Consider the following 72,089-nt stretch of genomic DNA (forward strand, 5'->3'; position numbering starts at 1 on the left):
AAGGGTCCAGAGATTCAGGTGGCCACATTCCTTCTAGTGTCGGCGGCTGCAAACCTGGTACTGAAGAAAGGCAAGCTCAAGGTCGGCTGGTCAGTATGCCCCCTGGGTATACTCCAGCAACTAGACATTTGCTTCAGGTGCTTTGGAGGAGGCCCGATAGGAGCCAAGTTTGCAGATGTTGCCGTGGGGCAGGCCATAGAGTGAAGGATTGCGGGGAGTCTTCTAAGTGCATGGTATGTTCCGGAAAAAGGAAGCGCTTGGGATTTTGAGTCGCTCTACAAATCAGAGGGATCAGTTCCTGTTGAAGGCTTCGGCAAAGCTCAACTTATGTCTGGCCAACGTTGGGATCAAATGTTCATACACGGTGTTCCAAATACCGTAATTATAAAATAAAATACGCCATCAAAACTGTTAATGCCAGTTGGTTTGTGTTACTGTCCTGCACTTCTGGGTCAAATTTAAAAATCATCGTTGGAGTTATAAGTTGGTTGACTCAATCCTCGAATATCATAGAAAAGATGAAAAAAATGAGGTTTCAACTGGTACAAATTTCTCATATTATGTACATAATAGACCTAAAAAGGTTCAATTGAGTTCTAGTTATTACATATACATTTCAATGTTGAAAGGATTTGTGTGTTACTTTATTGTAAGTGCTTCATTCATCTTGTCTAATAACTAAACATAAATAAAAAAGTGTTTACACAACATGTTTTTCATTCGATTCTGCTCCTGTTTTTAAAACGAAGTTCGTGCATTGTTCAAATAAACATTGATTTTGCCCAAATATATCCACGAATATACAAAACAAATAATATTGATAGATTTACCACAGATGAACAGATGTACCTCTTTGAAAAAAAAAACCTTTAAAATCCTCGTCCTGGAATGGAATGGATTGGATATTTTGAAACTTCGTTCGGGAAATTCGTTCAATTGGTAGGTTAATACTAATGCTCACCTATTTTTTATTCTATTCTTGTATCTTATAGCATTTTTTTTCAGCTTTCCAATGCTGGTCTCAGATCGAAAATCGGTAGTTGCGAACATGGTCAAAATTGCATTTTTCTGATATAATCCAAGATGGCGGCCAAAATTCTGATTGCTACAAATGAAAGCCCTATCATTCCTCTTTACAGAAAAGTGCTACTTGTGGTAGGTTCCATAACGAATTTCAGAGATATCGCTCAAATAAAACATCAAGAATTGTTAAATTTTCCACTTCTCTAGAAACTATTTCACCCCTTGGTAACCGAGGGGTCAACAAATTCAATCAAACAAAAATGGCATAAACATTTTTTTCTCTATTCCTAACTAATATGTGCATTTATATCAAAATCGAAAGACCTTGTGCACCTAGCGGCCTGATTTCAGCGAGAATTGCTCAGGTGTCAAATAATGTTTTTCGGTAAGGCCCCGGGTAAAATGGCAATTTTTGCATTTTACCCGGAGTTATTTAATCCGAACAATTTTCTGATGGTCCTAATACTGCTCAAATCTTCCAGAAAGGCCGTCAATGGGCATATGTTGCCTGCGAAACAATACCTACTATGATTTATGTTCGTTTTGGAAGGGTTGTTTGAGTATTTTGTATGAGAAATCCTCCCTAAAACTTTAAAAGGGCGTAACTCAAAAATTAGTCCAACGATGATTATCAAATTTGGTTCAGAAGTGCAGGGCAGTAATATAAACCAACTGACATTAACAGTTTTGATGGCGTATTTTATTTTATAATAACGGTATTTGGAACACCGTGACATACAATAGAAATGATGCGGAGTCGGTCAACGACGTGACGTTATTCAGCCCAGGACTGATTACCTGATCAACTAGAGGGTAGATGATGGTTATACCAATAGCGACCATTATTCAGTTTGCGTGTAGACAACAACGCGAGGCGGCAGGTGACGGGTAGAGCCAAATGGCTAGGATCAAAGGCGGCTGCAGAGCGACCACCAGCGATGCTGGAGCGTATCACGTCCAGTCCAGTCCTCGGCCTCTGGTAGACGAGTCTTACGTCCGACGTTCCAGTATCTCAGAGATAGACCAGAGATGGACGGTTTGTTGAAACTCAAGTTTCCTGTGGAAGTTGGTGATCGTCGGCTTTGCAGAAGACACAACGGAAATTTAATTTAATTTAATTTTAATTTAATTTATTCTCTTCGTCAATCAGAAGTAGACAATATACAATGTTCTAATATTCTAATACAATGTTTACTTACAAACTATTTTTTTCAATAAGCGTTGCGATTGCGTATTGAGCTAAAAAAGTGTTTAAGTTCATGCCGAGACATTGTAAAGTCAATGGTTTCGCTGTATTGATTGTAAGTGGCCATCATACGATTCAAGGGTCCGAATTTTGCATAATTTGTGCGGTAATGATTGGTGGCAAACGTGTTTCGATTTCGAAGTTGTCTAAGAGGTGCGTAGAAATTTAGCTTAGATAAAAGTGTAGCTGAATCAATGCGCTGCGAAACGATGTCGTTTACAAATGACACTATTGCGAATTCACGACGCTCTTTCAATGATTGTATGTTTATGAGCATGCAACGAGCTTCATATGATGGAAGAGGAAATGATGTCCAACCTAATTTACGAAGAGCATACAATAGAAATTGCTTTTGTACCGATTCTATTCTTTCTTCGTGTGTGATTGTATCTGGTGACCATACAATGCTGCAGTATTCCAGTATCGATCTTACATAGGCTATATATAATGTTTTGATGGTATACGGATCCTGAAAGTTGTAACAAAAGCGCTTTATAAATCCTAGCATGTTATTAGCTTTGTGGATTATTGTGTTTTAGTGGTCAATGAAGGTTAGTTTAGAGTCTAAGACAACTCCTAAGTCCCTAACTCTTTCACAATTTGCTACAGTTTGGTTTCCTCATGATATTGTAATGTTTGGTGTTGTTCTTTTTCGACAGAATGATATGTGGTTGCATTTTTTTACATTTAACTCTAGTAAGCTTTTTTTACACCATGTGTAGAATATGTATATTTCATTCTGGAATGCATTGATGTCTTCTTCATTTCTTATTTCCAAAAAGAGCTTCATATCGTCGGCATAAATTAACACTTTTAGTTTTTTGAGAATAAAGGAAATGTCGTTAACGTACAAGATGCAAAGAAGAGGTCCTAAATGACAGCCTTGGGGGACACCAGAAGTGACTAGAATCGGATTTGAGTTTTGTCCGTTAAATTTAACTATTTGTTGGCGATTGGTTAAATATGATTCGAGCCACTTCAGGAGTTCTGGCTCAAGTCCCATTTTTTGCAATTTGAAAAGTAGCATTGGTATGTCTATGCGATCAAATGCCTTACTGAAATCTGTGTAAAGAGCTTCTACATGGTTTCCATTGCCCATTGCATTCAATGAATAATTTATAAATTCAAGTAAATTGGTCGATGTGAACGGCCTTTGAAGAAGCCATGTTGCTTCTCAGTTATTCGGTTTTTAATTTGAAAAAATAGTTTTTCATTTACAATTGCTTCGAATAGTTTAGGAATGCAAGAAATTAGGGCTATCCACGATAATTACGTATGTCGGATTTCCGGCCTGATTTGAAAATAGGCACTAGAAACGAGCTTTTCCATTTTGATGGGAAGCATCCATATTCCAATGACATGTTGAAGAGCCAGAACAATGGAGCTGTAAGTTTCGTTGCAAGATTTTTCATAAATACTGGCGGAATTCCGTCAGGTCCAGGAGCTTCAGAGGCATCTAAGCTATTCAACGCCTGAAAAATATCCTGCACATGAATTTGGTTTACACCAATATCCCTCGAGAAGTTTGGATAAAATGCAAAATAATTGTTGTCGCGATCCTCTTCAGAAAATTGTGTATAGATTTCTTGGAAAAATTTCGCAAAAAGATTGCAAATCCTTTCCCAGTTATCCCCGACATTTTCGTCAAGATGCATTATAGCTGGAAAATTGTCAGATTTTAGTTTAGTTTTCACGTAACTATAGAAGTTCTTCGGACAGGATTTTATTTCAAGTTCAGTTTTTGCATTATATTCATCAAACGCATTACTGATGGCAAGATTCAGTTGATCACATATATCCAAATAGATTGCTAAATTTTCACTACTGTTGTGTCTTTTATAGATTTTATGTGCTTTTTGTTTACGGTTTTTCAAATTTTTGATATGACTATTATACCAGACAGGATTTTTTGTATTTCCAGTACGTCTCCTTTACTTCAGAGGTATTTCCTGTTTAATTATAACAAATAAAATTTCATAAAAAGTATCCACCGCCACATCAACATTTCCTCTATTCTTAAGAATAAATTGCCAGTTAACATTGTTTAATCTATTGCGAATATTTTCATAATTTGCCTTTCCATATTCAAAGACATATCATATCGTATTCATAGTCGTTTGGTTTTTGGTGCGCATGTATAAATAAAGAATATTCGATTGCCGTGTGATACGCCTCATTTTTCAATAGAGGATTCAATGATTCAGTCACACAGAAATCATCATAAATGTTTGTAAATAAAAAGTCTAAGTAACAGTTCTGTTGATTTTTGATGTGGTTGATTTGGTTCAGTCCGAAATTTGCGGTTTTGTCAAAAATAAGTTGCAGTGTTTCATTGTCCCCAACGACTGGAAGAAGAATACATTCATTTTCTGAGTCCTTCATGAAATCTGCATGGCGTTGATTAAAGTCTCCATAAATATGGATTTTAGCTTCGGGAGGAAGTTGTGACAAAATTTGTTCAGTAATTTGGAAGAAGGTTTCATAAGTGGTTTTGTGAGCCAGGTCAGGAGGAAAATACACTGAGGCAAACACGTGTATTTCACCTGCTATGTGGGATTTAACCCACACATGCTCAAATTCCTTAACTTTTGTTGTTTTGATAGTTTCGGAACTATAGTTAGACGAAACAGCTATCAATACTCCGCCGCCTGACTTCTTTTGGGACTCAACAAAATTCCTATCTTCTCTGAATACATTATAGGCGCTACCAAAAATTTCTTCACTTTTTATACTTTCATCCCAGCTGGTTTTAGTAGCCAGAATAATAGAAAAGGATGCGCTAAGTAAATTTTTATAAATTTCCTTCATTTTTGCAGGGCTTCTCATGCGATTGAAATTTTGACAATAAATCTGCGGAACTGCGAGGCCTGCTATAGGGTGGTCAATAGTTGATGGTGGTCCGGCAAATTTAACTTTGGCGCTTGCCAGTAATTGTTTGTCCGATCCATTGACACGGATCTGGTCGTTTTGGTAAGTGTGTGTGAACTTGTGGTTGTTGTTGATATAGTTACTATTCGTAGTCTTGTTACTGTTGCTGTTGGTGGTATGGTTTCGATTGCTGTTGAAGTTTTTCGATTCAATATATTGTCGTCTCCTGCGTTTCCTGTTTCGTCTAGATTTTTCGGCAGCCTTTTCTCGGAGCCTACGAGTCCGTTGTCTAGCATCATATTCCGACCAGTCTGGCATTCAGCGCCATTTATTGCCCAAAAATCGCCATCCTGGCGAAGAATGGTCCATTATGGGCTTCGTAGCTTTATTGTTAGCTCCAGAGACAAATTTTACCTCGTCGAGAATTTCACGAAGAGCAGAATCAGCATTAGACTGCGCTGTACCGGTTTCAATTGTAGCGAGTAGTTTGTTTATTGACCCTGTCGTTGAGTTTGTAGCTGCTGCTGCTGCTGCTGTCGCTGCTGACTTAGCCATCGCTTCAACAACTGCTGAGGTGTCCGAATGTGTATCAAGAAGTGTTGACATTTTGTTTTTTATTTCTGCGGCACTGGCTTTGTTGCTGCTCGCGGCGTTGGTGATGGTAAGTTTAATTTCATTCAGGCTTTTTTCAATATGCTCCAGCAAGTTATCATGAGTCGCGCTGAGATTTTTATAATTTGAAAGCAGCTTATGGTTTACTTCCAGCGTCTTTCCAATATTTTCTGAGATGTTTCTGAGATGAGATGTCAGAGCCTTAAGATTTAGGTCGGTCACGAACTTTTCCTGGCAGTCCTGACATAGCGGCAGCATAAAGTCCGCAGGATTTCCTCGTGATTTCTTTGTGCACCTATGCATGCAGCATGAAATGTTCGGTTACAGATTCCGTGACAACGCCAGAGGTAGCGATTGTCACCTTGCGCACAGTTTACGATACCGCATTTCATTGCACTCGCGACGTTAACAAATGACCGTATCAAGTAAAAACAAATAAACTACTTTTGAATGCTTGCGCGCATTCCACACGTCGTCGGTTGGATGAAAAAAAAAGTTGAGGTACAAAAAAGAAGTTAAGTAGTAAAAAAAATGTATATATATACTATAGTGCAGCACGCGCGTCCGAACTCGACGACGGTCGGTAAGAGAATCAACGCTAGAGGTCTACGGCAAGTCGTTCGGGAAGATCGAGTTGATGGCCACGTACTGTATAGGCAAGGTCGAAGACTGGATGCGATCCAGGAAACTGGTGTTGGCGCATAATAAGACGGAGGTCGCGTGTTGAACCGTTAATAGGAGCAACAGGCGATGGTCAGAGTTGGAGACTGCACCATCACCTCGAAGCAGGCTGTCGAAAATTTAGAAAATCGGGGAATGTCAGGGAATTCATTTTTTTGATCAGAAAAAGCAGGGAATATCAGGGAAAACTGAAAAACATTTAGGGAAAAAAAATTAACCGAGAGGCGATTCTTTTTTAAACGACTCTAGCGAAAAAACTGATTTTTCTAGCATAAAAAGCTAATTCGGGTCCATATCCAATTGAATACTTTTTTCACTGGGATTTCAGAGTTGCGTTAATCTACGTTGCCGTTTTTGTGCCGAATGCTGAAAAATATCAGGAAAATTAATGTTCTATTTCAGGGAAATCGGGGAGTTTGATTCTGAAACTTGTTCGCCACCCTGTCAAAGCGATCTCCGAAGCTCTTAGGGGTTATGGGCGACGACAACTTCTCGTTTGAGAGCTGTGTTGACTATGCCTGTAGAAGGGCCTCATCGGCCATTGCAGCACTATCTCGTATGATGTCCGAAAGGTCAGCGGTGTATGGCAGTAAGCGTAAACTTTTGCTAGAGTGGTTTCGTCCATGCTTAGGTACCGACTTAGGGCCTAAGCACAATGGATACGTTTGCGTTGCGTTGACGTTATTTTGACAGAATGCTAACTGTCAAATTGCCGCAAACGCAGCGTGACCGCATGCAGGGATACTACAAACTGTATTTCAAATGATGGAAGATCAACGTTTTCCCTGACCGGCCTTATCAATTTTATGGTATATTATTAATTGTAAGGGGATCACAGCTGAGCTGTCCTGTGATGCAGGAACTGGATTGAAACAGTCTATCAAACTACTATATTTTGTTTGAGAGCTTATGAAAACGAAACACAGGAAGGTTGTATGCAATGCCACGACCGCAAGGTTGAAGTAGAATACTTTTACAAGACAGATAACTCGGCTGTTTGCGTGTCAGTCATTTTTTCTAGTAAATAAACGTTGACCGTTCATTGGCAGTATTGTAATTTCTTTTTGTTTGGTATTTTGAATGAAGTTCGTTGAATATTTTTAAATTTTGTGCAAATGAGAAGCTGAAGAGCTGCCAAATTGTAATATGCACATTTAATACGACATCATTAAACGGGAACGGAACAAAGGCTACGGTTATGCAGAACGCGAATGACGGCGCGATGCGATTCGCCTTACCGTGGTGAAATGTATAGCTCTTTTTAAGGCGAAGTAGAGCTATACATTTCAACACATTTCGTCTTGCCGAATCGCATCGCGCCGTTATTTGCGTTCTGCATAACCGTAGTCAAACACTAAGCGACGCAAACACGTAATAATAGTCAGAGTATGCATGTAGATGAAGATAATTAACTTTGGATTAGAGCGCAAAACGAGAAAATATTAACTCTTCAAATATTCATTTGTGTTCTTCAAATTCAGTTGTTCAATTTAATATCCGATGAAATGTCTGTTTATTATCTGATAAAGCTCTTATATAGGCCAAATGATACATTTCCAATTTACTAGGTCCATAACTCTGCCGACCGTGCTTGGGAAAGCAATCGTATAACGACCAATCAGTGGTCGAATTTTGTGTTTTGACAAGAATTTTCAATAGTACAATAGTTCGAATAATAAAATTGCAATTTCATGCATTTGGTAAGAATCTTAAATTTCCTAATCGATTGCTGCAAAAACGAAGGAAATCATCGAAAACTAACCGGTTAGCTCACTTTTGTCAGTTTTAGATTTTTATTCACATCCCTATGTAGCCGAACTTCCTGAGAGAAGTATTCTACTTCAAAAGGATACGGTGTCCACTGCTAGAAAATCCCTTTTAATTTACTAGAATAAAAGCAGATGTTGACATAAAAAAGGATGATTTTTTTTGAGATTTTCAATAAATCCAGTTTAAATGGCGAACACACTTATTTGCACTCGGACTTCGGTATAAAATATTACCGAGCTATTACTACTGAGATTTCGGATACACTGTTCGTTCGCTAACTGGGCTGAGGGCCTAGCCCAGTTAACGATGCCGCTCACTAACTGGGCTGACATTTCAAATGTCGTCAAATATCGAGGGGGATTCGGATGTAATCGCGCTAGGCAAAACTCAGCGAAAATTGGAAAATGTTTTAAACAAATACACTAAAAATCCTGATTGATGAACAGAAAATGAGAAAAAATAAATTGTTGGCCTTGCGTGTGTTTTATTCGCACTAACCGTTGCCTGGAAACATGTTCTTTTCATAAAATATTTATTCGACCTGGAAACCAATAGATGGATAACTAGTGGATCGCATATGTGATGACAACCAAAATCCATTGAACTGAAAAAATCATTCTCAATTTACTATTCATGTGCCCCTATCTCGTTTTGACAGCAATATGACAAACGATGATTTTTGACGTTCATCTGCTTTTTAACTGGGCTATACTGCCGCGCATAGCAAGTCAGTCCCATTTGCATTTTCAGTAAAATTGAGTTGTTACGCGTAAATGGTAGCTAACAATGCATAGTTTCGTAACAATGGATGAGCTCAACAACTTTGTTCTGGAAAACTGCTGGAAAACATCCAAACATATTGTCCCATCTCGTAAGAAGCAATGTTATAAAATCATATAAAAACGCGTTTTTCTCGGCTTGCTGAAAATGCAGGTGGGACTGACATGCTATGCGCGGCAGTATAGCCCAGTTAGTGAACGCCCAGTGAAAAAGCAGCCCAGTTAAACAGCACCCAGTTAGCGAACAGTTACTGTATTTCAGCGGAATTTCAGTTAGGTGAACCGAGATTGACGAAAAAATGTCATTATTTTAACCGAGCATTATGTGGAGCCGTTCTCGGCAATAAACTATCGAGACTCGGCAGTTAATTTTAAGTGTGCAGAATGAAGAAAGTAAGTACGATGAACCGCGGTGACTTTTACTTTAAGAATATGCTAAATGAAAAAAATATTGATATATTTTTAAATTGCGTACTCGATCTATTCACTAGCTCAAAAGTTTAATAACAAATCTGGTGTTTTGACAAAGCAGCACTTTCATTCTCTCAGGTTGGAACTGGTATTGAGTGTTATCCGTGTCAACTCTCAGTGAAAATCATGTCAGTGAAATAAATGAGATATTTTAATTAAAATTGAAATTATTAGATTAGGACCCATTCGAGTTCTAACATAGCAACAGAAACTTTTTTGGTTCCTTTTATTAGCATAACAAGCAGTTTTTGAAAATTCTTTTTATGAAAAAAATTAAATTTCAAAACAAAAGTTGAAATATTTATTACATTTTCCTATTACTTGTAACAAGCTTCAACTGTAAACCGACAATCCCATAGCTATTGTTTTGTAATTATCGGTTTATACCGACAAACAGATACACCACAAATCATACATTGAATCGCGCTGCACCATCCAGTCGAATAACCTCTCCATTGACCATCGGATTCAGCACAACCGCTTCCACTAAATGAGCGAACTCCTCTGGAAGACCTGTCCGTTTTGGGAAGGGAATTGTAGTGACGAGAAACTTTGCTAGCTTGTCCGGTAAATAGTCGGTCATTTGAGTTTTAAAGAATCCTGGGGCAATGGTAACAACCCTGATGCCTTGGCCGCTCAATTCACGAGCCATCGGAAGGGTCATACCGATGATGGCCGCCTTAGATGCCGAGTAGGCTGTCAGCCCTGACTGGGCATCGTATCCCAGAACGGATGCGGTATTCACAATTACCCCTCGTTGTCCGTCGCTGTTTGGTTCATTTTTACCCATCAGTCCGGCGGCCAAACGACTTACGTTGAATGTTCCAACCGTGTTAACGTTCAAAATTTGCTTGAACGAATCCAAACTGTGTGGTTCGTTGTTCTGGAAATCGTATAGTTTTTCCGGGAATGCTATCCCAGCACAGTTCACGGTTATGTCCAGTCTTCCAAAACATCTCGTAGTTTCTTCAAGGGCTTTACAGACATCTTCTTCAGATAATACCTGCAGAATTAAAGTCGTTAGAACTTTTGATCGTAAACAAAAATTTTACCCTTTTCAATTACATCAACCGGCACAAAAGTTACGTTACTCCCTAGCTCAGTGGCAACTGTATGTCCCTCGGATGTGGGCAAATCTGCTAGAAGCACCCGTGATCCAGCTCGAGCGAATCGCTCGACGGTGGCACGGCCCAACCCGGACGCTCCTCCGGTGACTAGCGCAACAGCGTTCTACAAAGGTACAATCAATTCAGAAGAATTAGGAAGAGAGTTGAATCGAAAACCAGTTAAACCTTCAACATGTTTCCAAAATAAAATTCACAACAATACTAACTGGTAAACCGTAGGCAAATGACTGTTATCGCGAATACAAAAGATAACCGACCGACTGAATGCCTCGTTATCAACGGTGTGATTGTGGACTTTGCAGTTTTTGCCGGTATATTTATGGTTACTCTTTGGTTGAAACAAAAATTACAATTTTGACCTCTGAACAAGGTTCGAAATTGAGTACGGATTTTGGTTACACTTTTAGACTGTTTTTGTTTAAAGCATAGCAAGATACCCTTATCTGATCAATTGTGCTTTTCTTTTTTTTGATATAAAACAGAGACAGTTCATGTTAGTTTATGGTATATTTCAATTATGCAATTTCCCAGTTCTGTAAATAAATAAGTAGGTAACATAATAAAAAAAAACATAAGCGTCAACAACTTCGTTAGTGGCTAAATTGGATGAAAAACACAAAAATAATGAACAACAGTTTCTGACTAAGTAAAGCGAAACATTTAATCAACTTCCTCGACGGTCGGTCCCTTTCCGCTGGTAGCTCCACCTTCACCACCCTGGTGCATTTTCGCCATAATCGGTCCGCAAATACGTTGACACTCCTTCAGGTGGTGCTCGAACTCATCTTTCTCAGCTAATGTGTTCGAATCCAACCAAGACATCTCCGAAGCGCACTTATCCTTCACCGTTTGCTTATCCGCATCCGACAGCTTTCCGGCCGGGGCATCTTCGACGGCCTGTTTGCAGTTGAAAATGTAGCCCTCTAGCTGATTCCTAGCGGCAACCTTTTCTCTCTGCCGCTCATCTTCCTCGCGGTACTTTTCGGCCTCGGAAAGCATCCGATCAATATCGGCCTTCGACAGGCGACCCTTATCGTTCTTGATAGTGATCTTCTCCTGTTTGCCGGTGCTGTTATCTTTGGCCGATACATTTAAAATACCGTCAGCGTTCAAATCGAAGGTGACTTCGATTTTTGGAACACCTCGCGGTGCTGGTGGTATTCCCGTAAGATTGAATGTTCCTAGCAGATTATTATCCTTGGTCATGGCGCGTTCTCCCTCAAATACCTGAATGGAGACAGCGTTTTGATTATCGCTGTAAGTCGTAAAGGTTTGTTGTTGCTTGCAAGGGATTCGGGAGTTTCGCTCGATAATCTTGGTCATAACGCCTCCGGCCGTTTCGATTCCCAGTGACAGCGGTGTCACATCCACCAGCAGTACGTCCTGAATTTGGGAACTTCCATCACCACTGAGGATCGCTGCTTGGACGGCTGCCCCGTAAGCAACCGCTTCATCCGGATTGATCGATAGATTCAATGCTTTTCCACAGAAGAAATCCTGCAGCATTTTCTGGATTTTCGGGATACGAATGGAACCGCCAACGAGAACGACATCGTGGATGGAAGCTTTGTCGAGTTTGGCATCCCCAAGGGCGCGCTCAACCGGGGCAAGTGTCGAACGGAATAAATCCATGCAAAGCTCTTCGAAGCGAGCGCGTGTTATTTTCGAATAGAAGTCAATACCCTCGTGGAGGGCATCGATCTCCAGTGAAGCTTCCGTGCTTGATGATAAAGTGCGCTTAGCGCGTTCGCAAGCCGTACGCAGCCTGCGCAGTGCTCGAACGTTTCTGCCCATATCTTTCTTGTGTTTGCGCTTGAACTCCTCGGCAAAGTGATTGACCATGCGATTATCGAAATCCTCCCCCCCCAGATGGGTATCCCCAGCCGTTGACTTCACTTCGAACAGTGAACCTTCATCGATGGTCAGAATCGAGACGTCAAAGGTACCGCCTCCCAAATCGAAAATCAATACGTTTTTCTCACCCTGAAACAGAAATTTAAAAATAACGGAATTTACGAATAAAATATCTGGACTCCGTTACCTTGAGGTTCTTATCCAGACCGTAGGCCAATGCGGCTGCCGTGGGTTCGTTGATGATTCTCATCACGTTCAGCCCGGCAATTGCGCCAGCATCCTTGGTAGCCTGCCGTTGGGAATCATTAAAGTAGGCCGGCACAGTGATCACCGCATCCGTTACCTTGCCACCGAGGTACACCTCGGCAACCTCGCGCATCTTGGTCAGCACCATCGAGCTGACCTCCTCCGGTGCGAAGCGTTTCGTTTCGCCCTTGAATTCGACCTGGATTTTCGGTTTGCCGCAGTCGTTAACAACGGTAAACGGCCAATGTTTCATGTCATCCTGAATTTTCGAATCGTCGTAGCGACGACCGATCAGCCGTTTGGCGTCGAAAACCGTGTTCTTCGGATTCATCGCCACCTGTAGTGCGGGACAAAGAGAAAAAAGTAAAATGTACCTGAATGTGCTTGTTATTTTTGGAATTTTACGTTGGAGCGAGTGGAGGCGATTGTAGGGTAATTTTATATTATTTGAACGTGTGACTACCAACTAACATCTGTATACACCAAAAGAAAGGTGAACTTTTATAGTTGTGAAAAGTTTTTCGTGACGGGGAACGGTGCTCGAATTTCAAAGAAAATGTACATTTTTCCTTTGTTAATTACTAGGGTGGTTTTTTAATAATTGAGCTTGTGTTTAGCAAGTAGGAAAAAAACAGAAATCTGCTGTCGAGAAAGTCTTGCTTTCAATAAGCAAATATTTCTCGAAGTTGTGTCGTAGGTTTCATCCATGTGAGCCGCAGATAATTGCAAACCAATACTTCAAATAATCGTTCGAACCCCAGTCTCCAATTTCTTTTTTCCTACGAAAAGCCAGTAGAGAACAGGTATTCCTTTTCCAGGTAGTTTAGATGCTTTAAAACGCCGAAAGTTACTTTGAAGAAATGCCAGAAGTAGCTAAACGCACGATCTGGAAGCTCTGACACTTATCATTGATGCTAACCTAACCAAATCTCAAAATTATTATTGATGCTAACCTAAACCAATATATCAAAATTCAGCAGCTTGAAATAAAAACGTAAATTTTTATCCACCTATTATAGTTAAATAATCCTACAGAAGCTTCTAGACCATACCACAAGCAGTATTGTTTAATTGTACAGTGAGCGTCTAGATGATTTCTCAGCCGACGAGCTTAAGAAGGTTGAAATTTCAATATATCATACCAGCTGTTTCAAGTGAAGAATTAATCCTTTTTAGGTTGTACTGTGGGTTACTGTGAAACAACTGAATTATCGCTGGAAGAGAAATAGCTTATGCAGAATCAAATTGACCAACTCATTCCACCGAAGATCAAGATAGATAACAGAACTATCATAGTTCACCACGAGGTGGGTTTATTTCTGGCAGATGATAAAGTTAACTCTATCTTTGGAAACAAATCATCTCCAACTTACTACATTTGGAAGGCAAAACCAAAGCAAATGAATGAACTGGATTCGGTAAACCAGTGTGAGAAGAACAGCGAAGTTTTTCGGTTTGGACTCTCAACTTTACATGCATGGACACGGTGAGATTTTTTGGACTTGAGTGCAGCCTGATTCAACATATCTAAACTTTTTACAGAGTCTCGGAGTATATTCTGATTTGTCATACCGTCTTGACATTGAAAAATGGCAGATTAGCGGAAAGGATAGCAAAAGTATGAAAATAAGGAAAAGGCAAGTCCAGAAACGGTTCAAGATCGACACAGTACTAATTGTAGATAAACCAAATCCAGGAGGAACAGGGACATCAAATGATGGAAATACTGTTTGACGTTTTTTCACAACGCTTCTTAAACGACATCAATATTTTGGCTGGACGTAAAAGCTTTGGAACGATATGGTTCAATATTGCATAAAATGTTGTTAGGTATTCTGGATCTAAAATGAACACTCAGCGGTTTTCCGAATATTGTACAAAAATTGCAGTATGCCTAGTGCTTTTGTACTCGTGGTACTATATACTAGCTTTAGTGCATAATATACTCAGTTATGACAGCGAAGTCATAAAACACTTCAATGTTTCACTTTCCGAAGAGGCTCAGGAATCTTGGAATAAAGAACTAAAGCGATATCGACGTGATCACACAAAAAAATATTTAAGAGCTCTCTTGAATCTAGACCTTATTCGCCGTTCATCAGTACCAAACAAAATCGAAATATTATCCAAAGACGCAAAGTTTATGTTGAATTTCGATTTGCTAGATGACAGCGATTCATAGTTTCAAAATGAAGCTTTTCTGGATTTTGAAAATTAGTTTGTATTTTAAAAATTCGTATTAAATTGAAGCTATGAAGATCTGTATATAAGAAATTTTTAAATCAATTAATTTACTATCAACATACCATATGAATATCAAAGCAGTTTACAAACATTATTATGAATAAGTCTCAAAAACTGATTCCAGAATCAACAATTGAAAGATGCTGCGAACCAAGGCAAATTTAAGGCTACTAACTGAAACTTAGAACCTCCACAAATTATTAAAGAGCAAACTTTGGGCGTTCAGATGAAAATTATTTCCAGTGTAGAGGTTTGCAGATTGCTTATCAATAACATTCTGAAAAAGGGCCCTTTTCAACTTAACAATCATTGTATCTGTTACTGATGAAATGCACGCGCTTCAGGGTCTACAGCAAAGTTGTTTGTTTTGAAATTTCTTTAAAACATTTTTGAGTATACCCTAGTAATATAGTGTGGATAAAGTGTAGAAATGTACAAAAAAAAACTAATTTTAAGATTCTGCTGTCAGAGAACATCTTATATCTCAGTAAACTGAAGTCATGGCAACTTGAAGTTTTTGGCAAACTTGATTGAAATTTAAAGTACTACAACATTGTTGAACATATTTTTTCTCTATAGGGTGAAATGAAAAAGTTAAATTTTTCAACAAACTTTCACCCAAAAACTAAATGGCGAATATTCCAGAAGATGCAAAATAAAAAATGATGGGTTATCAGAACATATCCAAAGTTAAAGTGTACACAAGGTCAAAAAATCATAAAGTTCACGATTTTTTACTTTTAAACCACTGTGCATCACTGCGTGGGCTTGGAAGTAAGGCCGGTGTGACCACCCAAGCAATGAAAAAGTACCTGGCAAGCAGGGATATACATGGCAGGAAGCGGCAGTTCAGTCCACTGATCTCGGAACTGCAGGCAAAGACCCAGCGGCAGTGACTGAATAAGATGGACAAGTCGATTTTCTCGGAGAATCGCGATTTGGCGGTGGTGATGGGTGACGAGACCTATATCACCCTAGAGCAGGCCTGCCCAACCTTAGTGACACGCGGGTCAAATTTCACAATCCACAACAGCTGTCGGGCCAACATTTTAAAAACTTTCAAATTTTAAAACAGCCATAACAAATATGGAAAACAAACAATGATTTTTTCTATGGTAAATCAGGACTAATATTAATTGTTGTAAGATTTTGAAATTACGTGAGCTTGGAGCATTGATAAAAAAACTTGAAACTATTGCCTTTTCTCCAGAACACGTGCCATATTGATATCAATATCTGATACCGAAATCCGCAAACATGATTCTAAATTCTTGTCTGATAAAGATGAACGACAACTATTTTTTTACTGTCTTCATTCTATTGAAGTCGTTCTTCATATTTGAAATGTCGATACGGATTGAAGGTTTCAACACACTGAAAACAGGATATCATTACTCGTTAATAAGTTTAAATTATACAAAGATGTTATGTATCACAACAAATTCCAATCGGAATACATCAACACGTGGGCCAAATATGAAACGTGTTTCACAACTTAACACGGGCCGCGAGGAATGAAGCAGAGGGTGGGATGTGGCCCGCGGGCCGTACGTTGGACAGTCTTGCCCTAGAGGATGGCAACTTCCCCCACGAAGGAAGTTAACGACGAAGTGAAGTTCATTCCACACACCAAGTTTTCCAAGAAGGTGCTGCCGTGGCTGGCAGTCAGCGAGAAGGGGATGAAGTCAGGGCCACACTATTTCCCCGAGTGGCTAGTAAGGTATAGGGAATGTTCCGGCAGTTAACCGGAACAATCGCCATGGCGGACGAAAACATGCGTGTAGGCATGTTTTTGAGTTCTTTCTTTTTCTTCGCGAAAAATTGTTGGATTAGAGCTTGCGCTTCAGGTTTGTCAAGAAACTCTCGATGGGGCCAGCTCCATCTCGCCTAACGATTGTTTCGAGTAGTGGGCCGACGGCAGATTGTAATCCTTGGTTACATTGTGGGTGTTGACTCCGCCACAATTAAAATTACATCCAGTCTTGCTCGACTAAAAATTCCTCACCTCGCAGATCCTACCTTGGAATCATAGCACCACTGCATGAGTAATATCTCTCTAAATCTGTCGTTTCATGTCTGGGACGGGTCACCCATGTAGAAAAGCTTATCGTTAGAATTCCCACTACTACATCAACAGAGTTGAGTAATATCCCTCCAAGTCTGTCTGTGCCGCGTCTGGACGAAGGGATCACTCATACGGGGTCGCTCACAGACACATTGACCGAGGTATTTGGCACCAGGGGGTGTTCCAAAAGGAAAATGTGGCCTAATGAGCGTTATGAATCTGTTACGATTCGTGAGTTTTCGTGGCACTCCCGACTCAGAAATGACAATTCCCATAAAAGGCACCGGAAGAATATTAGGTACGCACATAGCTTTGCTAGAAAAAAAGAGTATTAAAGCATAGACGCTAGGTGCAAAGTTAATAACTTGTACTAAAAGGGCCAAACAGCTGAAAATTATTTGGAGGAAAAGTGCGGCTAAATCTATTAAGGAAACAAGAAAAAAAGTGCCATATATTAGAAGGAGACAAAAGGAAATTCTCCTTCGTTTTACGACACGTAAGTCGCCAATTTTTGGAATGCTAAGCCAAGCCGTTGCGGCTAGACACTGGAAGGTGCTGGCTGGTTGCTATTGGCCCGGCACTAATACCGTGCGCTGATGTTAAGCCAGAATTCGTCAACCGTCACAATGTTCGGGACGCCGACTCGTGGTTGATTCTACGGAACCAGTGAAGCAGAAGCAGGTAGACCAAGTAAATTAGGTTAACACTTGCGTACCCGACCCCTCCGGAGCTGAAAAAATGAAAATTCTTTAACCTGCCATTCCGCAAGATCTGAACCGATTTTGATCGAACCTTTTTCAAAAGATCACAAATTTATCATAGTTTCTGGGACAGTAGGGACATTTCGAAATTTTCCGTTGTTCCGGATTTATCAAGGGAAACCGTGGGGTAAGTACCCTTCCAGAGACACAGGCTAGATTAAAAATGGTAGCGGAAACTTGCTTGTGACACATCAAACTTAAAGTTTTTGCAAAAGAACACTATTAACGATCGATATCTGGCCACTTCGACGGGGTACGCAAGTGATAAGCAACATTATGTCGGGAAGGGAAAGTAAACTACCTAATCTAAGCCTATCTTCAATTGTTTTAAAGCGCGAGATTTTCCCTGGTTTTTACCTAGCGTTGCATTAGGTCCACGTGAGTGTTGTTGGAATTTATAGTTCACTAGCTGACCCGGCAAACTTCGTCCTGGCATTTCACTGTTCAATTTAATATTTTTAAACATTTCAAATTCATTGATTCCTTACGATTTCTTCATATCGTTTGAAATGATTGGTTTTATCGGAATGACAACATCCTCGACTTTTAGCTTTTGTACATCACCTCTATTCCGGAAATATATTGGGTGCATTTCAGTAATTTTCGTTGTTTTCTGAAAGTGGTCATCTTCGAATTCAAAATGGTGTCCAGGGTCAATGCTTGGCTTCTTTTCATCACTTCGATTACGGACATATCCATATGTAGTAGTATTCGGTTATTTTCGGCTGTTTCCCAGAAGTTGCCATTTCACATTTCAAACTGGTGTCTGAGGTCAATTTTTATCTCCCTGCTCCGGTTTATTGGGTGGTATTTGGTCACTTTAGGCTGTTTTCTGGACACCGGAAGTCGCTATCTTACAATTCAAATTGTTGTCTGAGGTCGATTTGTAGCTTCAGTGCATCATAACAATTCGGGAAATACCCATATTGGGTGGTATTTGGTAATTTGCTGCTGTTTTTCAGAAACCGGAGGTCACCACCTTAGATTTCAAAATGGCATTTGGAAACGTTTTCTAGCCTCTAAGCGTCAATCTGGTTCAAGAAACACTCATATTTGGTGGTATTATGTCATTTTTGGCTGTTTTCCAGACACCGGAAGTCGCCATCTTACAATTCAAAATTTTGTCTGAGGTCGATTTGTGGCTTCAGTGCATCATAGCAATCCCGGAAATACCCATATTGGGTGGTATTTGGTCATTTGCCGCGGTTTTTCAGAAACCGGAAGTCGCCATCTTGGATTTCAAAATGGCATTAGGAGAAAGTTTTTGGCCTCTGAGCGGCATTCTGGTTAAAGAAACACTCATGCTGGGTGACATCTGGTCTTTTTCGGTTGTTTTACAGGCACCAGAAGTCGCCATCTTACAATTTAAAATGTTGTCTGAGGTCGATTGGTGGCTTCAGTGCATCATAAAAATTCCGGAAATACCCATATTGGATGGTATTTGGTCATTTACCGCTGTTGTTCAGACAGCGGAAGTCGCCATCTTGGATTTCAAAATAGCATTTGGAAACAATTTCTGGCCTCTGAGCGTCATTCTGGTTAAATAAATACTCAAATTGTGTGGTATGTGGTCATTCCCCGCTTGTTCCCAGACACCGGAAGTCGCCATCTTACAATTTAAAATGTTGTCTGAGGTTGATAGGTCGATTTGTGGCTTCAGTGCATGATAACAATTCCGGAAATACGCATATTGGGTAGTATTTGGTCATTTTTCGCTGTTTTTTGGAATTCTGAAGTCGCCATCTTGGATTTTAAAATGGCATTTGGGAACAATTTCTAGCCTCCGTGCGTCAATCTGGTTGAAGAAACGCTCATATTGGGTGAAATTTGGTCATTTTCGGCTGTTTTCCGGACACCGAAATCGCCATCTTACAATTCTGAATGTTATCCGAGGTCGATTTGTGGCTTCAGTGCATCATAACAATTCCGGAAATACCCATATTGGGTGGTATCTGGTCATTTGCCGCTGTTTTTCGGAAACCGGAAGTCGCCATCTTGGATTTCAAAATGGCATTTGGAGACAATTTCTGGCCCCTGTGCGTCATTCTGGTTCAAGAAACACCCATATTGGGAGTTATTTAGTCATTTTCGGCTGTTTTCCAGACACCGGAAGCCGCCATCTTACAATTTGTAATGTTGTCTGAGGTCGATTTGTGGCTTCAGTGCATCATAACAATTCCGGAAATACTCATGTTGGGTGGTATTTGGTCATTTGACGCTGTTTTTCAGAAACCGGAAGTCGCCATCTTGGATTTCGAAATGGTATTTGGAGACATTCCAGAAGAAGGAAGGGTGCCGAAACATTATGAACATGTTTGTTACACCTAAAAACATTTACTTGCCAAATTTGGTTATATTTGCTTGATTGGTTCTCGAGCTGTGCGAAATTTGAGTTTCATTTGTATGGGACCCTTCCCTTTTAGAATAGGGAGGGGTGTCTAACCATTATGGATATATTTGTTACCCCTACAAACATTCACCTGCAAAATTTGGTTCCATTTAGTTGGTTAGTTCTCAAGATAAGCAGAAATTTGTGTTTCATTTGTTTGGAACCCCTCCCTCACAGAAGAGGGAGGGGAGTCGAACCATTATGGACATATTTGTTACCTCTAAAAACATTCACATACCGAATTCGGTTGTATTTGGTTGATTGGTTCTCGAGCTGTGCGAAATTCGTGTTTCATTTGTATGGGACCCCTCCCTTCTAGAAGAGGGAGGGGTCTCAAACCATTATGGATATTTTTGTTACCCCTGAAAACATGCAGCTACCAAATTTGGTTCTATTTACTTGGTTAGTTTTTGAGTAGTGCAGAAATTTTTTGTTTCATCTGTATTTAACCCCTCCCTTCCAGAAGAGGGAGGGGTGTCGAACCAATATGGACATATTTGTTACTCCTAAAAACATCCACATACCAAATTTGGTTCCATTTGCTTGGTTAGTTTTTGAGATGTGCAGAAATTTGTGTTTCATTTGTATGGGACTTTTCCCTTCCAGAAGAGGGAGGGGTCTCAAACCATCATAGGAACCTTTCTCGGCCCCTAAAACCCCTACACACAAATTTTCACGTCGATCGGTTCGGTAGTTTCCGAGTCTATATGGATCAGACAGACAGACTGGACTGCATTTTTATAGGTATAGAAGATTTAAGATAGAAGATTTATTATAGGTGTTTGGAATAGCCGATTTGACATTATAGCTTCGGAAACGGTTGGCTATATTTTATACTTTGTTTCATCCCTGTTGTATAATTTGTCTTCCGAGTGAATCGTGTGTGTGAACGGATTAGGAAGTGGTGAATGCAACGTAGCGGTGAACTCGTTTCCAATTACGTCGCATAACTGTTCCCCTCCCAACTTCCACTAAGCAAGTGAGAGGTTATCAAGATCTAGCCAGTGCACCGTTTTTTCGACCTTATGGTATTTCTTGATGAACGACTCAATTTCCGGCAGGCATTTTTTTACTATAAATTTCCCCGTTCACGGCCAGTCTGGATCTAACGAAGAGCGGTTTCGACATCCCCTTCTCGCTGAGTGTCAGCCACAGCAGCACCTTTTTGGGGAACTTGGTGTGTAAAATGAAATTCACCTCGGAGCTCACTTCCTTCGTGGAGGAAGTAAAATACGAAGTGCCCTGCCAGTCGTTACCATCCATGTTCGCAAGGCAATTTTCACAGTTTGGCCGGTGGCACCAACCCTCCGACCAAGCACACGCAGCAATGTAGCCACTTTTTCCTCGGTCTTCCTCTTCAGCATTTTTGGAGCTTCTTATCACTCAGGGTTGTCAGCCGTTCGGAGCCGGGTTTTCTTTCGATGCTTTGATTCTTGTCCAATAGCGCCAAGATATTGTAGATACCGAAACTGGCGTCCACAAAGTGTCGCACAATATCCGTTCTTGACGCGGTGGGTACCGTTCTTTGAACGCGCACACTTCTGAATGAATTAGTTTCACTGTTTTTGTCATTACGGTTAGAGTTCGAGTTATTGTTTTTTCTGCTGACTCATGGGTTACTATGATTGATGCTGCATGGATTGTTTTGTTAGTGCGTGTAAAGGTAAATTCATGAAAAATCGATAATTTATGTGCATTTTCTAATGCAAACTTTAAGGCTCAACAGTTTTGTCTCCTCGAGAAAAGTCTCCGCCCAAAATTTAAACTTAAGCGGACTTTTGGTTAGACTTCACTCACAGTAGTGAAAGTCTCACTTTTTGAATCAATGAAAAATGCACAAGAGTAGCTCTTGAAGTTTTCGAAATCCAAATGTTGTTTAATAGCAAATCACTTAAAAATGCATGAAATCTGTAGTGTTATAAACTCTCGATCTATCAATATCCATTAAAAAGCGGTCGCTCGCACATGTGCATGGCAATTTTAAGATTCGAACATAAGAAACATTACATTTTTTTGTTTTTGTGTGATAATTCCGTGTGGGTAAATACCCACAAGGATATTTTCCGAGTGGGTACTACTACCCATACTAACCACATCAACCGCCGGCCCTGGATGAAGTCCGTGTTCTGTCCGGATCTGGCGTCGACCCACTACTCGAAAGGACCGCCCACAAAATTTACCAAACTTGATTATCTGTCTTAGTTTTTTATCACCATCCGAAAAAAATCAATTTTTCAAAGCAAACGCTACACGACAGGCAGTGATTTTATTATGGTGCCATAAACTTTCAGCTTCGTCAAAATGTTTGATTTTGTGCCAAATAATCATCCGCTAGTATGCTAGACACTGAATCAAAGGAATTGCATGATGATCCATGCCAAACGCAGCAAAGTTTTTTTCGGTATTAGGAGCTACTGATGTATTCTTTAAGAATGAATTTAAAACAAGGAACTTAGGTTCCTAATGATTTAGAGCTGAGACACAACGGAGCGTCGTTTTTTGGCCTATAAACAACTGCGGCAAAAAAGGAAAAGTTGTCTTCAGTGGGCCGTGACGGGTGATGAAACATGGATTCACTACAGCACCACAAGGAAAAGGTGACTGGTTACTGCCTAGTTATGTTTCTACGTCGTCGGCTCGGTCGAATCTACACTGGGGAACGGTATCGATTTCAATTGATAGGATTAAGCCGAGCATTGCGTGAAAAACAGCCACGATACTAGCACAGGCACGAAAAAGTGATACTACTGCATGACAGAGCTCGGCCTCATACTGCCAAAGCCTATAAAACTAACAAAGAAACGCTCAAATGGGACCTTCTACCTCACCCCTCATATTCCCCAGACGCCAGAACAACAAACACTAATTTTGTTGCGCTCTACAGTTAATCATTTTTGTTCTCGCTGCATCTTGAAGACCGTCTTAGAAAGTAATAAATTAGAAGTCCCAATTTAATGGCTTGGGCATGCAAATACATCAATGGAAAAGAATCATAAAATTGCTACCAATAAGCACCGATTATTGTTCAGACGGCATCCATAAATTATGTAGCGCTCCTAAGAGGCAGATGGGGGTACCCTTTAACGTTACGAATTGTTACATAGGGAAGAGGGAGGTAATATCAGTATTGCATAACGAAGAATCAGTATTGCATAACGTTTCTCTTGTGGAGGCTATAATATCAAAAACAAGCATTTTTATGAAGCAATATAGAGCAAGAGTGAACGTACCTATCAACTCGCTCTTAAAAATTGAGCAATATTCTGTGTGTCTGCTGCAACAATAAACTCACGCAAATTTGTGAGGTGTTTGTAGTGTTATTTTATTACGATTCGAAAAAATGGAATTTTCTGCGTTGCATAAATTATGTCGTTACTTTCTGACACGGTCTTTAAAACCAATACCACAATACCTCCTAACAACTTACGATGTGATGTGTTTTAGTTAGAAAATAATATTCTTCACAGTTCACGATTAGTAGTATAACGTCTATCGAATGAAATTCGATGTTAGAATTGCTCACCACCAGTGGTGGGCACCATTCCGCTAATTCGCTAATTAGCGACGCTAAAATTTAGTTAGCGATTTAGCGATTTCGCTAATTTTTGAGCTGGTTAGCGAAACTGTTAGCGTTGCTAAAACTTTGGCCTTCGAAACGCTAATCGCTAATAAAGCGACAGTAGAAATATTTCGAAAAACTGTGAATTGCTGATGGCGTACGTAAATTGCTTCGAAAGATGAACATACTTTACTGCGAAAGTTACTTTTGTCAGTTTTTTTACCCTAGAATGCACAGTGGCCGGAAAAGGCAATTTGACGAACTTAATTCATTTGTGCTTAAACGGTTGATGTTAGCCAAAGACAATGTTCAAAAGAATTGTTCACAAAAATATAACGGAAATGTTGATAAGAAATTTTTTTTATCATGGCCTACTATCATAAAAATCAAAAATCTAACTTTTGATACAGCGAACATACATGAATAGTTTCTTTAGAAAAGTTGTAGAACTTTTCAAAATATGAAACTTTGCGGAAGATATCAAATTTCTATGACGTCTATTTACTGAAATACAAAGTATTTTCGCTGTCAACCCCCTCAAATTTAGTTTTTCTAGCATAACTTTTTAAATATTGTTTTTTTTCAAGAACATAATGTTCTAGACAAATATGACCAACATAAAAACACAGGTTTCTTTCGAAAACAGCATGTTGCTACAATCGTTTTATACTGAGTTAGAGCCTTTTTTTCATTAAATTTTTTCCCAGATTTAATGCGTATAGGGGAGAAAGAGGCAAACCGGTGCACATCATCAAATACTCTTTTTAAAGCTTGTACCTTGTACTATAAGCTAGTTAAACTTTGAAACTCGACAATTCATAAATGAATGAGTAGAGTGATGTTTTAGGTATGTATGTTTTTGGGCTTTTCTATACAAAAATGCACAAACTACCTGATTAATGAACGATGATTTGTGAATTTATGAAACAGATAACTCGCAATGCTTTCAAAATTAGTCTTTTAGACTTTTGCGCTTCTTCAGATAATTGGCCTGATGGAATATTGAAATAGTTAATAATGTCCGCACCGTGAAATAATACTTCATGGCAAGTAAAGCCAAGGATATATGGACATCAACAAACGAGCAGTTTCCAACAATAGTGTTTGAATTTTGATGCGGTAATTTCCCGGCCAGATAAAATGATCTGTAGTATAGTAGCGCAACGTTGAATTGCATGCAGATCATTTGCTGGTTTCCATATATCCTTGGTTACTTACCAGCTACAGTCCATATGTTATAATACATAACTGGAATGGTAAGTGGATTAAGACTGTATTTTCCTATTGAAATTTCGCTAGTGGGCGAGAGAGCACCATTCCAATCAAAAGGAAGACAGTGGCACTTCGATCCCGCGGATATTGGATGCACCTATCAACAACTAAATGAACCTAAGAAGTGTTCTCACTAATTTTTAAAGTATTGCGAGTTATCTGTTTCATAAATTCACAAATCACCGTTCATTATATAGGGAGTTTGTGCATTTTTGTATAGAAAACCCCAAAAACATACATTCTTAAAACTACACTCTACTCGTTCATTTATGAATTGTCAGGTATCAAAGTTTAACTAGCTTATAGTACAAGGTCTAAGCTCTAAAAAAATATTTGATGATGTGCACCGGTTCGCCTCTTTCTCCCATGTAGGCATTTAAATCTGGGAAATAATTTAATGAAAAAACGCTCTAACTCAGTATAGAACGATTGTAGCAACATGCTGTTTTCGAAAGAAACCTGTGTTTTTATGTTGGTCATATTTGTCTAGAAAATTATGTTCTTGAAAAAACAATTTTTAAAAAGTTATGCTAGAAAAACTAAATTTGAGGGGTTTACTAGTGAAAATGCTTTGTAATTCAGTAAATAGACGTCATAGAAATTTGATATTTTCTGCAAAGTTTCAAAATTTGTAAAGTTCTACAACTTTGCTAAAGATAGTAGGAGGGTGGTATCCAAGACACGACCGCATTGTTGACGTAGGACTACAATAATTTTATATTTTTATTTTGAAGCTATGATTGATTTGAGTTCGTTTTACTTTTGTAGTTTTCTTGATTTATTTTAACTAATTTAAACTCAACATCTTTCAAAACGAAGGTATTTTGGTTCGGGTGGTAATATGAAGTATCTAAGTCATCCCCCCAGCCCAAATTCATTAAGCGACACCTCAAACGACTTGGAACTAAAACTAGTTCATTGGTGGCCATTTCTACTGTTAAGGTCGTCTTTCGCCACTTAAAAAGTCAAAAAAGTCATGAAAAAATAACCGTTCATTTTTGGCATGGTTCGATTTTGGCAACAGAAAATATTCTGGCGTGTTGCCAAAATCGAACGGGGTCTGTATTTTGATTATTTCTTCTATCTTAGAAGAAAAATTATTCTCTTTAACATTCACAATGGTCCAGAAACCAAATTTGGGTCTGAGGCTCTATAGCAATGTTTCAGAGAAAATCTTTTTTTTTACAAAGTTACTTAAAATTATTGGAGCTATAAAATTGTAGAACAAGGTTTTCTATCTACATAAATAAAAAAGTTAGATACTTGATAGCATCGAAAATTTTGGTCACCCTAATTTTGATACTTTTTCAATAAGCGCTTTATCATATGTAACAACTTTGTAGAAGAAAGTTTTTCTCTAAAATATTGCTATAGAGCCCTAGACCCAAATTTCCCCCTAAATTTGGTTTCTGGACCATTGATGAATACCTTTCATTCTAATACAGCGAATTTTCTTTAATACGCGAAAAGGCAACCTTCTATAAAGTATTTAATTGAGTACGGTTTAGTAGAAATTAAACTTCTTCCTTCTATATCTATTTGTCTTGTTGAAGTTGGCTCACTCACCGATCACAAAGCGGCAAAGGTGTCACATCAATTTTTTTCCTGCAGTTACAAGCTCGTGGAAAAAATATCGATAACGAATTACAGTTTTGGTAGAAAAAGTATATTCACAGAAAATTGGAAATTGACATAGAATTTTATGAACATGTTAACATTTTATCAGTATACAGAATCAATTAGAAAAAATTTGATCAGTTTCAAGATACCAAAGAACAACGAAGATACCATATTTGAAGGTTATATGTCTGTTATTTCCGAAAATAAACTGGGCAAGAGTGATGTACAGCATTAGCCTCAGCATTTAATGTTAGCATAGCGTTATACAATTTCAAAAAATTTCAATTGAAAAATACAAATACTAATGTCGGAACTCTAATAGCAAGATGATATGAATTTAGTTTTCCTCTATACCGCCACCGCGGGATGCAACTAGTATTGTCATATTGGACTAAATTCATTTAGCTAGTAAAATATAATCATCAGTACAGCTCGTTTAACTACCTATTCAAAGATCTGTACGGAGCATTTTGGTTTTCTATTGTCTTTTAAATACCCTATGTTCAGTTATTTAAATAAATCTGAAAGAAAAGGAGATATAGAGTTCAAAAATAAATAACGCATTTTGTTGTCCCCGGTGGCTCAGCTTATTTTGCGGCACCCGAAAAATCAAATTGAATTCTGATATTTGCTGCTATACGAAACAAGAAGAAGAAGAAGAAGATAATTCAAACGGCAATTCGATTGTGTTCTACGCCCCACCGTGTGTCAACAGCGGCAATGTAGTTTTCACTTGGCTTGGCTGCACACAAATGAATATCGAGTTCTACCGCACTGATAGACGACGAGTGACCAGCGCTCTATTCATACAATGCTCGGTGCAGTACTGTTGCCTGTGCCAGCATGTTTTCCTTCAAGACATAAGTTTTATTAACATTAACATATTTATTAACAGCAGAACGTAATACTGTCTGATAGTGGAGGTGGTTACGAACTTCCCGAAAAAGCTTCACCTTCAAGACATCAAAATAGTCTAGGCTCATGGAAGCTAACATTAGTTGACCTATTGGGACGGGGAGATTCTGTCAATTTTTTTTGCCACTGCTGTACAGGAGATCACAGCAGGCAGTTGGTGTCTATTCATGAAGTCTGTGCCAGGCGTGCTCGCATATGATTGGTACATTGTTGGTGAAAATTCGACCTTGAAACTTTTGTTCAATTTTCACTGTTTAACAATAAAGTGATAATGAAATTTGAAGAACCACAAAATTGTCCATCATTTTATCAATCCAACGACATATTGATTATTGTGATTCATCATGTGGTTACATCAGAATAACCGTTTGAAATCTTTCATTCCGGCGTTACATCTTGGTTTTAGTTTTCGCGGAATGTATCTCGATATAGTGCGGTTAGACGTAGTCCTACGTCAAAATAGTAGGAGGGTGGTAACCAAGACACGACCGCATAGTTGCCGTAGGACTACAATAATTTTATAATTTTATTTTGAAGCTATGTTTGATTTGAGCTCGTTTTACTTTTGTAGTTTGCTTGATTTATTTTAACCAATTTAAGCTCAACATCTTCCAAAAGGAAGGTGTTTTGGTTCTGGTGGTAATATCAAGTATCTAGGTCGTCAGCCCAAATTCATCAAGCGACACCTCAAACGACTTGGAACTAAAACTAGTTCATTGGTGGCCATTTCTACTGTTAAGGTCGTCTTTGACCATTTAAAAAGTCAAAAAAGTCATGAAAAAACCGTTTATTATTGGCATGGTTCGATTTTGGCAACAGAAAAAATTCTGAGGTGTTGCCAAAATCGAACGGGGTCTGTATTTTGATTATTTCTTTGCAGCACTCTATCTTAGAAGAAAAAATATTCTCTTTAACATTCACAATGGTCCAGAAACCAAATTTAGGAGAAAATTTGGGTCTAGAGCTCTATAGCAATGTTTTAGAAAAAAACTTTATTTTACAAAGTTGCTTAAAATTACTGGAGCTATAAAATTGTAAAACAAGGTTTTCTATCTACAAAAATAAAAAAGTTAGATACTTGATTTTCCCCTAAATTTGGTTTCTGGACCATTGATGAATACCTTTCATTCTAATACAGCGAATTTTCTTTAATGCGCGAAAAGGCAACCTTCTATAAAATATTTAATTGAGTACGATTTAGTAGAAATTAAACTTCCTTCTATATCTATTTGTCTTGTTGAAGTTGGCTCACTCACCGATCACAAAGCGGCAAAGATGTCACATAAATTTTTTTCCTGTAATTACAAGCTCGTGGAAAAAATATCGATAACGAATTACAGTTCTAGTAGAAAAAGTATATTCACAGAAAATTTGAAATTGACATAGAATTTTATGAACATGTTAACATTCAATTCAGGTCAATTTAAACATTTTATCAGTATACAGAATCAATCAGAAAAAATTTGATCAGTTTCAAGATACCAAAGAACAACGAAGATACCATATTTGAAAGTTATATGTCCGTTATCTTCGAAAATAAACTGGGCTAGAGTGATGCACAACATTAGCCTCAGCAATTAATGTTTGCATAGCGTTGTTCAATTACAAGTAAGGTTATGGAAAGTAATATTTTCTTGCAAATGCTAATTCAAAAAAATTTCAATTGAAAAATACAAACACTAACGTCGGAACTCTAATATCAAGATAAAATGAATTTGGCTTTTCTCTAAACCGCCACCGCGTGATGCAACTAGTATTGTCATATTGGACTAAATTCATTTAGCTAGTAAAATATAATCATCAGTACAGCTCGTTTAACTACCTATTCAAAGATCTTTACGGAGCATTTTGGTTTTCTATTGTCTTTAAAATACCTTATATTTAGTTATTTAAATAAATCTAAAAAAAGGCAGAGTGTAGAGTTCAAAAATAAACAATGCATTTTGTTGTCCCCGGCGGCGCAGCCTATTTTGCGACATCCGAAAAATCATATTGAATTCTGATTATTGCTGCTATACGAAACAAGAAGAAGAAGAAGACAATTCAAACGGCAATTCGATTGTGTTCCACGCCCCACTGTGCGTCAACAGTGGCAATGTAGTTTTCGCTTGGCTTGACTGCACAAAAATGAATATCAAGTTTTCCTGCACTGATAGACGACGAGTAACCAGCGCTCTGTTCATACATTACTTGGTGCAGTACTGTTGCCTGTGCCATCATATTCTCCTTCAAGACATCAGTTTTATTAACATTAACATATTTGTTAACAGCAGAACGTAAAACTGTCTTGTGGTGGAGGTGGTTACGAACTTTCCGAAAAAGCTTTACCTTCAAGACATCAATTTAGTCTAGGCTGATGGAAGCTAACATTAGTTGACCTATTGGGACGGGGAGATTCTGTCAAATTTTTTTTTGCCACTGCTATACAGGATATCACTGCAGGCAGTTGGTGTCTATTCATGAAGTCTGTGCTAGGCGTGCTCGCATATGATTGGTACATTGTTGGTGAAAATTCGACCTTGAAACTTTTATTCAATTTTCACTGTTTAACAATGAAGTGATAATGAAAATTGAAGAATCACAAAATTGTCCATCATTTTATCAATCCAACGACATATCGATTATTGTGGTCCATCATGTGGTTACATCAGTATAACCGTTTGAAATCTTTCATTCCGTCGTTACATCTTGGTTTTAGTTTTCGCGGAATGTATCTCGGTATAGTGCGGTTAGACGTAGTCCTACGTCAAAAATATTCATGTATCTTCGCTGTATCAAAAGTTAGATTTTTTATTTTTATGATAGTAGGTCACGATAAAAAAAATTTCCTATCAAGATTTCCGTTATATTTTTGTGAACAATTCTTTTGAACATTGTCTTTGGCTAACATCAACCCTTTAAGCACAAATGAATTAAGTTCGTCAAATTGCCTTTTCCGACCACTGTGGAATGGAGTTCCGGTTATCGTACAAGCCACAGGAGCATTTTGAAGAACAAGCACAAGGTCTAGATTGAATTTTCGCCACACCAAGAACTTTGATAAATTGCAATGCGCTTGAAATTATGACAACTTTGGTTCTACTTTTTCGATTCAGATAATAATTGAATTTTCATGTAAACATTCCTAGAAGTATCTATTTTCTATGCAAGCTAAATAACTTTTGTTATTCTTGTAAGTAATTGTTTTCGTTTGTTTAACCAAAACAGATCAAAGTGGTCCAAATCTTACAAAACACAAGCAATAAATATAGCGATATGACTATTTACAAATTGAAAAGTTAGCGATTAGCGATTAGCGAAAGTTCCGCTAATGTGGGTTTAGCGTTTAGCGTTTAGCGATTATCGAGCTAAATTTTTCGGTTAGCGACTTAGCGATTAGCGTCGCTAAATTTTCGGTTAGCGGTGCCCACCACTGCTCACCACTAGTATAATATAAAGTCATAATAATGATTTACGTTTCAAGTCAAATTGCCCAACACAACGGCAACTTTAACTTCAAGAATAGACATTAACCGCCTTCTGCAACAGCCGTTATATCTGTGTCAGCGAAAAAATTTCCCCACTTAAAAATTCACTGCTAGAATTCACTTGAAACTGATTTTTTTTTCTTCATCTATAGTTTATTTGACACGGCACAAATACAATTCAATGTTTAACGGCGCCAATTATATCTGGTAGCTTACTTTCTAAAGTATCTCAATAACTAAAAGCAAATTTTTTATCCTCGCTGCCGACCACGAGCTGAAACTAAATCTAACTTAAAGCTAGAATATTTTGCATTAAAAGCACAGGTTTGCTGTTTGATGGTTTTCATTGCCATAGGTAAGCAGCATATGAGATTTGTTCCGCTGCTGGGCCAAGATATTACGGACTGGCATATTGGGTTGTTTCCATCGGGCCTTGAGAGTATCGTGCGGGTCTGATTGCTGTTTCCGGATCCGGGGTCTTAACGTGTTCTTGTCGTTTGGTTGGATGTAGGCGGAAGGGGATAGGACTAAACTGGGGCGTGGATGGATTTCAGGAAAACGTATTTAAGGGACATGTAGGATAGGTCACGGCTCGCCAAGACATCACGAACAGGAACAGCCGGCTGCCTACCTTCGGCCTGCAGGGAAGCAATTAATCTAGACCTGGCGTCACGGTGTACAGGGCATGACCAAACCACATGCTCTATGTCGTGATAACCCTCACCACAGGCACAGATACCACTTTCCCCGAGCCCAACACGACGGAGATGCGCGTCAAATCTATAGTGACTGGACATAAGCCGGGACATCACGCAAATGAAATCCCGACCTACATCCAACCCCTTGAACCACGGATTCGTCGACACCTTGGGGATTATGGAATGTAACCACCTTCCCAGTTCCCCCTTGGTCCAAGAATTTTGCCAACTGATGATCGTATTCTGTCGTACAAATGCGAAAAATTCATTAAAGGCAATTGGTCTTTCATAAATATCACCGTTTGTTGCGCCCACCTTAGCCAAAGAGTCCGCTTTCTCATTACCCGGTATCGAGCAGTGAGATGGGACCCACGCTAAGGTAATCTGATACGATTTTTCGGATAAAGCACTCAGATGTTCCCGTATTTTACCCAGGAAATACGGAGAGTGCTTAACATCTTTCATCGATCGGAGAGCCTCAATGGAACTGAGACTGTCCGTAAAGATGAAATAATGGTCCGTGGGCATTTTTTCGATAATCCCTAGGGTGTACTGGATTGCAGCTGATTCTGCGACGTAAACAGAAGCAGGATTATCGAGCTTATGGGAGACGGTTAAATTGTTATTGAAGATACCGAAGCCAGTGGACCCATCAAGAAGTGATCTTTCAGTGTAGTACATATTGTCGCAGTTGATGTTTCGATATTTATTGGAAAAAATTTTAGGGATCTGCTGCACGCGTAAATGATCCGGGATTCCACGAGTTTCTTCTATCATGGATGTATCGAAAAACACAGTAGAATCAGAAGTATTTGATAAGTCGACACGATTTGGAATATTCGAAGAAGGGTTAATATTTTGGGACATGTGATTGAAATACAATGTCATAAAACGGGTTTGAGAATTAAGTTCGATTAACCTTTCAAAATTTTCAATCACGGGACGGTTCAAGACCTCACATTTGATTAGAATACGAGAAGACAGGCTCCAGAAGCGGGTTTTCAATGGTAGTACTCCAGCTAAGATCTCCAAACTCATCGTATGGGTCGATTGCATGCAACCCAAGGCGATACGCAAACAACGATATTGTATTCACTCCAGTTTGATCAAATGTGTGTTTGCTGCGGAGCGGAAGCAGAAACACCCGTACTCAATAACAGACAGTATCGTTGTTTGGTAAAGCCTTATAAGGTCTCCTGGGTGGGCTCCCCACCATGATCCGGTTATTGTACGAAGAAAATTCACTCTTTGTTGACATTTTTTCATCAGATACCTCACGTGACAACCCCAGGTGCCTTTAGAGTCGAACCAGACACCAAGATATTTGTGTACCAAAACCTGAGAAATCGTTTTACCCATCAATTGTATTTGAAGCTGAGCAGGTTCATGCTTCCTAGAAAAACTACTATCTCAGTCTTCTCCGGAGAGAATTCGATACCTAGCTGTAAAGCCCAAGCAGACAAATTGTCCAAGGTATCTTGCAATGGTCCTTGAAAATCGGCAGCTTTGGCTCCTGTAACAGAGATTACACTGTCGTCTGCAAGTTGTCTTATCGTGCATGAATTTGCCAGATATTCGTCGATGTCATTTACATAAAAGTTGTAAAGAAGGGGGCTTAAACATGAGCCCTGGGGAAGACCCATGTAGCTAATGCGAAAAGTTGCCAAATCGCCGTGCGTAAAATGCATGTGCTTTTCGGACAACAAATTGTGCAAAAAATTGTTCAAAATTGGAGAAAATCCTTGTCGGTGAAGTTTACCCGAAAGAATGTCAATAGAAACGGAATCAAAAGCCCCCTTAATGTCCAAGAACGCAGACGCCATTTGTTCTTTGCGGGCATACGCCAGCTGAATATCTGTTGAAAGTAACGCAAGACAATCATTCGTCCCTTTGGCACGGCGGAAGCCAAATTGAGTATCTGATAGTAGACCATTTGATTCGACCCAATGGTCTAAACGACGGAGTATCATTTTTTCCATCAATTTCCGGATACAGGATAGCATTGCAATCGGCCTATAAGAGTTGTGATCAGAAGCTGGTTTCCCTGGTTTTTGGATGGCGATCACCTTCACTTGCCTCCAATCCTGCGGTACAATGTTTTGCTCCAGGAACTTATTGAACAAGTTCAACAAGCGCCTCTTGGCATTGCCGGGTAGATTCTTCAACAATGAATTTGATTCTATCTAACCCAGGCGCGTTATTGTTACAGGACAGGAGGGCAACTGAAAATTCTGCCATCGTAAAAGGTGATTCTATCGCGTCGTGGCCCGGAGACGCATCGCGAACAATGTTTTGCTCAGGAACAGAGTCCGGACATACTTTCCTGGCAAAATCAAATATCCACCGACTTGAAGACTCCTCGCTTTCGTTGGCCGTTACGCGATTCCGCATTCTTCGGGCTGTGTTCCAAAGAGTGCTCATCGATGTCTCCCTCGACGTCTCGTTCTCGAACCGACGCCAATATCCGCGTTTCTTTGCTTTAGCCAGGCTTTTAAGCTTGGTATCAAGCTCCGAATACCGAAAATTGTCGCCAGGTATACCTCCCTTCTGGAAGGCCAAAAACGCGTCGGATCTTTGCGTGTAGACATCGGAGCACTCTTGGTCCCACCACGAAGTGGGAGGCCGTTCTTTGATCGTTACGCCGGGATATTTCTTCGTTTGGGCTTGCAACGCGGCGTCGAGAATCAAGCCCGCGAGGAGGTTGTATTCTTCAAGTGGTGGATGATGTTGAATCGACTCGACCGCTTTTGAAATAATTTCCTCGTATAACTTCCAATCGACATTCCGTGTGAGGTCATACGGAATGTCAATTGGTCGCATGCGAGTTGACCCGTTTGTAATTGAAATAAGAATAGGCAGATGGTCGCTACCGTGAGGATCGAGGATTACCTTCCATGTGCAATCCAACCGTAGCGACGTCGAACATAAGGATAGATCCAAAGCGCTTGGGCGCGCTGGAGGTTTCGGGATACGTGTCATTTCACCGTTGTTTAAAATAGTCATGTCGAAGTCATCGCATAGGTTATAGATTAAAGAGGAGCGGTTATCATTGTAAGGAGAACCCCAAGCCACACCATGAGAGTTGAAGTCTCCCAAAATCAAACGTGGCGAGGGAAGAAGTTCTATTAAATCAAAGAGCAGCCGTTGCCCAACCTGTGCTCTGGGAGGAATATATATTGAGGCAATACAAAGCTCTTTACCTTGTATTGTCATTTGACATGTGACAACTTCGATGCCTGGAATCGAGGGGAGGTTAATACGATAGAAAGAATAGCACTTTTTAATCCATAAAAGTACTCCTCCATATACACCCCATATGGAGGAGTACTTTTAGGGATCAAGGCGAATAATATTAAAATCATGGAAGTTGAGATCAATATTTGAAGTAAGCCAAGTTTCACAAAGGGAAAATGCATCGCATTTGTTTTTATTTATCAAAACTTTAAACGAATCAATTTTTGGTAAAATACTTCTACAATTCCACTGTAAGACAGAGATAGAATCCTTCATATAAGTAGTTGAATTAGGCATCGAAGGATACAATCGCTGCAAGGAGGGGCCATTGGGCAGTCAACTGCTTCAAAAATGATCTAACTGTTGGGAGGAATGCTGTAAAAAAAAATTTAATTGGATCGGGTACATTGAAATTTTCAAAAATTCAGTCCACAATGTCAGAAAATTTCACTAATCCAGAGTTTGTTTCATCAACTGGATGTGCAAAAGGAACAACTGGGGTTTTAGATGTTCCTGGCAGTGCTGAGAACTCCTTCTGGGACTTTAAATTTGCAAGCCCAGGAGGAGTTTGCTTCGGTTTTTCCGCAGCACTGTTTGGTTTGTTCGTACTTTTCATTACACTTTGGGAAATCTTAGGACCTTTACGGGGAAGTTTAGGAGAAGAAACATTTTTCCTCTTCCTAGACTCCCCAGGATTGGCATAAGATGTTCCCGCTGATGAATCGTCAGAATCGGTTTCATCAGAGGACAACAGATCAAAGGGGTTCGATGTTATGGTAGAAGTGGTCACGGTCTTCTTCAGCATCTCAGCGTAAGAACGCTCTGAACGCTCCTTAAGTGACCGCTTGATTTTATCTCTGCGCTGCATGTACACCGGGCATGTGGTAAGCTCATGCTGGTTTTCCCCACAGTGAATACATTTTTCAGCATTAACACTGCAAGAATCTTCCGCATGAGTCTCCCCACACTTGCTACATCGTGCCTTATTGCAGCAGTAGGCGGCTGTATGGCCTAACTGCTTGCAATTGGTGCAATTCATAACACGGGGTACATACAATCGCACAGGCAGACGAACCCGGTCGATCGAGACGTGGCTAGGGAGTGCAGATCCGGCAAACGTAACGCGAAACGAGTCTGACGGAGTGTAAACTTTTTTACCGCCGAAGAGAGACATGGACCGCAATTGCTTACAATCCAAAATCTTCGCCTGTGTTACAGTATTTTTGAAGCAACCAGTTGCGCTTTTTAGGATACACTCGACAGACAGACTCGAATCGGTTATGACACCGTCGATCTCCACGTCTCGTGCGGGTATGCAAACGCGATACTCGCGTGTGAAGAGCTCAGAGCAAGCGATAGCATTGGCCTGTGCCAGATCACTGACCACGACACGGAGCTTGTTAGGTCGGACCTTGGAAATTTCGGTCACGGCCTTGTACCCTTTCGTCAGGTCTTTAGAAATTTGCAGAATGTTTAATCGCTTTGAATTCACTCCTGCCTTTGGACGAAAATAAACAGTATAGCTGCCCTGTTGAGATCCGTCCGGGTAAAGCCTGGGGCAAGGGGGGACTGGAGAATAAACAGGGGAGGGGGTAACAGAAGGGTCAGGGTCAGGGGGGTTCGGGGATGGTAGCACGGGAGGCGAGGGATCTATATCCATCGCGCTAAATGTAGCGCACTAGCGCACTAGCGCCGACAAGAACACGTACCTATTTACTTCTTCCTTCCAGCAGTGGTTGTCCGATCGTTTGAAGCTGCACCCAAAGCAGCCAGCAGCACCAGTACAGCAGCACCAATACAGCCACCAGCGGTGAGCCGGGTGTGAGATCACTCAGCACAGCGACACGACTCGACTGTCAACTGATGGCCTTGAACTCGAAAGATCTATTCTCTGTGCACAGATCAAAACTGCAGCTGGTATTTTGCACCAATACAGCCAAAGTTGCGAGCCGGGTACAGAACGTAGCGACACAACTCACAATCTAGTTGGCCTTTAGCGCGAATAATACACTCTTTTGTTTGGCTGTTCGTACACACGGACCGGATTGTAATAGAACGACCACTTTGCACGTCCGTTTCTGTCGAGTGTTCGACGAGGAATGGGACTTGAAACTGATGTCTTGAAAGAAATTGTGCTTTTTAAAAATTAATTCTTGTGAATCTTATGAAATTTCAATGGCCTAAGCTAGCATATCCGTGAGACTTAAATGCAACAAATGTTCAAGTAGCTGACGGTCATGATTTATAAGAAATGAAAGATTAAAGATAAAAATAATAAACAAAAGCACAAAAAAGAAAAACATACGATGAGCGCTGTGCTATCGTCACTGTGCACATGAAAGTGCCCGAGGTTTGATCAAGTTGTTGAAATTCGGTTAGGGGCCCTATTAAGACGAGGAAACTGGGAAATTGGGAGCATCTTTATAGCAACAACGACAGTTGTAATCGAGGGTGCAAACTGACACGTGACAGACTCACACATCGTTTTTTTACTTTATGAGGCGACCGACGTGCTGTACAAGGGTACATGCAACAAAGTGGTCCACACGTATCCGACAGATTTGTTTGTTTGGATAGCTTAATTTGAGAAGCATATGTTTTTTCGCTTGTCTCACAAACTGAATGGCTGCGCTGACGCAGTAAGCCTTTTATGGCATGACAATTGATTTCCATGGATATCGTCTTTGTCGCATGCTTGGATTCCTGCTGTGCGGGGCAAAGCTGAAACATGCTGTCAACGGGCTAATTTTGTGCGCGCGCTTGCTTGTGTTCCATTCCCATAACCGCTTTCGTTCTCTCGGGATGGTAACGAATTAAACATATTCAGTGTTAATGTTTGGCGAGCAACATCTGTCCTATTTGATTAGACTGATCGGTTTTCAACGATAAACACAAGCAAAGCGTAGAGGTTCATGAATTGCAAATCAAATCCGGCACTGGCAGCGCCTCCCTTTTAAAGGTTGACTCACCTGATTCTTAGCTGCATCGCCGATCAGCCGTTCGGTGTCATTGAAGGCAACGTACGACGGTGTGGTTCGATTGCCCTGATCATTGGCAATAATTTCCACCTTGCCATGCTGCCAGACTCCAACGCAGCTGTACGTTGTTCCCAGGTCGATTCCAATGGCTGGAGTTTTACCCATTTCTACACAATTTCAACCTGTCGAGGGGAAAAGCACACAACGATGATGAACGATCACTTCAGGGACAATTATTCGGTAATCTAAAAATAGCCAACACTCGCAGTTATGTGCATTCTCCAGCCGGCCGTACCGCAAAATGGGATGATAAATCTTTCCAAAATTTGCTCCCACGCACGAGGAAACCACCAGAATAAAGTGGCAGTGGGTCGCTTGCGCGTCAAAAATTTTCCCATCTATTTTTAATACACTGTTTTTTCATTTCTCTCAGCCTAAGCGAGATCTTTCTAGACTAGATGGATGAATAATGCAACACCGAATCATGCTCAAAAATTGCAAATTTCCACAATTAACCGATATAATTCGCCAACCCTAGATAGAGGCAAAGTCCTTTTTCGGCGGCAGTTTAATTAACATTTAATTACCCGCCTGCCGGCTTGAATGGCCCGGCCAGACGCTATCGATCGCTGTCACATAGATTGGTAATTGCACAAAATAACTTCAGGTGTGTTGTACTTAGTGTTATTTTTTTTTGCTTCAATCTTCTTACACTTTATTTCCGAAACGGGAAGTTGACTCGAGGTACGAACGCGCGGCAACGGAGGAGGATGGGTGGTACGAAATTAAACACGCACACACGATTCAAGATGTGATCTTCACGGTGCAACAGGGAGTAACTGAGTGCGACGTCGACGCCGTGATCGTGTCGTTTATAAAGATTTACTCTGGACCGCGAGAGTGAGTAAAACACCCATCTCCATGTGGGTGGTGTATGGATCGCAGAGAAGTTCGTCTTGATCCCGTCCGTATTCGCAGCGATTTCTCTGAGCGGTGTTTATGGGGGATGCTGTGAATCCTAAGATATGCACTGAAAGGCACAATTGTCGAAGGGATGAAAGGGAAAAAGGACAATCGCGCTAACTTCGACCAAATACTCTGCAAATTGTCTCATCAAATGAGAAGTAGTGTCATTGCGACATCTATTATACAGCTGTTCCACGTGAAATCGTCCTGAAATGATTGAAATCTGGAAAAAACATTTTCTGATTTTGATGAATCTTAGTTTTTGTTTTCGACTTGACGGTGTTATTTTTCAAAGGTCGTGAATGTTTTAGTCATTTTAGTAAGTGAAATCGATGGTTTATTGCATCTTACAAACTGTCATCTATAATAATATAGACGAATTGTAGTAAGTTGTTTTCTGGACCTGGGAAAAGCATACACTATGAAAAAATACGGTTTTTTCAATAGTAAATGTTTTAATTTATATATTTTTCAGATAAACAGCAATGTATATACTGCAAATAATAATTCCCGAGGTTATAGATCGAAATGCTGTTACCATCGTGATCATGAAAGTTCCCAAACAATATGAAGCGTATTCTTTTTGACAAAAAGGGTTTGAAGGCTGCTGAAATAGATCGGAATATTTTCAACCAAATCATGCTGCTATATATATATATATATATATATATATATATATATACATATATATATATATATATATATATATATATATATATATATATATATATATATATATATATATATATATATATATATATATATATATATATATTTTAAGGGGGGATTTGTTAGTAGCTTAAGTATTTATGATAAATATTAGTAAATAATGAGTATGTGTGTCCAATCACAAATGGTGACTTCTCAACACTGTTAGAAATTTGTAATTTTAATTGTTGGGATTTGTTTGCTTTCGCATTTAGGACTTATCATTCGTAGGGATTTAAACCTACTTGTCAGAAAAGGGGAAGTAAACTTACAACTAACTTAATTGCTAACTTATTGGCTATAAAGAGAGCTTATCGTAGCAATTGAGGATTGCAACGATTTTTGTCGAAAATTGTTAGTAATTTTATTTGACATAGCTTCTAATGGTTCAACACCAGTAAGTCTATGTAATTCGAGTGTACCAAACCAAGGAGGACGCTTCAAAATCATTTTCAGAATTTTATTCTGAATCATTTGGAGCGTTTTCTTCCTTGTTGAACAGCAACTTGACCAGATCGGTACAGCATAAAGCATTGCTGGTTTAAAGATTTGTTTGTAAATCAAAAGTTTATTCTTTAAACAAAGTTTAGAATTCCTGTTAATGAGAGGATATAAACATCTCGTATATTTGATGCAATTGGCTTGTATACTCTCAATGTGCTCTTTGAAAATAAGTTTTTTATCATAAATTAGTCCCAAGTACTTAACCTTGTAGGACCAACTTAAAATAACCCCATTCATCTTGACAACGTGATTATTGTTTGGCTTGAGGAAAGAAGCCCTAGGCTTATGCGGAAAAATTATCATTTGAGTTTTAGAAGCATTGGGAGAGATTTTCCACTTTTGCAAGTAGGAAGAAAAAATATCTAAACTTTTCTGCAATCGACTGCATATGACACGAAGACTTTTTCCTTTTACGGAAATGCTTGTGTCATCGCAGAACAATGACTTTGTGCATCCTGGAGGCAAATCAGGAAGATCTGAAGTGAATATGTTGTACAGGACTGGACCCAAGACTGAACCTTGAGGTACACCTGCTCTGACAGGAAATCTATCATATTTTGAATTCTGATAGACAACCTGCAGAGTTCGATCAGTAAGATAATTTTTCAAAATTTTGTTTAGGAAAATTGGAAAATTAAAAGTTTGCAATTTCGCAATCAAACCTTTATGCCAAACACTGTCGAATGCTTTTTCTATGTCTAAAAGAGCAGCTCCAGTGGAATAACCTTAAGATTTGTTAGCTCGTATCATATTAGTAACTCTGAGCAATTGATGAGTTGTGGAATGGCCATGACGAAATCCAAACTGTTCATTTGCAAAAATTGAATTTTCGTTTATGTGTGACATCATTCTGTTAAGAATAATTCTCTCAAACAGTTTACTTATTGAAGAAAGCAAACTGATTGGTCGATAACTTGAAACTTCAGCTGGGCTCTTATCCGGTTTTAAAATGGGAGTAATTTTTGCATTTTTCCATAATTTGGGAAAATATGCAATTTTGAAGCAGCAATTGAAAATTTTCACTAAAAATTCCATTGTGCTCTCAGGGAGATGTTTGATTAGTATATTAAAGATTCCATCGTCACCAGGTGCTTCCATATTTTTGAAATTTTAAATAATTGATTTAATCTCATTCAAGTTAGTTTCAATTATTTCTGCAGGTAAAAAATTCTGGGAAGAAATTAAATCAAATTGACGTGTGACTTCATTTTCAATTGGACTCACAAAATTCAAACTTGAGTTATGAACACTCTCAAACTGCTGAGCAGGTCTTTGAGCCTTTTGTTCATTGGATACAAGAAAACGTTCACCATCTTTTAAAACTAGAATAGGCTTTGAAGGTTTCTTAAGAATCTTCGACAGCTTCCAAAATGGTTTTGAATATGGTTTCAATTTTTCAACTTTAGTCTCAAAATTTTGATTTCTCAAAAGAGTAAATCTATGTTTAATCTCTTTCTGTAAATCTTTATAAATAGTTTTAAAAACAGGGTCACGAGAACGTTGATATTGACGTCTGCGGACATTTTTCAAACGAATTAGAAGTTGAAGATTTTCGTCAATTATTGATGAATCAAATTTCACTTGAGCCTTTGGAACAGAATAATTCCTGGCATCAACAATTGCACATTTTAATGCTTTTAAAGCGGAATCAATATTCACTTCGTTTTGCAAATCAAGCTCATTATTGAAATTTCTCTCAATATGAGTTTTGTATCTTTCCCAATTAGCCTTGTTATTATTAAAAACAGAGCTCATAGGGTTTAAAACTGATTCATGTGATAAAGAAAAAGTTATTGGAAGATGGTCAGAATCAAAGTCAGCATGTGTGATCAAATCACTACATACATGACTTTGATCTGTCAGCACCAAATCAATTGTTGAAGGGTTTCTTACAGAAGAAAAGCATGTAGGACTATTCGGAGACAAAATAGAATAGTATCCTGAAGAACAATCATTGAATAAAATTTTGCCATTGGAATTACTTTGAGAATTATTCCATGAACGATGTTTAGCGTTAAAATCGCCGATTATGAAAAATTTCGAACGATTTCTGGTGAGTTTTTGTAAATCACCTTTAAAATAATTTTTGAGCTCGCGTGTGCATTGAAATGCTGCGGCAATAAATAAAATCCCAAGTTCAGTTTGAACTTCAATTCCCAAAGTTTCAATAACTTTCGTCTCAAGATGGGGAAGAGCACGATGTTTGATTCGGCGTTGAATAACAATTGCAACTCCACCGCCGGAACCCTGAATCCTATCATATCTATGAACCACGTAATCGGGATCATATTTTAATTTTATGTTAGGTTTCAAAAATGTTTCAGTAATAATTGCAATATGCACATTATTTACTGTTAAAAAATTAAAAAGCTCATTCTCATTGGCCTTCAATGAGCGAGAATTCCAATTTAATATTTTAATTGTTTTATTTAAAATCATTGCTAAATTTTAAATTAGAAACAATTTTAATAGTAAAATTTGTGCCTATTTGAATGGCTTCAAACATTGATTTTGCCTGCAACATGGCGTTCATAAGATCGAAAATTGCCTGTTGCAAAAAAGAAAGTTTACCTGCCGTAATAGGCCCCAGGCAGTTGACATTAGAAAAAATATTTTCGGCAGCAATATTAGCTGGAGTAACAGGTGTACAATTATTTTCTAGCGTGTTTTGCTTACCCATATTAACGGTAGGGAGTAGGTAAACTATGCGTCACTGGTACGCTTGGAGAATTTTGTTTTGAAGTTGGTTTTAATTGAGAAATTGAATTTTGTTTACCTTGCCTTGCCTTAACAATTGCTAAACGGACTGGGCATTGATAAAAATTTGACATATGGTTGCCGTTACAATTCGCACAGCGAAAATTTTTACTCCCTTTCACAGGACTTGTGTCCTTTTTGTGAGAAGAGTCTCCACAATTAAGACATTTTTGGTCCATGTTACAGAATTTGGAACCATGGCCATAACGTTGGCAAGTACGGCATTGGGTGATATGCTTTTCACCTCCGCCATACTTCCTATAAATTTCCCACTTTACACGCACATTATACAAAGCATCAACGGTTTGATCGTTGGTGAGACCTTTCAATACGACCTTGAACGGCTTGGCGTTCTTGGTGTCATATGTAAAAAAATTGTACATCTTGTCAGTTAAATACTGAACAAGACGATCACGACCCTTTACTGAGTCGGCTAATAAGCGGCATTCACCTCTACGGCCAATTTTGGTAACTTTAACGTCAGAAACAAACGTTGAAAGTTCCTTTTTGAATACATTAAATTCAGAAGAAATAGTTACCACAATAGGTGGAGCTTTCTCCTTTTTTAAAGATTTTATATTTTGTATAGTTTCATTATTGGTAACTTCCATTTCACCAGCTTCTTGCTCAGGCAAAATATCAAAAGGATTGTCACTACAGACACTCACACTACAGACACTACAGACACATTATTGGTTCAAGATACATAAAATTACTTTAACAGGTCATTTGTATGGTTTTGGATATTTTGGTTCTTCCGGAATAGATTCCACTGGCGCTTCTAGTGACCATAAAAACAATTAAATAAAACAAGGTTAAATACCATCCAATATTGGTATATTCGGAACCGGGATGATGCTTCTAGACCGGAAAACGACCTTAGACGCCATTTTGAATTCTGAAATGGTGACTTCCAGACTCTGGGAAATATAAATATCTGGCCGAATATCTCCCAATATGAGTATTTCCGGAATCGGATTAAAGCACAGAGACCGGAAATTAATTAATTGTAAGATAGTGTTCAAATATACATAAAATTCGCCAGTTTCGGAATATATTCCTGACAAACCGGATTTCCGGCTATGGAAGATTTTTTTCGGGGCACTGCCAACGCTGATTTGAAAGTAGATAAGTTACTGAATCTTTTGGTGCTACAAGTAGCAAATCAAGTATCGAATGAAAATTGCAAAATTTACAAGTACTTCATTTTGGGGTACCCAAGAATCCCGTCGAGCACATAACGGTTGAAGTGAAAGGTTTCGTATCCTAAGAATTCTCCTAATACGATTCTCCTTCAAGAATCCTAACTCCATAGACAGGGCAGTCTTGAGGATTCCTTTCCAGAATTCCTTATCAAGGCCGATTCACGATTTCAATGTAAGGAATCCTAGGGAATCTGAAGGATTCTTATTCAAGAATCCTAGCACCATAGACAGGGCATTCCTGAGGATTCCTTTTTCAGAACTCCTCATCAAGGATGCTTCACGATTTCTATGTGAGGAATCCTAGGGAATCCAACGTATTCTCATAACCCGATTCTCATTCAAGAATCCTAATCCCATAGACAGGGCAGTCTTGAGGATTCCTTTTCAGGATTCCTTATCAAGGACGATTCACGATTCCATTGTGAGGAATCCTAAGGAATCTGAAGGATTCTCATTACACGATTCTCATTCAAGAATCCCAGCACCATAGACAGGGTATTCCTGAGGATTCCTTTTTCAGAATTCCTCATCAAGGATGCACCACGATTTCTATGTGAGGAATCCTAGGGAATCCAACGGATTCTCATTACACGATTCTCATTCAAGAATCCTAACCCCATAGAGAATTCTAACCTCATTGAGAATTCCTTTTCTGGATTCCTTATCAAGGACGATTCACGATTCTAATGTGAGGAATCCTAGGGAATCCATGCGAATGTTATGTGTTCGTCCGGGTAGCCTCGCAATTATCCTGTACACTAAACAGTTGGCTTCGAAGTCTGTATTAATAAACAGAAGGTCGAGTTCTGAATCGGAATGTAGCACCAAGGCTTTGCTTTGCTTTTATTTCAGTCATTTCTTGATAAACATTTAAAAAGGTCCTAACTGCTTTCTTCGTTTATCCGGAGCGTTTAAATCATACCGAGCAGCCAATCAGTACCTCTCTTCCCAATCACAGCTGACACTAACGGATACAACCGGTCTGACTTTGTAAACGATTTGTTGTTTTTGTTGTTTTACTCGAAGTTCTTTCTGTTTCCGATGCTTTTTGCTTTCCTTACCATTCCATATTCTTCTTATTGCCTCCCTCCAGGGATACCAGATGTGCAGATTTGTCTGCAAAACGCAGATTTTTAGGGTCCGTGTGCAGATTTTTATTGATTCGCAGATTTTTGCAGATTTTCCATAGTTTCTGCAAATTTCTGTCAGAGTCTCCTTATATTTGCGCAGATTTTCTCAAAATGTGTGCAGATTTTTGCAGACTTTTGCCTGCGCGAACGAATTTTTTTCGAATCACGAATAGATTTTTTTCGGATTTCAAGCAGATTTTTCCGGGTTTTCGAGCAGTTGCAGACATTTTTCAAAAACATCTGGCATCTCTGCCTTCCTCGCTCCCTTGTCCCATCTCATAAGTAGCAATGGTATGAAATTATACAAAAAAGCTGCTGAAAATGCAAATGGGACTGATTTGCTTTGCGCAGCAGTGTACGAAAAATGGCCGTCAAATTAACAAATTGTCAGTTTCACTGACTGTTCGGTAAACAGTTATACAGATTTCAGTGAATGTAGAATTGAGCACATATTCCGGCAAAAGTTGCCGTAATTATGGTAAAACTTACAGATATTGATATGATGCTTTTTTGGAGGAATACCGCTATTATTATACATAACCGATGGATTGTTGTAAAGAAACTACTGGATGACTGTAGGTAATGTTTATTGAGAACCTCAATAAAATCGTACGCGGCACGTACTCGGTCCATCGGCATATCGTTTCAGATCCTGAGAATGAGCTTCCTAAATTGGTCCATAAACACATAGATTTTATCATCTACTACCATAAAATAAATTACCGAGATTTCAACAGCCGAGATCTCGGTAATGTATGAAAAAACGAGATTCTGTAAAACAACAATTGCAAACCTGTCAAACTTTAACGAGATTCTCGGTAATATTTCACCGAGATACTCGTGAATTGATTCTGGAACTCGTTCCAATATGCTGAACACTCGAAAATTCCCACTGTCAAATTATTGCGAGTACTTTGGTAAAATTTATAGCAGCTGTTTAAATGGGATAAAATCAAAACGAAGGGTTGAACTAAAGGATTAACGAAAAAATTCAAACGAAAGTCAAAATGTGACAAAACTATAACAAAAATGCGACGAAAAAAGTTGACCGAAACGTTACGAAAAAGGATACGTTATTGCAATATTGTTACTAAATTGTGAACGAAATGTCAAAACTGACAACTTTGATTTCAAATGAGCTCTTGCTTTCATAAGACTGCGGTTATGATAAAAATCTGTTTATCCATGTTTTTTATTACTCAAAGCGAACAAATATCCGAAAGTGAGCAAAGTGAAAGCTAGTTTGTAATTGAATGCATGTGGACAAATTTCAACTAAACTTTTATCAAGTTAAGTATTGAAAAAAAAAATCCAATTATTACGCATAGGAATATATTTGAGCATTTGACGATGTAATAAGTATTAGCAATGCCATCACGCTATTTTGAAACCAACTTTCCGAATCTCTGTACCTACTCTGTAAGCTTTGTGTTATTTTTCATATGCTAAAATTGTTTCGGTAAACAAATTTGAAACGTGTTGATATTTCTTAAATATTATTTTCCTTCAACTTCAGTACTTTTTTGTTTATTATAAAGTTCTTCCTAGCGAGTTGGATTTTTTGTTATAGGTAAATTACCTACCTATTATCGCAAAATTGGCTGCCTATAGAATGCCACTATTTATATACCTGCACATGGTGACTGCGGACCATCTATTATTTTACTACCTATATTCATCCTGTTTATCTTTCGTTGTATAAACCCATTCTTTACCTATTCTTCCTTTAAATAATCGAATTTTTTCTTTACTTTACATCATTCAGTCTTGTACCGTAGAAGAAAATTGATGGTGGTTGTCGTAGTGGAAGTGCTCAGTGGCTAGTTCTATTCTATATAATTTTCTTGAGAAAGGCCTGAACAATAACAGAAGATAATGAAGGACATTGCGTGTGGTAAGCTAGAGCTTGATTTTTTCTGTGAAATTCATATTGTGTAATTCTGACGTTTTTCATCTTTATTTGCAGTTTCACTTCGTCCAAGAAAAATCGAATAGTTTTCAAATCCGAGTCGCAATTCTTCGGGATCTACAATGAAGGTGAAAGTTCTGCGAAATGTTAGTGAATCTCTTGAGTATTTGCTACCTGCAAGAATTGTGTTTTTCGTTTACCTATCGAGCTGTTGTGATTTCTGGTTACTTTCAATTACTGTAAATTCTGTTATGCTTAAAAAGCTCTTTGACCCTCAATAAGCGAGCGTTCCAATATTTTGCTACTACACATTAAACTTTCTATCCACTTTTACTATTTAATTCTATCACTTGCATATACGTATTTCAACGCTTACTGAGCGCCTTCGTCAGAGCTTATTTTGACTTTTGACTGATCAGAAGTTAATAATTTTCAATGTTTTGATTGATTTATTTGCAATCGTTGTTGAACTTTAAACTTGAAACAACGCTAAAGGTGTAATTTGTTCCAATATATCACTGTTATTCCTATTATGTTTAAAAATCCATTCGTTTTCAATGAGCGAGCGTTCCAATTTATTTGCAATCGTTGCGGAAATTTAAATTTGAAACAATGTTGAAGGTATATTTTGTTCCAATTTGAATTGTTTCAAACATTGTTGCCATTTGTCATTTGTGATCTTCACTTGTCTTGAATCACTGTTATTTCTATTTTGTTGAAAAAATCATTCGCCTTCAATGAGCGAGCGTTCCAATTTAATATTTTGATTGGATTATTTGCAGTCGTTGTTGAGCTTTGTATTTGAAACAATGTTTAAGGTGTATTTTGTTTCAATTTGAAGTGCCTAAAACTGGAACTTACAACAACGCGTTCAAAGGACGACTTGAGTTTTGAGAAATAACTTGTAGTCCGTGTAGTCTTATAATCTTCTACGTCTTATTTTGAATTTGCGATATTATATCACTTTTATTTTTATTATTTTGGCAATTATGAAATTAATTTGATGTTTGGTTTCAGAACAGTTTCAGTATTTATTGCAATGCACACATCTCAAATATTTTATTTATTTCTTAATGTTTAAATTAATTGCCGTTAGCAGTTTTGTGATTTTTCTTTCTATCTTTAATTTGTTGGATACTTCAATCAATCCAGTTCATTTTTCTTTGAGTTTTTTCAATTTCTTATTTTGAACAATTAGTTGATTTGCCGTTAGCAGTTTTGTGATTTTTCTTTCTATCTTTAATTTGTTGGATACTTCAATCAATCCAGTTCATTTTTCTGTGATTTTTATCATTTTCTTATTTTGAACAATTAGTTGATTTCTTTATTTGCAATCGTTGTTGAACTTTAAACTTGAAACAACGCTAAAGGTGTAATTTGTTCCAATTTGAATCATCGTCATTTTTGGTTGTCTTGAATCACTGTTATTTCTATTATGTTTAAAAACTTATTCGTCTTCAATAAGCGAGCGTTTCAATTTATTATTTTGATTGTTTTATATGCAATCGTTGTTAAAATTTAAATTTGAAACAATGTTGAAGGTATATTTTGTTCCAATTTGAATTGTTTCAAACATGGAATTGGCCTGCAACATTGCATTCAATACGATCATTTGTGATCTTCGCTTGTCTTGAATCACTGTTATTTCTATTTTGTTGAAAATATCATTCGCCTTCAATGAGCGAGCGTTCCAATTCAATATTTTAATTAGATTGGTATTTTGTTCCAATTTGAATCATCGCCATGTTTGGTTGTCTTACATCACTATTATTTCTATTATGTTAAAAAAACTCATTCGTCTTCAATGAGCGAGCGTTCCAATTTATTATTTTGATTGTTTTATTTGCAATCGTTGTTAAAATTTAAATTTGAAACAATGTTGAAGGTATATTTTGTTCCAATTTGAATTGTTTCAAACATGGAATTTGCCTGCAACATTGCGTTCAATGCGATCATTTGTGATCTTTGCTTGTCTTGAATCACTGTTATTTCTATTTTGTTGAAAAAACTATTTGCCTGCAATGAGCGAGCGTTCCAATTTAATATTTTGATTGTTTTATTTGCATTCGTTGTTAAAATTTAAATTTAAAACAATGTTGAAGGTATATTTTGTTCCAATTTAAATTATTTCAAACATGGAATTTGCCTGCATCATTGCGTTCAATGTGATCATTTGTGATCTTCGCTTGTCTTGAATCACTGTTATTTCTATTTTGTTGAAAAAATCATTCGCCTTCAATGAGCGAGCGTTCCAATTTAATATTTTAATTAGATTGGTAATTTGAATCATCGTCATTTTTGGTTGCCACTGTTATTTCTATTATGTTAAAAAAATTCATTCGTCTTCAATGAGCGAGCGTTCCAATTTATTATTTTGATTGTTTTATTTGCAATCGTTGTTAAAATTTAAATTTTAAACAATGTTGAAGGTATATTTTGTTCCAATTTGAATTGTTTCAAACATGGAATTTGCCTGCATCATTGCGTTCAATGTGATCTTCGCTTGTCTTGAATCACTGTTATTTCTATTTTGTTGAAAAAATTATTCGCCTTCAATGAGCGAGCGTTCCAATTTAATATTTTAATTAGATTGGTAATTTGAATCATCGTCATTTTTGGTTGTCACTGTTATTTCTATTATGTTAAAAAAATTCATTTGTCTTCAATGAGCGAGCATTCCAATTTATTATTTTGATTGTTTTATTTGCAATCGTTGTTAAAATTTAAATTTTAAACAATGTTGAAGGTATATCTTGTTCAAATTTGAATTGTTTCAAACATGGAATTTGCCTGCAACATTGCGTTCAATGCGATCATGTGTGATCTTCGCTTGTCTTGAATCACTGTTATTTCTATTTTGTTGAAAAAATCATTCGCCTTCAATGAGCGAGCGTTCCAATTTAATATTTTATTTAGATTGGTATTTTGTTCCAATTTGAATCATCGCCATTTTTTGGTTGTCTTAAATCACTGTTATTTCTATTATGTGAAAAAAAACTCAATCGTCTTCAATGAGCGAGCGTTCCAATTTATTATTTTGATTGTTTTATTTGCAATCGTTGTTAAAATTTAAATTTGAAACAATGTTGAAGGTATATTTTGTTCCAATTGTGTCAAACATGGATTTTGCCTGCAACATTGCGTTCAATGCGATCATTTGTGATCTTCGCTTGTCTTGAATCACTGTTATTTCTATTTTGTTGAAAAAATCATTCGCCTTTAGTGAGCGAGCGTTCCAATTTCATATTTTAATTAGATTGGTATTTTGTTCCAATTTGAATCATCGCCATTTTTGGTTGTCTTAAATCACTGTTATTTCTATTATGTTAAAAAAAACTCATTCGTCTTCAATGAGCGAGCGTTCCAATTTATTAATTTGATTGTTTTATTTGCAATCGTTGTTAAAATTTAAATTTGAAACAATGTTGAAGGTATATTTTGTTCCAATTTGAATTGTGTCAAACATGGAATTTGCCTGCAACATTGCGTTCAATGCGATCATTTGTGATCTTCGCTTGTCTTGAATCACTGTTATTTCTGTTTTGTTGAAAAAATCATTCGCCTTCAATGAGCGAGCGTTCCAATTTAATATTTTAATTAGATTGGTAATTTGAATCATCGTCATTTTTGGTTGTCACTGTTATTTCTATTATGTTAAAAAAATTCATTTGTCTTCAATGAGCGAGCATTCCAATTTATTATTTTGATTGTTTTATTTGCAATCGTTGTTAAAATTTAAATTTTAAACAATGTTGAAGGTATATCTTGTTCAAATTTGAATTGTTTCAAACATGGAATTTGCCTGCAACATTGCGTTCAATGCGATCATGTGTGATCTTCGCTTGTCTTGAATCACTGTTATTTCTATTTTGTTGAAAAAATCATTCGCCTTCAATGAGCGAGCGTTCCAATTTAATATTTTATTTAGATTGGTATTTTGTTCCAATTTGAATCATCGCCATTTTTTGGTTGTCTTAAATCACTGTTATTTCTATTATGTGAAAAAAAAACTCAATCGTCTTCAATGAGCGAGCGTTCCAATTTATTATTTTGATTGTTTTATTTGCAATCGTTGTTAAAATTTAAATTTGAAACAATGTTGAAGGTATATTTTGTTCCAATTGTGTCAAACATGGATTTTGCCTGCAACATTGCGTTCAATGCGATCATTTGTGATCTTCGCTTGTCTTGAATCACTGTTATTTCTATTTTGTTGAAAAAATCATTCGCCTTTAGTGAGCGAGCGTTCCAATTTCATATTTTAATTAGATTGGTATTTTGTTCCAATTTGAATCATCGCCATTTTTGGTTGTCTTAAATCACTGTTATTTCTATTATGTTAAAAAAAACTCATTCGTCTTCAATGAGCGAGCGTTCCAATTTATTAATTTGATTGTTTTATTTGCAATCGTTGTTAAAATTTAAATTTGAAACAATGTTGAAGGTATATTTTGTTCCAATTTGAATTGTGTCAAACATGGAATTTGCCTGCAACATTGCGTTCAATGCGATCATTTGTGATCTTCGCTTGTCTTGAATCACTGTTATTTCTGTTTTGTTGAAAAAATCATTCGCCTTCAATGAGCGAGCGTTCCAATTTAATATTTTAATTAGATTGGTAATTTGAATCATCGTCATTTTTGGTTGTCACTGTTATTTCTATTATGTTAAAAAAATTCATTTGTCTTCAATGAGCGAGCATTCCAATTTATTATTTTGATTGTTTTATTTGCAATCGTTGTTAAAATTTAAATTTTAAACAATGTTGAAGGCATATCTTGTTCAAATTTGAATTGTTTCAAACATGGAATTTGCCTGCAACATTGCGTTCAATGCGATCATGTGTGATCTTCGCTTGTCTTGAATCACTGTTATTTCTATTTTGTTGAAAAAATCATTCGCCTTCAATGAGCGAGCGTTCCAATTTAATATTTTATTTAGATTGGTATTTTGTTCCAATTTGAATCATCGCCATTTTTTGGTTGTCTTAAATCACTGTTATTTCTATTATGTGAAAAAAAACTCAATCGTCTTCAATGAGCGAGCGTTCCAATTTATTATTTTGATTGTTTTATTTGCAATCGTTGTTAAAATTTAAATTTGAAACAATGTTGAAGGTATATTTTGTTCCAATTGTGTCAAACATGGATTTTGCCTGCAACATTGCGTTCAATGCGATCATTTGTGATCTTCGCTTGTCTTGAATCACTGTTATTTCTATTTTGTTGAAAAAATCATTCGCCTTTAGTGAGCGAGCGTTCCAATTTCATATTTTAATTAGATTGGTATTTTGTTCCAATTTGAATCATCGCCATTTTTGGTTGTCTTAAATCACTGTTATTTCTATTATGTTAAAAAAAACTCATTCGTCTTCAATGAGCGAGCGTTCCAATTTATTAATTTGATTGTTTTATTTGCAATCGTTGTTAAAATTTAAATTTGAAACAATGTTGAAGGTATATTTTGTTCCAATTTGAATTGTGTCAAACATGGAATTTGCCTGCAACATTGCGTTCAATGCGATCATTTGTGATCTTCGCTTGTCTTGAATCACTGTTATTTCTGTTTTGTTGAAAAAATCATTCGCCTTCAATGAGCGAGCGTTCCAATTTAATATTTTAATTAGATTGGTAATTTGTTCCAATTTGAATCATCGCCATTTTTGGTTGTCTCAAATCACTGTTATTTCTATTATGTAAAAAAAAACTCATTCGTCTTCAATGAGCGAGCGTTCCAATTTATTAATTTGATGGTTTTATTTGCAATCGTTGTTAAAATTTAAATTTGAAACAATGTTGAAGGTATATTTTGTTCCAATTTGAATTGTGTCAAACATGGAATTTGCCTGCAACATTTCGTTCAATGCGATCATTTGTGATCTTCGCTTGTCTTGAATCACTGTTGTTTCTATTGTGTTGAAAAAATCATTCGCCTTCAATGAGCGAGCGTTCCAATTTTATATTTTATTTAGATTGGTATTCTGTTCCAATTTGAATCATCGCCATTTTTTGGTTGTCTTAAATCACTGTTATTTCTATTATGTTAAAAAAAAACTCAATCGTCTTCAATGAGCGAGCGTTCCAATTTATTATTTTGATTGTTTTATTTGCAATCGTTGTTAAAATTTAAATTTGAAACAATGTTGAAGGTATATTTTGTTCCAATTTGAATTATGTCAAACATGGAATTTGCCTGCAACATTGCGTTCAATGCGATCATTTGTGATCTTCGCTTGTCTTGAATCACTGTTATTTCTATTTTGTTGAAAAAATCATTCGCCTTCAATGAGCGAGCGTTCCAATTTAATATTTTAATTAGATTGGTAATTTGTTCCAATTTGAATCATCGCCATTTTTGTTTGTCTTAAGTCACTGTTATTTCTATTATGTTAAAAAAAACTCATTCGTCTTCAATGAGCGAGCGTTCCAATTTATTAATTTGATTGTTTTATTTGCAATCGTTGTTAAAATTTACATTTGAAACAATGTTGAAGGTATATCTTGTTCCAATTTGAATTGTGTCAAACATGGAATTTGCCTGCAACATTGCGTTCAATGCGATCATTTGTGATCTTTGCTTGTCTTGAATCACTGTTATTTCTATTTTGTTGAAAAAATCATTCGCCTTCAATGAGCGAGCGTTCCAATTTCATATTTTAATTAGATTGGTAATTTGTTCCCATTTGAATCATCGCCATTTTTGGTTGTCTTAAAGCACTGTTATTTCTTTTATGTTAAAAAAAACTCATTCGTCTTCATTGAGCGAGCGTTCCAATTTATTAATTTGATTGTTTTATTTGCAATCGTCGTTAAAATTTAAATTTGAAACAATGTTGAAGGTATATTTTGTTCCAATTTGAATTGTTTCAAACATGGAATTTGCCTGCAACATTGCGTTCAATGCGATCATTTGTGATCTTCGCTTGTCTTGAATCACTGTTATTTCTATTTTGTTGAAAAAATCATTCGCCTTCAATGAGCGAGCGTTCCAATTTAATATTTTGATTGGATTATTTGCAGTCGTTGTTGAGCTTTATATTTGAAACAATGTTTAAGGTGTATTTTGTTTCAATTTGAAGTGCCTAAAACAGGGAATTATAACAACGCGTTCAGAGGACGACTTGACTGAGAGTTTTGAGGAATAACTTGTAGTCTGTGTGGTCTTATAACTTAGTCTTATTTTGAATTTGCGATATCATATCACTTTTATTTTTATTATCATTTTGGCAATTATGAAATAAATTTCATGTTTGGTTTCAGAAAATTGCAATGCACACATCTCAAATATTTTATTTATTTCTTAATATCTAAATTTATTGCAGTCAGAAGTTTTGTGATTTTTCTTTCTATCTTTAATTTGTTGGATACTTCAATCAATCCAGTTCATTTTTCTTTTTGTTGTCTGTGTTTTTTATCATTTTCTTATTTTGAACAATTATTGAGTCAAAAGAGTTCGATCATTTTACTCTCGCTGTACCACAAAACATAATCGTAATGACGTAATGACGTCAATGAAGATGTAAACGTTTTTACAGAATTTGACCTTTTCGACAGCCGAAAATTCAAAAAATATTTCACCACCTTCGCTCCTTTCTTTATGAATAAAAATGATTTTGTTTTATTTTTTATTTATTTTTTATTTTTGTAGTTTTGTAGTACTGAAATCATCCAAACGATGATTTTATTGAAAATTTGTTCGATGTGTTATGTCTGTTAGTCTGTGCTAATACTATACACAATTCAACTTATTGGATTGGCGTGCATCATGGTAAACCCTTTAGTTCGAACGATTATTGTGTTACGGTAGTTATATACTTTATGCTACTAAATAACCCGAATTTGATTGTTTCTAGGGTATATTATTTGGCCTACCATCAAGTCTCATTAAAAGTCGTCATCATATGACCAAAGGTCGCATGAGTGAAAACACCCGCATTCAAATAGCTTGAGTCAAATACCAATCACAGAAATTTCTCAATATGGGTATTCATGTCGAGCTCGTATACAAATACCCAGCCGTAAAAATACTCACCTCCATTGACGAGTAATGGAAGATTCACACTGTTTACGGCTGATTATTTGTATACGAGCTCGATGTGAAGGCCCCTAATATTTTCTTTTTTCTATTCGTGTTGTAAGTTTTAGGCTTGTTCCTTTTTTAAGGTTCGAACTACTCAAGTTCCTTTATTAGGGTTCGAACCCCCCCAAGCTTGGCGTTTAAATTGGCATGCTCTCACTATAAGTGTGGACAAAAATAGAACGAACGTTCGGATTAGGAACTTACTTACTGTGGAAGAAAAAGGCGTTATATCGTTGGTTATCAAATTATCAAATTAGGAACTAATTTCTTTTTACAAATCTACACTTTATATACACATTTTTCTTACAAGCTATTTCTACCTACAAATGAGAAAGAGCGGAATAGAAGATCCGGCCGAATCATGGTTGGGGCAAAAGGATTCTAACATGACCGGTCTGCCAGCAAAAAATGCGTTCGTTACACGACTACAGGAGTTGAAATTAATTTCTCGTCATTCTTAATAAAAGGTTAAACTCCTCGGGTTACCTTAACCGACGTGCGAAGTACCTTTTCGCATTCGAGAGGCTTCGACACGCTAGGGATAACCTCTGGAAATTTAACTTTCGGATAAAGAAAGAACTACGCGTGAGTTCTAAGTTAGCTAGTGGTATACCCAAGTAACAATTTAAGTCGTATTGCATTCTTTTAGCGGTTTTCATGACCAATTTCGCAAAACTGCTGTTTAAACTAGAAATACTTTCAGAACCTTCTGATAACCGCTGTAAGTTTGCTTCACAGCCAGGTGGCCCACCCTTGCCAAGCTTATTGAAGCAATTATAAGAATGGCAATAAAACTGCTTTAAAACCACATGGAAAGAGTACCGCATACTATAAGCCGCTGGCATTACCTCTTTAAGAGCGCAATAAGTTTGGTTGCACTATTGCGCTCTGCTACTTGCCACAATAAGTCCAATTGTACTTTTCATTGCTAGACAGCAACCGTAATAAGTTGATTTGTTGTGCCGTTCCTGCACACACACCAGCACATCACGTCACTTTTTTCAATAAAGAAATATCTCGTCGCGGGAGAAATGTTTCACCTGCGCTTAAAATTTATGCGCCATCAAAATAGTACGGGCTTACAAAAATGATCTCATTGTTAGCAAAAATGAATTGGATTGTTTTAGCTCAGGTTTTCAGAAAAAAAATCTAGCCGTGTTCTTCAATACAGAGATAGATCAAAATCAACTTTGAATGTTCAATTTACCTGTTATTCAGACGACGACTCGATTTTCGTTTCAAAATCATAAAAAGTTTCAAAAGATCAATATGGCGCGGTTGGTATTTAGTTGGTATCAATCGTAACCACAATAAGCTTAGTTCAATGATATATATGTTGTAAGGTGCGGCAAAGGTTGTATGCCTGTATTATTAGAGGAAAATATGGTAAATCCCTGGGACCTAGACAACTTTATTTTTATGAAAAATCTGACATCACACCGACGATAATGAGGAATTAACGAGCTTTGATATAAATAGAGAGGTGCACGAAAAATGCAACGATACATACTTAGTTTAATTGAATATTGAATATATTTCGAAATATGCCCCTACCTTATTTTTAAGGACGCATAATTTAACGACATAGGAAATTATTTTCAACCGAAACAAGACAAACTGGCGATAGAATTTAAAAAATACTACCGGACAGTACTAAGTTTGCCCTGCTACTTTATTAGATTTTTGGAGTTCTACGTCATCAATGTTCACAAATGCGCTGCAAGATGCTCTAAAGCATTTTACACACATCTTACGGAGACTGCGACAGAATTCTGCATCACACTAAACTAACTCAGCCGCTTTTGTCTCACCTGGATGTATATCATTGCCTGCATATATTTGTTTACAAGTTTGACAGGTTAAAACTGGGCACTTATTACAATTTTATGAGATATTTTTCATAGCCAACTAGTAGTTATTTAGATTTTGAATGACCGCAATAAAACTGGTTTCTATGTTATTTGACAGTAAGCTGGAGTGGTTTTATGGGGCAATAGATAGTAATAATAAAACCAATAATAAAGCAAAATCGCATTGACTCTTGCCGGTTTTATTGTAAGTTTCATTAGAGTTTTATTGACAGCTATCAGTGTTCATTACGACTTGCTATTTTTGGCAACGGGTTTAACCGCCATAAAACCGTTGGTAATATTTATTGCTGTGATAAAACCGTTAGAAAACCAAGTAGCTATAGAATTGTTACGTGGGTAATTTAGTCACGTACGTGCAGGTACGCTTCTCCTCCGAAAAGTGAGGTAGATAATATGTTATTTTGAATTATTGGAAATTTCAGTGGTTTTTAATTTTCTAAGATAACCTTTTTCTTAGTATTTTTTATTAATGTACCGCGTCCGTATAATTGGATCGTTCCTTATCTTTTGATCTGTCTCAGGATTTTCTGGTTGAAACCTTTATCCTTCTTCTGGTGTACCTGATTCGACCTTTCGGCGCGTCTCAGGGTTTTATTGTTGGTTTTTTCTGCGCACTGCCTCGTTTTCCCCTGGAATTTCTATTTCGTGTTTGAGCACTGCCGGATTTTCTACAAAGACTTTTCAGTTATGTCCGACTCTTGCCTGGTCACCACCAGGAATTTTAATTGATTACTTGTCTGCACTTACTTCATCAGTCAGGAGTTCATAAAAAATATGGATGCGATATTGGAGTCCGTTCACGATTGACGTGGAGTGGATAATAATTTTATTTACAAATTAAAATCCTCAAGAACCAGGTTTTCTTAGTATACGTTAGTGATTATTCCAATGAATAGTATATCTGTTCCTTTTCTCATCTTGGGTTTGTTCTTATCGCGGGTTTGTTCTAAATTTTCGAACTGTTCTTTTAAGAGGATTCAAAACAGCCGGGTGTATTATAAGCAAACAGTCAGTTCATTATCTTGTCTTTTATCTCTGTACGCGACACATATCATACACCATTTCCCGCTCAACTTTGACAGCTGCAGGAAAGTGCTGCTAGCCAATAAAACGTAATACACGCATAATTTTATACACACAGAAGACTATACAATGGCTGATGACAATCCAGCATCTAAAAAGCATATGCATCGAAATGCTTGTCGCCATTCAGTGTTACTGGAATAATTGAGTAATAGCGGTCTTGTTCATGGATTAATTAAAGTTTTTGACATACACTTTGACAGGCAGAGCATGTAAGAAAAAAAAAAATCCTCCCGGTCTACATCTAGATCTAGACGGTAGATGAAACATGCGCTCTACTCTATCTACCAATGCTAAAAAACAACTACAGATTCACTTTCCATAAACCACTGCAATTTAGGTTAAGTTTTAGAAATTCATTTTTCGAGACACCTGTTATGAAACCCGTTCATGGCTGATGTGGAGTTGGTAATAATTTTATTTTCAAATTTAAATCCTCGAGAACTAGGTTTGTTCACTTTTCTTAGTAGAGGTTAGTGATTATTCTAATGAACAGTATGTCTGTTCTCTTTCTCCTATTCGTAGTTCTCCTAATAAACCCGTCTGTTTACTTTTTTATTTTGTTATTCTAAACTTGCTTTGATCTAATCGCAAGCGTAACAAATATTATGCGCACGCAGACTTTAACTATCATCGTTCTTTGCGATCTAGTGGGAAGATCACACGTGCGCTCAACTTTATCTACGAGTGTTAAAAGAAGTAACAGATTCACTTTCCATAAAACACTTCAACCACTTCAATTTAGGTTAAGTTTTAGAAATTCATTTTTTGAGACACCTATGGTTGTGATATGCCTGATTGAGACTGAAGATCAGTCTTCTCATGGAGAGTGAGAGAATCTATAAAAAAAGCAAACCTAACATTGGCTACTCATTTTATTTCACACATGTAATGAAAGAACACGCAAAAGGACTCCCGACGAGGGTTTAAAAGTTGCGTAAGTGTCGAGCACTGCTGGTAGGAGAATAAAAGCATGTTTAAAGAAAGTGAGAGGCGATGATTTTGTTTTATGCACTTCGCTTCGCATAAACATCGAGTTGACCACAAATATTCATAAAGAAAGCTATTTACCCGAATTTACAAACTGTTGTTTGGAATTTACAAACTGTTGTTTAGATAGGATTTACAACATCCCGTGTATTAAAAAAAAAACAGTGTTTAACATTCTACCGAACTCCGTGAAGAGTAGGTCTTAATAAATCCGTGTTATATTCAGACCCTTTCATCCTGGCAGTAGTGGAAACGAAACGAATATGATGCAATCATCGTTCAATCTCCACATGTACACATCATGAAGTGTATAGACCGCGACTAAACTTGAATCCTCTCAACACATAATGAAATGATTATATGGTGCGTAGGTTTCGGGGAGAAAATAAACACATGACTAGACTACATCTGCTCTGAGAAGCTATTCGCTCGTTGCGTTTGTCGCTCCATATGCCGATCGTTAGGGGAACAAGAATAGCAGCAGAAGAATATCATGTCGCCTGAGCAGCAGCAGAGGTGTGGTGCGGTGAGAGGGAAAGTGTGGGGGAAGGGACTACTTCGGCAGCGGTTGACTTGAGCGAAAGTAGGAGAGCATACATTGTCATTTTCTTTCTTTTTCTGACAAAAAATCATATTCATGGGTAATAACATAACAAGATCTGATCGCTTTGTGTAACAGAGACGAATAACTTCATATACCGAGTTGTACACATTGAGAACCATATGTTGTGGTGTACGCTAACGACAAGCAATATATCGTAAAAAGGAAGGCAAAGAAAGTGAACCAACACCGATACTTTGTTATTCGCATACTGACGACGATGTCAACGCATCTTAGGCTTCCTTTATATGAATTCAAAATCGCTAGAGTTGATTTTTTTCCATCGCTGCATCCTGGTATATCATTCTAGGGTACATTTGTGGTGGAGGTTGTCTTAACTCTTCTGCTTCGCCAGTATCCTCATTTTCTGAAATACTGCCTGTTGCACGTGACTCTACAATATCGTCTGTTCGTAGTTGTGACGATGTCATAGCACTTCTATGCAAGCATGTAAATTTTCACTCACTAGCAATATTTCATGCAAATATGTTCTTTGATTCATCAGGTATCGTTCAATTGTTTCCACTCGCGTACAAGTTTTCCATAGAAACACTGCAGATTGTTATTCGCTTCTAAGAGTTACGAGTACTATAGAAGAAGACTGAATAATTCAAACACGATAGTATTTATTGTATCCAAGTTCACTTGCATTCAACGGTATCGCGAGAATCTTTGAGATTTTATCGCCAGTGATACAAAATTATGAATCCAAATGAACGTTAGATTGCGTTTAACTGTTTGCTTACTGGAGAAAATAGATATCATCAATGCTTACGGAAATGGTAGCATGGTGCATTAGCATGTGATATTTGAAATCACTAAGAATCATCGCGGTATATCACGGTGAAAGCATGACGTGGAGTAACCGAATTACGCCTGCAAGCAACCAACATTTGAAAGAATCGCTGCGATCGCTCGATGGCAATCGTATACGATTCTTTCGTGAAACACTCGCTATATATTGCTCGCTCCCCCTAAAGCAGGCAATACTGAAACAAAATCATCGGAAAAAGCTACCATATATTTCATTGCTATAAGTTGTCTCTTGCATGCGTGAGAATGTGTAACTTTTAATATCGATGGTTTGCTGGGATTAAGAGCTTATGAATAGCGAGTTCAGAAATGATACCCGAATGATTGTAATGCGATACGATTTTTTCCATCCTTGCTTCTATGAGATAAAAAGGTAGTCAAAGAATCCCAAAAGGATGCTGCCATCCAAACCCATAAGTGTCATACAAAATCCTTTCATGCATAATGGTATCGATGACAAATTTAAATACGCCTCCAACCATATAAATACCAATAAAGGTTGGCCAGTATTTATTTAAAGCGTTTTCAATTGAAGATTCCGATATTAAAGCATCAAACCGAAATCCTTGGTGATTTCGATTTTGACCTGATAATACTTTATGTAATAGAGTTGAAGCTACTCTTCTATTGCCTTGTTCATAAATCATGTTTCGCATCTTTTCAATGCTGTCACAGTCGTAGACACCGCTTTCCATTAAATTGTGTAGTGGGGTATAAGACCATTCGGTTATTGAGTCAGTTGTTAACTTATTCGGTGTAGTTGTCTCTTGTAATCGCCCGTCTGTTGTATACCACCGTTCTCCGAACATAAACTTTGCTGGAAGAATCGGAGCACAATCTATTTCAGTTTCCCTATTTTGTAGTATACGTGTTACTGGGGTTGAAAATAGTGATACATTATTGTGATTTACTGGAATTTCCTGATAGCACTGCTGCTACAACTGCTATATAACCAGAAATCTTCAAGGAACGTTTTACCCCAAATTGCGTATCTTCTGGTAAAGTAGATAGTTCTGGTAAGGTACAGTGATAATCCAAATTTTCAGTAAAATTTATTAAGTCTAGCAGAAACTATAGTGATTTTAGTGATTTTGACAGTTTTTTGAAAAAAAAAAACCTTCTAGGGACGTTTTACGCCATTTGGAACACTTGGCTTACACATGACATTAAAGCTCTTGAGCTGCTCTACAAAACGCCATATTCAGATATTTTTTCTAGCGATGTTGAGAAGAGTAGGATGACCCTGAAAATTGATAATTTTCAAAAGAAAAATGCGTCTTTTTCGTCATGTTACCTCTTTGCCATATATTGGGACCATGCGTTTTGAAGTGTAGAATAATATTACAATTTTTTTAAAAAGTCCATCAAGTTAGCAGGAGTTATTGCACTTTTTAGTTTTTGGATATATCTTTTTCAAGGGCCGTTTTACCTCAATGAAAAAAATAGAAATTTTGCAAAACTCTCTAAAATAAAAATCAAGCAAACTGGCTATGAGGGGGAAAGGATACAAGAACTATGCCATTTTCTCGGCAATATTTGATTGGTTCAAAGTACAATGGCATTCGTGATTGTGAAGCAACAGCAAAATTGGTTCACTTACGCTGCTTTTTGGAACCTTATTCAAGTATTCCAGAACATTGAGAAACAATTTTCCAATCGCCTTGGCATACGGTACGTCAATTCATAATTCTTATGGGAACTTTCGATCAAATATTTCTCTAGAAATGTTTCTTCCACGTTTGTAAATACTTGTTGATCTGAGTTTTTGGACGAGAAGCTCTTTGATTTTTCCGTTCTTTCGTTTCTTTGATTTTTTAGACGATAGACTGCAGGTATCAAAAGCGTGTCTCAAAGACATTGTTCCGTTAGAAACTCTTCCCAGCTCATTTTCGTTGTTGCTTGCTCTATCGGTTTTCCTTTTGTAGTTCCGAATCATTTTTAGGACTGAGAATCAGTCTAAATCGATATTTGTTGAAAAAACAAAAATCAAACACAAATTTGGTAAGTGCCCGAATGTGCCCCATGAACGATGGCCGAATGTGCCCCACCATGGTGACGATGACAAATCTTATTTTTTTTTTTTTATTCTCGCTTATTTTCCGTCAGTCTAGTTCCGCCACTGTTGTGGCCAATCACCGACGCCCAGGGAGGCGACTCCACACCCAGGACCCTAACTCACGACCCGTTTATTTACGGACCGGCGCCAACGGCTTTACTTCCTCATGCGATGGAAGGCGTGATCCCAGAGATTTTTCGCCTCAGAAAATCTCCCGGTGTCGGCTAGGATTGAATCTAGACCAGTTGGGTTGGTTGTGAGTGGATCACGCCACCTCACAACCATCGACACCTATGTCGGCGGTGGGATTCGAACCCAGGCGTCGAGCGTGGTTGGCGGAGACGTTACCAACCACACTAGGCCCCCGCTATGATGACAAATCTTAATTTTATCTAATAAATAAGATCTTTGTTTCCTCGATGTTATCACGTTTTTTCATTGCATATTAGTTAAGAAATAAGGTGGTGTACCTAAATTTTTAAATCTTTCACAATGAAATTAGAGAAATACAACTTACAACTTTAAGCTCAAACGGTTGAAAACATGGATGTAAAATGGCACTGTGTTGTTTTCGTAAGAAAAAAACAACCAAGAGCTATCAAACCATATGGTACATGTTGGTGGAAGGGCTGCCAACTTACTTACATGTTTAGTTTGGTTGAAAATTGCCCCATTTGTTTTTTAAAGCTCTGTTCGAAACTGCCCCCGTCCGAAACTGCCCCCCTTTCCCATACATCAACACCACTTCATAGCCGCTTATGAATAATATGGCTTTCTCTATAATTTCTCCTCCCTACGACTTCACGATACGGAAAATAAAATATTTTGTTTTGTTTGTAACAACCATAAATATTTTGTTCCATGACATTTATGAGATACTAAGTTGTCGCCATAGACTAAGAGGCGCGGTAACGCAGGCCGAGTATCAACTAGTATTTTATATCTATGAATGCGGATGTTACTACCTATAGACTCAAAAACTACTAAAAAGATCACCGTGAAAATTTTTACATAGGGGTTATCATTAGCAATACTTAGAGGGAGAGATATGCGAAGAGAATGTTGTGAGCCAAACGAGCATGTCAAAATCAGAGCCAAACGAACGAGAAAGGTAACACATTGAGAGGTATTGCAATCAGGTACAGTAAAGGGTATATTTATTTTCACACGTTTTTCATGTTCTATTTTTAAAAATGAATTGAGAATGCTTCAAAATAGCTTTATCACAGTGATTTTTAACTGATTGTTCACAAACCTTTTATATGGTCAACAATATAGTGTCTCTCTCTTTCTCTCTCTCTCTCTCTCTCTCTCTCTGAGTATTTCTAGTTTTCATGTACGGCGAGTGCCACAAATTTAAGCGTAGGTAGGGGGATATCAATTTGTACTGTGATAAGTTGAAAATGTCTTCCACAATACTCGGGCAACATTTGTATGCAAAATGGGTATGAAGCGGGGTATTGCGTCATCACTGCAGGGTGGCGACTCAATTTCAAAAATAAATTCCCTGATATTCCCTGATGTTCCAACTTTTTTCCCTGACTATTCAAATTTATTTTAAACTGATTTGAGCTACGACTATCATAGGTTTTACCACCTAAATCTCAAAGCTAAAAAGGGTTAGACTTAGACTGGTTCCTGCTAAAATTCCCACTAGTAATAAAAACAATTTGGCTTCGCTATTGCTGACTTGAATCTAGAACAAATATGTTATTTTTGTTGAGAAACACGTCCCTCGTCCACACACGTCCAGTTTGATAACATTAAAAATAAAAATTACACCTGTTGTCCTAAAGCTCAAATAAGTACCCTAGAAATATTATAGCTTTTTAACCTGTTCATTTTGGTGCCCCTGGTGAATGCAGAAGTGCGTCGAAAGGTCGCAGAGTAATTACTCACCGTGTTCGTCGTTTTTCCGTTTACTTACAGAAAAGTTTTATTGAGGTCTTTGAGGACTTCTTGAGGCATTTCGGAAACGTCTAGGGGCACTAAAATTTACAGGAACAGTGTTATCAATTAACTATTAGCTTTGACAAGAAAATCAATCAAATTTGGATTTCTGTGTGGATCAGTTGAATAACTGTTTCAAAATCTTGACTGTAAAAAAAAAAAATAAGACATTAACGATTTCGCAATCAAACCTTTATGCTAAACACTGTCGAATGCTTTTTCTATGTGAAGAAGAGCAGCTCCACTTGAATAACCTTCAGATTTATTAGCTTGTATCATCATAAATTGATTAGTCTACAACTTGAAACCTCAGCGGGTTTCTTATCCGGCTTTAAAATTTGAGTATCTTTGGCATTTTTCCATAATTTGGTGAAATATTCATTTTGAAACAATTTTTGAGAATTTCTCATGAACTTTAATTTAAATGTTTAAAATCCCATCGTTATGATACTTTTGGAAATTCTATGACAGATTTAATCTTATTTAAGTTAGTTTCAATTAAATCTGCTGGTAAAATTTCCCGGGGTAGGAATTCGATAACATTAACGTGTGACTTCGTCTTTAATTGGACTCACTATACTTCGGTTTTTGAACACACTCAAACCACTGAGCAGGTCTTTGAGTCTTGTGTTAATTGGTAGCAAGAAAGTAATCACCATTTTTGATTACTGAAATATGACAATGGCGATAGTGAAGCTTACTCAGGCGATGTTAGAAGGTGCGTCAACAGTTCGGAAGCAATTGTGAACGTTATGATGATGAAGTGCAAGAAGTCGAAAAAAAAATCTCGTCTTTTTGTAAAAACCAAAAAAAAAAATGAATTAGCATAAAATGCGCGCACTACTTGATGACTTGTTAGTATCTTTTTGGATACTTTTCAAAAAAAAAAAAAATTACTATTTCTTGACATTTTGGTCGCTAAAACACTACTGTTGCATTGTCTAACCATTACGAACCCTGTACAAGGTATCATTAGCTCCCTGCAAATTCATTCTCAGAAAGTTCAGAAAGGAATTCAACTGAAATTAAAACTTTGATTGCAGTTTAACAAATATACTTGAAATTTTCAACGATGCAACGGTTGGAGAACAGATCGATCTTCAATTTATTTAATTTTTAATAGAGTTTGTGCAAATTGTGCATGTGGTTGCTAAGTAAGAAGAGTTTGAAGGTCATTTATCGAGGAATACCCTATCAATGATTTAATGAAGCCTATGCTAAAATGGATACGTTCTTCTAGAAAATTTATTTTAAGGAAAATTCTTCTACCTGGAACAAATGCTTAGTTTGCAGAGCCAAATACGAGTGCACAGTTTCAGTCAATTAAAAATGATCGAATATTTTTTGCATATTTTCAACTCATTTGGCATTGATTGGTACTTTTGTTTTCGCGTCGGAAAGAGCCAAATCAAGTAACCTAACTATTGTTAAGTGTTGTTGTAGGCTTGCTGGTGAACGTCCACAATCCAATTCAGAACTAACTCCGTAAAAAAATCCCAAGCCTCTGAAATTTTCCCTGATGGCTTTTTGAATTCTTTTTAAATTGAGTGAGGGTGAAAGTGTGATGTCAGCCTTGATTGATATTAAAACCACATAACCGATTATTATTTAATTCGGTACGTGGAGGTATTATTGTAGCGGATATTATTAATCACATGAGCGTGGGGAGGAAGAGAAGGGCAACAGTAAATTTGTTCCGTTCAAACTCTTAACTATCAAACCCTTTATTTCAAGCAGTTGTGCAAATTTATACTTCTATGAGAATTGTTTTACTATAAATCGGCGGCGAAATCTTCTCAATTTTATAAAATGAATTGTAAAAAAGTGTGATTCCGCTGCATTTTTGTGAAAGGTGTGGAGTGATTTTTTTTTTCAATTGGGCCGTTTTAAATTTCATTCTCATTTTATGTCACTCCCCTCCTTCAAAAACGTAGAAATTTGGAAGTGGAAGAAAAGGAAATTAAAGCCGTTTTGAATATTGTCTATTATTTTATTTTTCGGCAGCGTTTTTGCTCAATTTAGCAACAAACAAGCCCAGTGACAGTGAGAGTATTGTCAAAAGGCAAGCCAAAAGATTAATAATAATAATAATGTGTTATTTTGAGACATTCATGTGCATGCAAGTTACTAACTTCATAATTTGCATACAATTTTTTACGAAAGATATTCCTTTTTTTTCTCGGTGTTATTCATTTTCTGCCCTCCCCTAGGCTAACTTTGATAACTTTGGACATTGAAACTATTCAAAATTTGCATCTGCCTTAATAAAATTATGTTATTTTGTTTACGATCAAATTGCTCAGAAAAATTTCATACTATTAGTTCTATCACTCAATTCTACTTCGTTTTCTTCAATTTGTTTTGTATCTTCTGCTGATAGTGTTGATTCTGTCAATTCCGAAATATAGGCCCAAGCATTCTTAGTGCTTAACCTTTTCCCAAAACAAAGACAAATAAGGCCGTTACAAATTTTATTTTCATTTTATGTCACACCCCCCCCCCCCCCCTTCGAAAATCTTGAATATTCGAAGGGAAAGAAAAAAAAAGCTCAAACCGTTTTGTTAATTTCATTGGTTTGCCGACAGCATAAATGCTTAATTTAGCAACAAACAAGTCAGGTGACAGCGAGAGTGTCGTCGAAAGGCAAGCGAAATAAATAATAATAAAGTGTTATTTTTCAACGTGTTTCTGAGTGCAAGTTACAAACGTCATAGCTTGCACACAAACTTTGATCAAAGATATTTCTTTTTTTTTTCGTCTCGGTGTTATTTATTTTTTGCCACCCCCTCTGCTAACTTTGATAACCTGGACATAAAAAGCATTCGAAATTTGTATCAGCCTAATTATTTTTACTTTATTTTTTTTTTAGATTTCAAATGAGCTCTTACTTTCATGAGACTGCGGTTATGATAAAAATCTGTTTATCCATTTTTTATATTTACTCAAAGCGAACAAAGTATCCGAAAGTGAGCAAAGTGAATGCTAGTTTGTAGTTGGATGCATGAGGACAAATTTCAACTGAACTTTTATAAAGTTTAGTATTGAAAAAAAAAATCCAATTATTTCGCATAGGAATATTTTTGAGCATTTGACGATGTAATAAGTATCAGCAATGCACGCTATTTCTAAAACAACTTTCCGAATCTTTGTAAGCTTTGTGTTATTTTTCATATGCTGAAATTGTTGATATTTCTTAAATATTATTTTCTTTCAACTTCAGTAATTTTTAGTTTATTATAATATTCTTCCTAGCGAGTTGAATTTTTTGTTATGGATAAATTACCTACCTATTATCGTAAAATTGACTGCCTATAGAATGCCACTATTAATATACCTGCACATGGCGACTGCGGACCATCTATTATTTTACTACCTATATTCATCCTGTTTATCTTTCGTTGTATAAACCCTTTCTTTACCTGTTCTTCCTTTAAATAATCGAACTTTTTCTTTACTTACCATCATTTAATCTTGTACCGTAGAAAAAGATTGATGGTGGTTGTCGTAGTTGAAGTGCTCAGTGGCTAGCTCTAGTCTATATAATTTTCTTGTGAAAGGCCTGAACAATAACAGATGGTGAAGGACATTGTGTGGTAGGTTAGAGCTTATTATTTCTGTGAAATTCATATTATGTAATTCTGGCGTTTTTCATCTTTTATTTGCAGGTTCACTTCGCTTCAAGAAAAATCGAATAGTTTTCAAAGCCGAGTCGCAATTCTCGGGGATCTACAATGGAGGTAATACTAGTGCAAAATGTTAGTGAATCTCTTGAGTATTCGTTACCAGCAAGAATTGTGTTTTCCGTTTGCCTATCAAGCTGTAGTGATTTCTGGTTACTTTCAATTACTGTAATTTCTATTATGTTTAAAAAGCTCACTGACCTTCAATGAGCGAGCGTTCCAATATTTTGCTACTGTACATTACACTTTCTATCCACTTTCACTATTTAATTCTATCACCTTTCACTTATCACTTGCATATACGTATTTCAACGCTTACTTAATGCCTTCGTCAGTGCTTATTTGAACTTTGGACTGATCAGAAGTTAATAAATTTCAATATTTTGATTGATTTATTTGAAATCGTTGTTGAACTTTAAACTTGAAACAACGCTAAAGGTGTAATTTTTTCCAATTTGAACCATCGTCATTTTTGGTTGTCTTAAATCACTGTTATTCCTATTATGTTAAAAAATCCATTCGTGTTCAATGAGCGAGCGTTCCAATTTTTTGTTTTTCATTGTTTTATTTGCAATCGTTGAAATTTGAAACAATATTTTGCTACTGTACATTACACTTTCACTATTTAATTCTATCACCTTTCACTTATCACTTGCATATACGAATTTTAATGCCTTCGTCAGTGCTTATTTTAACTTTGGACTGATCAGAAGTTATTAAATTTCAATATTTCGATTGATTTATTTGATATCGTGTTGAACTTTGAACTTGAAACAACGCTAAAGGTGTAATTTTTTCCAATTTGAATCATCGTCATTTTTGGTTGTCTTAAATCACTGTTATTCCTATTATGTTAAAAAATCCATTCGTGTTCAATGAGCGAGCGTTCCAATTTATTGTTTTTCATTGTTTTATTTGCAATCGTTGAAATTTGAAACAATATTTTGCTACTGTACATTACACTTTCACTATTTAATTCTATCACCTTTCACTTATCACTTGCATATACGAATTTTAATGCCTTCGTCAGTGCTTATTTGAACTTTGAACTGATCAGAAGTTATTAAATTTCAATATTTCGATTGATTTATTTGAAATCGTTGTTGAACTTTAAACTTGAAACAACGCTAAAGGTGTAATTTTTTCCAATTTGAATCATCGTCATTTTTGGTTGTCTTAAATCACTGTTATTCCTATTATGTTAAAAAATCCATTCGTGTTCAATGAGCGAGCGTTCCAATTTATTGTTTTTCATTGTTTTATTTGCAATCGTTGAAATTTGAAACAATATTTTGCTACTGTACATTACACTTTCACTATTTAATTCTATCACCTTTCACTTATCACTTGCATATACGAATTTTAATGCCTTCGTCAGTGCTTATTTGAACTTTGGATTGATCAGAAGTTAATAAATTTCAATATTTTGATTGATTTATTTGAAATCGTTGTTGAACTTTAAACTTGAAACAACGCTAAAGGTGTAATTTGTTCCAATCATCGTCATTTTTGGTTGTGTTATTCCTATTATGTCACTGTTATTCCTATTATGTTATCACTGTTGTTCCTATTATGTTAAAAAAATCCATTCGTCTTCAATGATCGAGCGTTCCACTTTATTGTTTTTCATTGTTTTATTTGCAATCGTTGAAATTTAAATTTGAAACAATGTTGAAGGTATATTTTGTTCCAATTTGAATTGTTTCAAACATGGAATTTGCCTGCAACAATGCGTTCATTAGATTAAAAGAATTGGTGGATCTGACAGAGTAGGTTGAGAATTTTGAGGAAATACCCTGCGAGGAACCCTGCGTGGTCTTATAATCTTCTTCGTCTCATTTGCGAGATTCCCTCACTTAGTGCTTTTCATCTTTTCTTCACGCTTTTATCTTGTTACAAACAAATAACATTCTCCTGTTGATTTGGTTCGAGAAACAGTTACAGCTAACGTCATTTTCGGCTGTCTTAAATCATTGTTATTTCTATTATGTTAAAAAAAACTCATTCGTCTTCAATGAGCGAGCGTTCCATTTTATTGTTTTTTATTGTTTTATTTGCAATCGTTGTTGAAATTTAAATTTGAAACAATGTTGAAGATATATTTTGTTTCAATTTGAATTGTTTCAAACATGGATGGGTGGATCTGGCAGAGTGGGTTGAGAATTTTGAGGAAATTTGTAGCCTGCGTGGTCTTATAATCTTCTTCGTCTCGTTTGCGAGATTCCCTCGCTTAGTGCTTTTCATCTTTTCTTCACGCTTTTATCTTGTTACAAACAAAAAACAGGAGAAATAACATTCTCCTGTTGATTTGGTTCGTGAAAAAGTTACTGCTAATGTCATTTTTGGTTGTCTTAAATCACTGTTATTTCTATTATGTTAAAAAACTCATTCGTCTTCAATGAGCGAGCGTTCCAATTTATTATTTGATTGTTTTATTTGCAATCGTTGTTAAAATTTTAATTTGAAACAATGTTGAAGGTTTATAATTACAGAACAACTCTATTTGAGGATTGAATACTCGTGAATGATGCTTCGTGATCACAAATTATTATTTTGGTGGTGTTAAAATTAGCAAAGTATTGTCGAGGACGTTTCTTGAATCAATTTTGATTAATTGTAAATGTTTTGAAAAGGCACAAACAAATGAAAGATAGTTATTTTTATCGATTCCGAAGATATCCATGTGTACTCTGTGGAAAGGTGCTGTCTCTATTGGTCTAGGGGATATTTTGATATTGTATGGTTTTCTATCTTATTTATGTTGAGCACAAATAGTGCATGAGTTGATCAATTTACGAATTTGTGGTTCTCTACTTCTGAAATACCTCTATGCGCGCGTTCATGTTTTTTACTAATAATGACGTCTTGTTTTGTCTCAGATGTTACATCTTCTACCATGTTTGGTGTTATTACGAAGTGGGAACTTGAATTAGAAAAATGCTCCCTATATATTCTTGAATTAGTTGGAATAGATTTTCTGGAGCATGTATGGCAGTTTGTCTCCCGTTGGCGTATTCTTTCAGAAAATTGGTAATGTTTTCATTATCATATTGTGTTGAACATATAGTGGTTCTTTTGAAATTCGGAAAAATATTTTCTACTAGTACTGAGTTGGTTACTGTTATTTTGAAAATTATTTGGTTTCTATAAGTATTTATAGGCCTTTCGGTAAAATGCATAAAGTGATCTTCTGATGCATCGGCCGAATGTATCGTGTCTGCGTTGGAAGAAGGAGGATTATTTTCGGCTGATGCGGTATCTGAGGTTATGCTTTCTAATTCGTTAATGTTGATTTCTACTTTCCTGCTAAGTGCATCGGCAACAACATTCGTTTTTCCCGATTTATAGAGGATGTTGTAGTCGTATGGTTCCTTAGTGAGTCCCTCTAATGTTAATTCCAATTACTAGAATTTCAATGCCTATCTTGTAGTGCACTAAATCTCGTAATGAAAGGATTTTATTCACTTGGAGTGGACTTCTGATGTACCACACAAAAAAAAATCACTAATCACTCATTAATTTCGATGAAGATTTCTCTTCTTAAGAAATAAGACTTACCTTTTATCGTGTCCGTAGGTTCTCGTGGTTGAACGTTGCTGTTGTTCCAGATGACCTCAAGCGGGGGTGTCCTCGACTTCCAATGACGGATTTATTCCTGTAGTCGCGGATGCTTTACGCGGAACCACTTGGATACGATTTTACCCGTAACACTTCCACTGTTTTTCACTTAAGATTCACTTCAACCGTTTCCGGACGGCTGCGCCAATTACAGTTTTGTGATTTTTCTTTCTATCTTTAATTTGTTCTTTAATTTGGTGGATACTTCAATCAATCCAGTTCATTTTTCTTTTTATTGTCTGTGATTTTGATTATTTTCTTATTTTGAACAATTATTGAGTCAAAAGAGT

General features: G+C 37.1%; 2 protein-coding genes and 2 long non-coding RNA genes across 4 annotated transcripts in view; 2 read left to right on the top strand and 2 right to left on the bottom strand.

Annotated features, from left to right (window-relative positions):
• The first annotated feature begins 8,950 nt into the window (after window positions 1-8,950).
• On the top strand, window positions 8,951-14,711 carry LOC129717556 (uncharacterized). The gene is made up of 4 exons (XR_008726698.1): window positions 8,951-9,372; window positions 13,697-13,796; window positions 13,854-14,163; window positions 14,220-14,711. It is a non-coding gene; the product is annotated as an uncharacterized LOC129717556 (long non-coding RNA).
• Window positions 9,729-10,793, bottom strand: LOC129717548 (3-hydroxyacyl-CoA dehydrogenase type-2-like). Its single transcript, XM_055667534.1, has 3 exons — window positions 10,743-10,793; window positions 10,516-10,680; window positions 9,729-10,453 (listed from the first exon to the last, which is right to left on the bottom strand). The coding sequence occupies exons 1-3, from the start codon at window positions 10,749-10,751 to the stop codon at window positions 9,860-9,862; spliced, it is 768 nt and encodes a 255-aa protein (XP_055523509.1). The 5' UTR covers window positions 10,752-10,793; the 3' UTR covers window positions 9,729-9,859.
• On the bottom strand, window positions 11,066-38,729 carry LOC129717543 (heat shock 70 kDa protein cognate 2). The gene is made up of 4 exons (XM_055667522.1): window positions 38,592-38,729; window positions 37,871-38,061; window positions 12,619-13,014; window positions 11,066-12,560 (listed from the first exon to the last, which is right to left on the bottom strand). The coding sequence occupies exons 2-4, from the start codon at window positions 38,042-38,044 to the stop codon at window positions 11,238-11,240; spliced, it is 1,893 nt and encodes a 630-aa protein (XP_055523497.1). The 5' UTR covers window positions 38,045-38,061; window positions 38,592-38,729; the 3' UTR covers window positions 11,066-11,237.
• A 29,252-nt stretch (window positions 38,730-67,981) lies between these two features.
• The window catches only part of LOC129717562 (uncharacterized), a 4,766-nt gene continuing 658 nt past the window's right edge, over window positions 67,982-72,089 (top strand). Inside the window, exons 1-2 of the long non-coding RNA XR_008726700.1 lie at window positions 67,982-68,094; window positions 68,167-68,238. This is a non-coding gene — a long non-coding RNA (uncharacterized LOC129717562). The remainder of the gene's footprint in view (window positions 68,095-68,166; window positions 68,239-72,089) is intronic.

Source organism: Wyeomyia smithii, chromosome 1 (assembly GCF_029784165.1).
Source record: "Wyeomyia smithii strain HCP4-BCI-WySm-NY-G18 chromosome 1, ASM2978416v1, whole genome shotgun sequence".
In the NCBI taxonomy this organism is placed as follows: domain Eukaryota; kingdom Metazoa; phylum Arthropoda; class Insecta; order Diptera; family Culicidae; genus Wyeomyia; species Wyeomyia smithii.

Bases quoted from the DNA above. Each gene is read 5' to 3' on its own strand.
- LOC129717548 (XM_055667534.1), bottom strand. The intron at 10,454-10,515 runs GTAATTGAAAAG...TTAATTCTGCAG, and splicing joins TAACTTTTGTGCCGGTTGAT to GTATTATCTGAAGAAGATGT.
- LOC129717543 (XM_055667522.1), bottom strand. From the start codon at position 38,044: ATGGGTAAAACTCCAGCCATTGGAATCGACCTGGGAACAACGTACAGC. The intron at 13,015-37,870 runs GTGAGTCAACCT...CCCGCACTACAG, and splicing joins GCGATGCAGCTAAGAATCAG to GTGGCGATGAATCCGAAGAA. The intron at 12,561-12,618 runs GTAACGGAGTCC...TTTCTGTTTCAG, and splicing joins GTCTGGATAAGAACCTCAAG to GGTGAGAAAAACGTATTGAT.